The 59,298-nt window shown below is 34.1% G+C and overlaps 1 protein-coding gene across 1 annotated transcript; it reads left to right on the top strand.

Annotated features, from left to right (window-relative positions):
- The first annotated feature begins 49,511 nt into the window (after positions 1-49,511).
- On the top strand, positions 49,512-52,241 carry LOC134706045 (uncharacterized). The gene has a single exon (XM_063564757.1). It carries the CDS (start codon positions 49,656-49,658, stop codon positions 52,239-52,241), a length of 2,586 nt encoding a protein of 861 aa, XP_063420827.1. The 5' UTR covers positions 49,512-49,655.
- Positions 52,242-59,298: the final 7,057 nt, after the last annotated feature.

The following is a 59,298-nucleotide window of genomic DNA, read 5'->3' as shown; positions in this document are numbered from 1 at the left end:
ACACTGCATCTATGTGTCGTCATGGGGTTCCTATCATTTGTCACAGGTGTAATGGTGAAGGTCACAAAGCTAAATCTTGTCAGATGCATTAGGGCATCGGCCAAGAAGTGAGCGCCGTAACTGGCGATAACTCTTGTGAAGCAAAGGTCGGCACCTATTTTGTTATATGGTGCAGAAGTGTGGGGTTGTGAAAATAATGACATTATTGAGTCTTTGCATTTAGAATTTTGCAAGTATATATTAAAGGTTAAAAAATGTACGCCAAATTATATTGTATATGGCGAACTTGGTAGAACACCCATGTCTTTATGGAAATTATTGGTATGACCAATCTGTATTAAGAAATATAAACCTGTCTCAAAATGTAAAGCAAGTTCTTCATGAAAAATTTGTAGAAGGTTGGAAATTACAAGTATATGACTCACCGAAGTGTATAAATTACCGTATATATAAATCTGATTTTAAATTTGAGAATTATCTCACTGTACTTCCACCTGATTTAATGTATAGTCTTACTAAGTTTAGATGCGGTAGCCATAAATTGCCAATTGAAGCTGGTAGATTTTTTAGTATCAATAGAGCTGAAAGAATTTGTGATATTTGTAATAAGCAAGAACTGGGTGATGAATTTCATTATATATTTAATTGTAACTTTTTTACTCAAGAAAGACTAAAGTTTATACCTGATCATATATATAAAAACAAAAATACTGTAAGCTTGTCAAATTTAATGAGTAGTCAAGATAAATATGTACTTGTTGGGTTGGCAAAATTTTGCAAAATTGTTATGTCTGTATTTAAATGATAATATATGGATATTACTCTTTCGATTATCTCAGTAAAAATTGACAGAGAGCAGATAGATAAAATTATAAGAAATATTCAGTCGTACAAAGCTAGTGGTATCGATGAGATTCCCAATGGATTTTTTTTATGTTTGATGGCGATGCACTTGTGGTTCACTTGTTGATATCTTCACCATTATTACTGACCTTGAAGCTGTACCTGATGATTGGCAAAATGGCATCATCAAACCCCTACTCAAAGCTGGGCCTGATGATTGACAAAATGGCATCATCAAACCCCTACTCAAAGCTGTACCTGATGATTGACAAAATGGCATCATCAAACCCCTACTCAAAGCTGGGCCTGATGATTGACAAAATGGCATCATCAAACCCCTACTCAAAGCTGTACCTGATGATTGACAAAATGGCATCATCAAACCCCTACTCAAAGCTGTACCTGATGATTGACAAAATGGCATCATCAAACCCCTACTCAAAGCTGGGCCTGATGATTGACAAAATGGCATCATCAAACCCCTACTCAAAGCTGTACCTGATGATTGACAAAATGGCATCATCAAACCCCTACTCAAAGCTGTACCTGATGATTGACAAAATGGCATCATCAAACCCCTACTCAAAGCTGTACCTGATGATTGACAAAATGGCATCATCAAACCCCTACTCAAAGCTGTACCTGATGATTGGCAAAATGGTATCATCAAACCCCTACTCAAAGCTGTACCTGATGATTGGCAAAATGGTATCATCAAACCCCTACTCAAAGCTGGGCCTGATGATTGACAAAATGGCATCATCAAACCCCTACTCAAAGCTGTACCTGATGATTGACAAAATGGCATCATCAAACCCCTACTCAAAGCTGGGCCTGATGATTGACAAACTGGTATCATCAAACCCCTACTCAAAGCTGTACCTGATGATTGACAAAATGGCATCATCAAACCCCTACTCAAAGCTGTACCTGATGATTGACAAAATGGCATCATCAAACCCCTACTCAAAGCTGTACCTGATGATTGACAAAATGGCATCATCAAACCCCTACACAAAGCTGGGCCTGATGATTGACAAAATGGCATCATCAAACCCCTACTCAAAGCTGTACCTGATGATTGACAAAATGGCATCATCAAACCCCTACTCAAAGCTGGGCCTGATGATTGGCAAAATGGCATCATCAAACCCCTACTCAAAGCTGTACCTGATGATTGACAAAATGGCATCATCAAACCCCTACACAAAGCTGTACCTGATGATTGACAAAATGGCATCATCAAACCCCTACTCAAAGCTGGGCCTGATGATTGGCAAACTGGCATCATCAAACCCCTACTCAAAGCTGTACCTGATGATTGACAAAATGGCATCATCAAACCCCTACTCAAAGCTGTACCTGATGATTGACAAAATGGCATCATCAAACCCCTACTCAAAGCTGTACCTGATGATTGACAAACTGGTATCATCAAACCCCTACTCAAAGCTGTACCTGATGATTGGCAAAATGGCATCATCAAACCCCTACTCAAAGCTGTACCTGATGATTGACAAAATGGCATCATCAAACCCCTACTCAAAGCTGGGCCTGATGATTGACAAAATGGCATCATCAAACCCCTACTCAAAGCTGGGCCTGATGATTGACAAAATGGCATCATCAAACCCCTACTCAAAGCTGGGCCTGATGATTGACAAAATGGCATCATCAAACCCCTACTCAAAGCTGGGCCTGATGATTGACAAAATGGCATCATCAAACCCCTACTCAAAGCTGTACCTGATGATTGACAAAATGGCATCATCAAACCCCTACTCAAAGCTGGGCCTGATGATTGGCAAAATGGCATCATCAAACCCCTACTCAAAGCTGTACCTGATGATTGACAAAATGGCATCATCAAACCCCTACTCAAAGCTGTACCTGATGATTGACAAAATGGCATCATCAAACCCCTACTCAAAGCTGTACCTGATGATTGGCAAAATGGCATCATCAAACCCCTACTCAAAGCTGTACCTGATGATTGACAAAATGGCATCATCAAACCCCTACTCAAAGCTGTACCTGATGATTGGCAAAATGGCATCATCAAACCCCTACTCAAAGCTGTACCTGATGATTGGCAAAATGGCATCATCAAACCCCTACTCAAAGCTGTACCTGATGATTGGCAAAATGGCATCATCAAACCCCTACTCAAAGCTGTACCTGATGATTGACAAAATGGCATCATCAAACCCCTACTCAAAGCTGGGCCTGATGATTGACAAAATGGCATCATCAAACCCCTACACAAAGCTGGGCCTGATGATTGACAAAATGGCATCATCAAACCCCTACTCAAAGCTGTACCTGATGATTGGCAAAATGGCATCATCAAACCCCTACTCAAAGCTGGGCCTGATGATTGACAAAATGGCATCATCAAACCCCTACTCAAAGCTGGGCCTGATGATTGACAAAATGGCATCATCAAACCCCTACTCAAAGCTGTACCTGATGATTGGCAAAATGGCATCATCAAACCCCTACTCAAAGCTGTACCTGATGATTGGCAAAATGGCATCATCAAACCCCTACTCAAAGCTGTACCTGATGATTGACAAAATGGCATCATCAAACCCCTACTCAAAGCTGTACCTGATGATTGGCAAAATGGCATCATCAAACCCCTACTCAAAGCTGTACCTGATGATATACAAAATGGCATCATCAAACCCCTACTCAAAGCTGGGCCTGATGATTGACAAAATGGCATCATCAAACCCCTACACAAAGCTGGGCCTGATGATTGACAAAATGGCATCATCAAACCCCTACTCAAAGCTGTACCTGATGATTGACAAAATGGCATCATCAAACCCCTACTCAAAGCTGGGCCTGATGATTGACAAAATGGCATCATCAAACCCCTACTCAAAGCTGTACCTGATGATTGACAAAATGGCATCATCAAACCCCTACTCAAAGCTGTACCTGATGATTGACAAAATGGCATCATCAAACCCCTACTCAAAGCTGGGCCTGATGATTGACAAAATGGCATCATCAAACCCCTACTCAAAGCTGTACCTGATGATTGACAAAATGGCATCATCAAACCCCTACTCAAAGCTGGGCCTGATGATTGACAAAATGGCATCATCAAACCCCTACTCAAAGCTGTACCTGATGATTGACAAAATGGCATCATCAAACCCCTACTCAAAGCTGTACCTGATGATTGACAAAATGGCATCATCAAACCCCTACACAAAGCTGGGCCTGATGATTGACAAAATGGCATCATCAAACCCCTACTCAAAGCTGTACCTGATGATTGACAAAATGGCATCATCAAACCCCTACTCAAAGCTGTACCTGATGATTGACAAAATGGCATCATCAAACCCCTACTCAAAGCTGGGCCTGATGATTGACAAAATGGCATCATCAAACCCCTACTCAAAGCTGGGCCTGATGATTGACAAAATGGCATCATCAAACCCCTACACAAAGCTGGGCCTGATGATTGACAAAATGGCATCATCAAACCCCTACTCAAAGCTGTACCTGATGATTGACAAAATGGCATCATCAAACCCCTACTCAAAGCTGGGCCTGATGATTGACAAAATGGCATCATCAAACCCCTACACAAAGCTGGGCCTGATGATTGGCAAAATGGCATCATCAAACCCCTACTCAAAGCTGTACCTGATGATTGACAAAATGGCATCATCAAACCCCTACTCAAAGCTGGGCCTGATGATTGACAAAATGGCATCATCAAACCCCTACTCAAAGCTGTACCTGATGATTGACAAAATGGCATCATCAAACCCCTACTCAAAGCTGTACCTGATGATTGGCAAAATGGCATCATCAAACCCCTACTCAAAGCTGGGCCTGATGATTGACAAAATGGCATCATCAAACCCCTACTCAAAGCTGGGCCTGATGATTGACAAAATGGCATCATCAAACCCCTACTCAAAGCTGGGCCTGATGATTGACAAAATGGCATCATCAAACCCCTACTCAAAGCTGGGCCTGATGATTGACAAAATGGCATCATCAAACCCCTACTCAAAGCTGGGCCTGATGATTGACAAAATGGCATCATCAAACCCCTACTCAAAGCTGTACCTGATGATTGACAAAATGGCATCATCAAACCCCTACTCAAAGCTGTACCTGATGATTGGCAAAATGGCATCATCAAACCCCTACTCAAAGCTGGGCCTGATGATTGACAAAATGGCATCATCAAACCCCTACTCAAAGCTGGGCCTGATGATTGACAAAATGGCATCATCAAACCCCTACTCAAAGCTGGGCCTGATGATTGACAAAATGGTATCATCAAACCCCTACTCAAAGCTGTACCTGATGATTGACAAAATGGCATCATCAAACCCCTACACAAAGCTGTACCTGATGATTGACAAAATGGCATCATCAAACCCCTACTCAAAGCTGGGCCTGATGATTGGCAAACTGGCATCATCAAACCCCTACTCAAAGCTGGGCCTGATGATTGACAAAATGGCATCATCAAACCCCTACTCAAAGCTGTACCTGATGATTGACAAAATGGCATCATCAAACCCCTACTCAAAGCTGTACCTGATGATTGACAAAATGGCATCATCAAACCCCTACTCAAAGCTGTACCTGATGATTGACAAAATGGCATCATCAAACCCCTACTCAAAGCTGGGCCTGATGATTGACAAAATGGCATCATCAAACCCCTACTCAAAGCTGTACCTGATGATTGACAAAATGGCATCATCAAACCCCTACTCAAAGCTGGGCCTGATGATTGACAAAATGGCATCATCAAACCCCTACTCAAAGCTGTACCTGATGATTGACAAAATGGCATCATCAAACCCCTACTCAAAGCTGTACCTGATGATTGGCAAAATGGCATCATCAAACCCCTACTCAAAGCTGGGCCTGATGATTGACAAAATGGCATCATCAAACCCCTACTCAAAGCTGGGCCTGATGATTGACAAAATGGCATCATCAAACCCCTACTCAAAGCTGTACCTGATGATTGACAAAATGGCATCATCAAACCCCTACTCAAAGCTGGGCCTGATGATTGACAAAATGGCATCATCAAACCCCTACTCAAAGCTGTACCTGATGATTGACAAAATGGCATCATCAAACCCCTACTCAAAGCTGTACCTGATGATTGGCAAAATGGCATCATCAAACCCCTACTCAAAGCTGGGCCTGATGATTGACAAAATGGCATCATCAAACCCCTACTCAAAGCTGGGCCTGATGATTGACAAAATGGCATCATCAAACCCCTACTCAAAGCTGGGCCTGATGATTGACAAAATGGTATCATCAAACCCCTACTCAAAGCTGTACCTGATGATTGACAAAATGGCATCATCAAACCCCTACACAAAGCTGTACCTGATGATTGACAAAATGGCATCATCAAACCCCTACTCAAAGCTGGGCCTGATGATTGGCAAACTGGCATCATCAAACCCCTACTCAAAGCTGGGCCTGATGATTGACAAAATGGCATCATCAAACCCCTACTCAAAGCTGTACCTGATGATTGACAAAATGGCATCATCAAACCCCTACTCAAAGCTGTACCTGATGATTGACAAAATGGCATCATCAAACCCCTACTCAAAGCTGTACCTGATGATTGACAAAATGGCATCATCAAACCCCTACTCAAAGCTGGGCCTGATGATTGACAAAATGGCATCATCAAACCCCTACTCAAAGCTGTACCTGATGATTGACAAAATGGCATCATCAAACCCCTACTCAAAGCTGGGCCTGATGATTGACAAAATGGCATCATCAAACCCCTACTCAAAGCTGTACCTGATGATTGACAAAATGGCATCATCAAACCCCTACTCAAAGCTGTACCTGATGATTGGCAAAATGGCATCATCAAACCCCTACTCAAAGCTGGGCCTGATGATTGACAAAATGGCATCATCAAACCCCTACTCAAAGCTGGGCCTGATGATTGACAAAATGGCATCATCAAACCCCTACTCAAAGCTGTACCTGATGATTGACAAAATGGCATCATCAAACCCCTACTCAAAGCTGGGCCTGATGATTGACAAAATGGCATCATCAAACCCCTACTCAAAGCTGTACCTGATGATTGGCAAAATGGCATCATCAAACCCCTACTCAAAGCTGTACCTGATGATTGACAAAATGGCATCATCAAACCCCTACTCAAAGCTGGGCCTGATGATTGGCAAACTGGCATCATCAAACCCCTACTCAAAGCTGGGCCTGATGATTGGCAAACTGGCATCATCAAACCCCTACTCAAAGCTGTACCTGATGATTGGCAAAATGGCATCATCAAACCCCTACACAAAGCTGGGCCTGATGATTGGCAAAATGGCATCATCAAACCCCTACTCAAAGCTGTACCTGATGATTGACAAAATGGCATCATCAAACCCCTACTCAAAGCTGTACCTGATGATTGACAAAATGGCATCATCAAACCCCTACTCAAAGCTGGGCCTGATGATTGACAAAATGGCATCATCAAACCCCTACACAAAGCTGGGCCTGATGATTGACAAAATGGCATCATCAAACCCCTACTCAAAGCTGTACCTGATGATTGACAAACTGGTATCATCAAACCCCTACTCAAAGCTGTACCTGATGATTGACAAAATGGCATCATCAAACCCCTACTCAAAGCTGGGCCTGATGATTGGCAAACTGGCATCATCAAACCCCTACACAAAGCTGGGCCTGATGATTGACAAAATGGCATCATCAAACCCCTACTCAAAGCTGGGCCTGATGATTGACAAAATGGCATCATCAAACCCCTACTCAAAGCTGGGCCTGATGATTGGCAAAATGGCATCATCAAACCCCTACTCAAAGCTGGGCCTGATGATTGACAAAATGGCATCATCAAACCCCTACTCAAAGCTGGGCCTGATGATTGGCAAACTGGCATCATCAAACCCCTACTCAAAGCTGTACCTGATGATTGACAAAATGGCATCATCAAACCCCTACTCAAAGCTGGGCCTGATGATTGACAAAATGGCATCATCAAACCCCTACACAAAGCTGGGCCTGATGATTGACAAAATGGCATCATCAAACCCCTACTCAAAGCTGTACCTGATGATTGACAAAATGGCATCATCAAACCCCTACTCAAAGCTGGGCCTGATGATTGGCAAAATGGCATCATCAAACCCCTACTCAAAGCTGGGCCTGATGATTGGCAAAATGGCATCATCAAACCCCTACTCAAAGCTAGGTCTGTCTATGATATTGATAACTATAGGCGGATTACTTTAACGTCTAATGTGTGCAAGGTATATTCGATAATGTTGGGGGAATCTGTAATGACCTTCTTAGAAGAAAATAATATTGAGGCGAGGTTCAGGGGGCATTTAGAAAAAATAGAAGGACAGAGGATTATATTTTTACTCTACAAGGTATTTTTTCTATTCGAAAAGCTGATGAAGAATTTGGCTGGAAACAAGGTTGTGTCTAGTCTGCTCGAAACCAATAATTTTGGTGCCGAACTATCCTCACAACTAGTAAATTGCCTTTTATTTGCTGATGATGTAGTCCTTATCGGGAAGTCCGAGGCGGAACTACATCGTCTGCTTGATTTTGCTTATTTTGCTTCATAGTGGAATCTAAAATTTAGGCAAAACAAATCCAAGGTTATGATAATAGGCAAATGTTTAGATAAGGATAATAAGTGGCAATTAGGTAACCTGCTCCTTGAGAAAGTCAATGAATACAAATATCTCGGTGTTGATTTTACCCGTTCAATGAATTTTGCCTACCATATAAATTGTTATTTTTTTTGTGTGTGCAACACAAAATTTACGTGTGCAACTTAATTGATGTGATCTCTAAATATTGAGATTTTATATTAATATATAATGTTGTTATGTTTTACATGAATGAATAAAATATATTTAGCGGGACTGCTACAGTGCAGGCGATTTGGTGTCACGATATCTCAGTAGCATGGGTTCGAATCCCGGCGAGGGAAGAACAAAAAGTCTGCGAAATCAAATTAACAGATCTAACATTGTTGGGTTGATGATTAGACGATTGTATATACATCTCCATGCCTTATATATGTGAAGCTCAGGTGGTCGTGTGGTCAAGCGGGACGGCTGCAGTGTTGGCGATTTGGTGTCACGATACCCTAGTAGCATGGGTTCGAATCCCGGCGAGGGAAGAACAAAAAATTTGCTAAAGCAAATTTACAGGTCTAACATTGTTGGGTTGATGTTTAGACGAGTTGTATATATATATTTAAATATATTAGACAGGAGGACACTTAACTTTCTCCCTGGTCATCATCATATTGTTTGTTTTAGAATAATTCCTGATGTAATGATTAAAGTTAAGTTTTTCTACATTTATTAATCAATTGGAACTTAAAAACTACATTAACTAGAAAAGAGTTTGGTACGTATAAAGGTTAGATAAAAATAGGAAGGGATGATGAAATATTTTTTAAACCTTCATTATTCATAAACTTTCACAAATCCAGTTAAAGGTAATGTCTATTTATTTAAATAGACGTTTTCTGGTTGGGTGCAATTTAAAACAAAAATCTTTCATAACTGAAACATACCCTACTTTGTGATTTGATTTTCATAAATCGTTATTTATGCTCTATTAATTCAAACACTTATTTCAACGAACTTCAATGAAGAAATACATAATCTTTGTCGGCATACTAGGATAATAAAAAAAAATGATAAAGTCGTGCAGATTTGGAATGTACTTTTCATTCTAATAATATATTGTCCAAAAGTTTTATGAAATCAACCTTTCTTCCGTATATCATTATAAGTTTAAGCCTTTTACTTGTAAAACTAATTAATTAAAAAATTGGATGTATTTCAATTTAGAATCTTTATGTGTTATATATCGAATGCCTTTAATTTAAAATCTATATGTGTGAACACCTTTTTCTTTAAAACTAAGATGCGTTAAAGACGGAACAACTTTTATGTTAAGACTAAAATGTATAATAGATTGAACGTCTCTTACTTTTGGATTAAGATTTGTTATAGATTGAACGCCTCTCCTCGCAGGAGTCAGTCAACTGAGTTCAGTTTGAGTACCTCCCTAATTATGACTCTCTCTCCGGACAGAAGTATATTGAGTTTTGTGTCTCTCCCTAAACAGGACTTCAATACATAGTGTATAGGCCTCCCCCCCCTCCCCGACAAAAGACAACTGAGTTCAGTTATTGTCCCTCTCTAAACAGGAGTCAGTCAACTGAGTTCAGTTTGAGTACCTCCCTAATTATGACTCCATCTCCGGACAGAAGCATATTGAGTTTTGTGTCTCTCCCTAAACAGGACTTCAATACATAGTGTATAGGCCTCCCCCCCCTCCCCGACAAAAGACAACTGAGTTCAGTTATTGTCCCTCTCTAAACAGGAGTCAATTGTTTATTGTAAATACAACTCCTTATCTTGACAGATGTATATTATGTTTTGTGTCTCTTCCTAAACAAGACCTTATTATTTATTGTAAATGCCACTCCCTCGACATGGAGTCAAAAGTAAAATCACATAAATACTGAATTTCGAGTAAAATTAAAAAAGGAAAGTCTCTAATCAAATGGAGGGATCTACCTAACGAGGAAGAAGAATGGCAATATCCAAAGATCAAACGAAATGATAACAACTGTCATATTACCGTCTTCCTACAGGCATTTTCTTATGTAGAAAATGATGAACTGTTCAGTTTAAGCTATGCCTTTTCCTCTCTGGACAGAAGCATATTGTTTTGTGTGTATCCCTTTAGACAGGAGGACACGTAACTTCCTCCCTGATCATCAACATAATCTGTGTTTTATAATTATTCGTGGTGTAATCATCCAATTTGTGTTTTTCTACATTTATAAATCAATTGGAACTTTAAAAAAACCACAAACATTGATAACTAGAAAAAAGTTTGGTACGTTTAAAGGCAAGATAAAAAAAAAAGTAAGGGTGAGGGAATATTTTGGTTAACCTTCATTATTCATAAAATGTTGCGAATCAAGCACTAGTTAAGGTCTATTTATTTGAATAGTCGTTATCTTATGTGCTATTTAAAAAAAAGCTTTCATAACTGCAACATACCCTACTTTTTTTTAAATAATTTTTTTATGATTTGATTTTCACAGACCATTTAACACATGGTTAATTATAGGCTCTATTAATGCATACACACATTTCAACGAATTTGGGTGAAAAAATACATAATCTTTGTCTGCATACTAGGATCAAGTAAAATTGGATAAAATCCTGCCGATTTGGAATGTACTCTTCATTCTAATAATCTTTTCTTAAAAAGTTAAACAATAATTTGCGTATTATGGTTCCACGAAATCTGCCTTTCTTCCGTATATTATAATCAGTTTACGCCTTTTACTTTTAAAACTAGTTACTTAATTAATTGATTGGACGTATTTTAATTTAAGACCAAGATGTTTTATATATCGAATGCCTATAATTTAAGATCTATATGTGTGATGTGTCATAGATGAAACACATTCTACTCTACGACGGAACAACCTTTATGTTAAGTCTAAAATATATAATAGATTAAACGTCTCTTAAATTTGTAACTAGATATGTTATAGATTAAACGCATCTCCTTGACAGGAGTCAGTCAACTGATTCCAGTTCGTGCCCATCCCTAAACAGGAGTCAACTGTATATTGTATATACAACTCCTTCTCGGGACAAAAGTATATTGAGTTTTGTGTCTCTCCCTAAACAGGACTTCAATGCATAGTGTATAGGCCTCCCCCCCTTACAAAAGACAACTGAGTTCAGTTTGTGTCCTTCCTTAAACAGGAATCAACTGTATATAGTATATACATCTCCTTCTCCGAACAAAAGCATAATAAGTTGTGTGTCTTTCCTTATACAAGACTTCAATACATAGTGTATAGGCCTCTCCTCGACAGGAGTCAACTGAGTTCAGTTTGTATCCCTCCCTAAACAGGGGTCAAATGTATATTGTATATACAACTCGCTCTCTGGACAGAAGCATATTGAGTTTTGTGTCTCGCCCTAAATAGGACTTCATTACATAGTGTATAAGCCTCTCCCCCCACAAAAGACAACTGAGTTCAGTTTGTGTCCCTCCCTACACAGGAGTTAACTGTATATTCTATATACAACTCTTTCACTGGGCAGAACACATTGAGTTGTGTGTCTCTTCCTAAATGGGATTTCACTATATAGTGTATAGGTCTCCCCTCGATATGGCATAAAAGTAAAATCACAAAAACTTCGAGGAAAATTCAAAAAGGGAAGTCCTTAATCAAATGGCAAAATCAAAAGCTCAAGCACATCAAACGAAATGATAACAGCTGTCATACTCCTGATTTGGTACATGTATTTTATTATGTTTGAAATGGTGCAATGTTGAGTTCTAGTTATGCCTCTCCCTCCCTGGAGAGGATAATATTGTATGGTGTGTATCTCTTTAAACAGGAGTGCACTTAACTGCCTCTCTGGTCATCAACATATTGTGTGTTTTATAATAATTCGTGATGTAATGAGTTGTGCTCTGTTTTTCTTCATTTATAAATCAATTGGAACTTTAAGAACTTTTATTTATTTAATTAGGCGTTATATAATGTAAAATTTTAAAAATGCTTCATAACTGTAACATTCCCTACTTTTAAAAAGAGGTATGATTTGATTTTCACATACCGTTTAAAGATATGCTCTATTAATGCAGAAACTCATGTCAACGAACTTGTGTGAAAAAAAAACATAATCTGTGCCTGCATAATAGGATAAAGTAAAATTAGATAAAATCTTGCAGATTGGGAATGTACTTTTCATTCTTATATTCATGAAATCAACATGTCTTCCGTATATCCTAATCAGTTTAAGCCTTTTACATTTTAAACTAATTAATTAATAGATTGGACGTATTATAATTTAAGACACATATGTGTTATATATCGAATGCCTGTAATGTAAGATATATACGTATGATTTATCATAGATTGAACACCTTTTACGTTAAGACTAAGATGTGTTAGAGATTGAACACCTTTTACTTTAAGACAAAGATGTGTTATGAACAGATATATCATGTTAAGGAGGGGTATTTGCAAAAAATACCAGTCGAGAGAAAGTAAAATTTCCTGAGCGGTAAGGCGAGGGAAATTCATTCTTTCGCATGTTATGGATGTAATTACACCTTATGTAAGAATCCTGGATTTTAATAAGTTGATAGCAAGCGTATTTTTTACCAATTTACTGTTTTCAAATGAATATCGTTCATTTTTAACGCCGCCGGGGTATTTGCAAAAAGGATATGCCTTTTTACCCTCTCTGTCGTGGTATTTGCCACAAAATACTCTTTCCGACTGGACCTTGTAACGTCAGGATCATCAATGCGTTTTTGAACATTAAAATTCGGTGTAATTAAACAGATATATCATGTTCCTGGGGGTATTTGCGAAAATACCAGTCTTGAGAATGAATTAACATTCTCTCGATATTTTTCCATTCAAATAACAATTTTTAAAAGTAAAACATTAAAGTTAAATGTACGGTCTTCAACGCGGAGCCTTTTATATACTGCATTTCTTTTTATTTTTACGCTAAATAAAGGCGACAGTAGTATACCGCTGTTCAAAACTCATAAATCCATGGACAAAAAACAAAATCGGGGTAACAAATTAAAACCGAGGGAAACGCATTAAATATAAGAGGAGAACAACGACACAACACCGAAACGCAACACACACAGAAACGGACCAAGCATCAGACAAAATACCACGAGAATAACAAATATAACATCAAAACCAAACACATGAATTTGGGATAGACAAGTGCCGTGCCAGGTCTTATCTTAATATCTCAAAAAAAAGAGAAACAGGACTAATAGAGACATTTTTAAAGGGGAATGAAAATGGTGGGTTGAACCTGGTTTCGTGCTAAGCTATGTGATAGATGTTATGTGTAATGACTGGAACACTTGTAACCTTATGACTAACGTATTTTATAGATTAAATTTTTTTTACTTTAAACTCGGTACGCGGTTATTCAGCGTGCAACACATCTGTTATTGTTATTCTCCAAAGACAAACACAGTCATTCCTTATGTTCTGGGTTTTTTTTTACATTTATAAATTAATTGGATTATAAAACATACAAGCTTTTTAACCACAAAAGAGTTTTATTAAGAAAAACTATAAGACAAGATCTTAAGGATAAGGAAATCAGTTTTTAACCTACTGTATTCATACCCTGTCTAGAAATCAGTTTTTAACCTACTGTATCCATACCCTGTCTAGAAATCAGTTTTTAACCTACTGTATCCATACCCTGTCTAGAAATCAGTTTTTAACCTACTGTATCCATACCTTGGCTAGAAATCAGTTTTTAACCTACTGTATCCATACCTTGGCTAGAAATCAGTTTTTAACCTACTGTATTCATACCCTGTCTTGAAATCAGTTTTTAACCAACTGTATCCATACCCTGTCTAGAAATCAGTTTTTAACCTACTGTATCCATACCTTGGCTAGAAATCAGTTTTTAACCTACTGTATTCATACCCTGTCTTGAAATCAGTTTTTAACCTACTGTATCCATACCCTCTCTAGAAATCAGTTTTTAACCTACTGTATCCATACCCTGTCTAGAAATCAGTTTTTAACCTACTGTATTCATACCCTGTCTAGAAATCAGTTTTTAACCTACTGTATCCATACCCTCTCTAGAAATCAGTTTTTAACCTACTGTATCCATACCCTGTCTAGAAATCAGTTTTTAACCTACTGTATTCATACCCTGTCTTGAAATCAGTTTTTAACCTACTGTATCCATACCCTGTCTAGAAATCAGTTTTTAACCTTTTGTATTCATACCCTGTCTAGAAATCAGTTTTTAACCTTTTGTATTCATACCCTGTCTAGAAATCAGTTTTTAACCTACTGTATCCATACCCTGTCTAGAAATCAGTTTTTAACCTACTGTATCCATACCCTCTCTAGAAATCAGTTTTTAACCTACTGTATCCATACCCTGTCTAGAAATCAGTTTTTAACCTACTGTATCCATACCTTGGCTAGAAATCAGTTTTTAACCTACTGTATTCATACCCTGTCTTGAAATCAGTTTTTAACCTACTGTATTCATACCCTGTCTAGAAATCAGTTTTTAACCTACTGTATCCATACCCTGTCTAGAAATCAGTTTTTAACCTACTGTATTCATACCCTGTCTTGAAATCAGTTTTTAACCTACTGTATTCATACCCTGTCTAGAAATCAGTTTTTAACCTACTGTATCCATACCCTGTCTAGAAATCAGTTTTTAACCTACTGTATTCATACCCTGTCTAGAAATCAGTTTTTAACCTACTGTATCCATACCCTGTCTAGAAATCAGTTTTTAACCTACTGTATCCATACCCTGTCTAGAAATCAGTTTTTAACCTACTGTATTCATACCCTGTCTAGAAATCAGTTTTTAACCTACTGTATCCATACCCTGTCTAGAAATCAGTTTTTAACCTACTGTATTCATACCCTGTCTAGGAATCAGGTTTTAACGTACTGTATTCATACCCTGTCAAGAAATCAGTTATCAACCTATATAGCTACTGTATTCATACCCTGTATAGAAATCAGTTTTCAACCTACTGTATTCATACCCTGTCTAGAAATCAGTTTTCAACCTACTGTATTCATACCCTGTCTAGAAATCAGTTATCAACCTACTGTATTCATACCCTGTCTAGAAATCAGTTTTTAACCTACTGTATCCATACCCTGTCTAGAAATCAGTTTTTAACCTACTGTATCCATACCCTGTCTAGAAATCAGTTTTTAACCTTCTGTATTCATACCCTGTCTAGAAATCAGTTTTTAACCTACTGTATCCATACCCTGTCTAGAAATCAGTTTTTAACCTTCTGTATCCATACCCTGTCTAGAAATAAGTTTTTAACCTACTGTATTCATACCCTGTCTAGAAATCAGTTTTTAACCTACTGTATCCATACCCTGTCTAGAAATCAGTTTTTAACCTACTGTATCCATACCCTGTCTAGAAATCAGTTTTTAACCTACTGTATCCATACCCTGTCTAGAAATCAGTTTTTAACCTACTGTATCCATACCCTGTCTAGAAATCAGTTTTTAACCTACTGTATCCATACCCTGTCTAGAAATCAGTTTTTAACCTACTGTATCCATACCCTGTCTAGAAATCAGTTTTTAACCTACTGTATTCATACCCTCTCTAGAAATCAGTTTTTAACCTACTGTATTCATACCCTGTCTAGAAATCAGTTTTTAACCTACTGTATCCATACCCTGTCTAGAAATCAGTTTTTAACCTACTGTATTCATACCCTGTCTAGAAATCAGTTTTTAACCTACTGTGTCCATACCCTGTCTAGAAATCAGTTTTTAACCTACTGTATCCATACCCTGTCTAGAAATCAGTTTTTAACCTACTGTATCCATACCCTGTCTAGAAATCAGTTTTTAACCTACTGTATCCATACCCTGTCTAGAAATCAGTTTTTAACCTACTGTATCCATACCTTGTGTAGAAATCAGTTTTTAACCTACTGTATCCATACCCTGTCTAGAAATCAGTTTTTAACCTACTGTATCCATACCCTGTCTAGAAATAAGTTTTTAACCTTTTGTATTCATACCCTGTCTAGAAATCAGTTTTTAACCTACTGTACATGTATACATACCCTGTCTAGAAATCAGTTTTTAACCTTCTGTATTCATACCCTGTCTAGAAATAAGTTTTTAACCTACTGTATTCATACCCTGTCTAGAAATCAGTTTTTAACCTACTGTATCCATACCTTGTGTAGAAATCAGTTTTTAACCTACTGTATCCATACCCTGTCTAGAAATCAGTTTTTAACCTACTGTATCCATACCCTGTCTAGAAATAAGTTTTTAACCTTTTGTATTCATACCCTGTCTAGAAATCAGTTTTTAACCTACTGTACATGTATACATACCCTGTCTAGAAATCAGTTTTTAACCTTCTGTATTCATACCCTGTCTAGAAATAAGTTTTTAACCTACTGTATTCATACCCTGTCTAGAAATCAGTTTTTAACCTACTGTATCCATACCCTGTCTAGAAATCAGTTTTTAACCTTCTGTATTCATACCCTGTCTAGAAATAAGTTTTTAACCTACTGTATTCATACCCTGTCTAGAAATCAGTTTTTAACCTACTGTATCCATACCCTGTCTAGAAATCAGTTTTTAACCTACTGTATCCATACCCTGTATAGAAATTAGATCTAGGTTTGTCATAGTTAGAAGTGTGTTTTATATGATGGCTATCTAATGTACAATGTAGAAAAAAAGCCTTTGAACCTTTTACACTCTACCTATTTTTTTTACGATCTTTTTATGATTATATTTTCACAGAGTATTTAATTCTGTGCTCTATTTATGTATATAAATATGTGAACGAACATTTAAAAAAAATCATTATATTTGCCTTCATATGGACATAAAAATGAATAAAATTATGTAAATTTCGAATTTACAATTCTTTCTTTTAATATAATTAAATAAAAATCAACTTAAAACAATTGCGTGATACAATGCTGCTAAATCTGCCTTTCTTCCATAGATATTTAAATCATTTTAACCAACTCCTTTAATTTTAAGACCCATATAATGCCATTTTCGACTTTTACTTCAAAACATATATACCATTTAGATTAAACGCCTTTCACATTAGAACAACTTTGTTGTATAGAGTAAACACCTTTTATATTCTAAGACGTAGGTATGATCTAAGTTGAACCGTATTTACTTCAAGTTTAAGAAGTGTTATAAATTGATCACCTTTTACGTTAGGAATAAGATATGTTATCAATTGAACACCTTTCACGTTAAGAATAAGATATGTTATAGATTGAATGCCTTTTACTTTAAGGATGTACACCTCTGAGGAGCCAAAAATTTCTAGAATTAAACTTTTTTTCTTAACCTGATTTTTAGGTTTATAAGACTGTAACAAAACAATTGGTGAAGAAAAAATCATATGGTGGTGTGCTTCTTTTTTTGCTACGGCCCTTTGAAAATGCCCAATTTTGATGATTTTCTCACTTTTCATCGATTTTTACCTATTTTTGGGCTATTATCGTGAAAAAAATCACAGTTCCACAATTAAACTTTTTTTCATACTTTCCATAAAGATGAAGTGGACCAATCTGAATAAATTTAACTTACAAAAACTATAGGTAGGTGTTAATATAAGAAAGTTTTATCATATTATGATGCTTTTTTGTGTTAAATTTACCATACTGCCAATTTTGTATTTTTATGATTTTTCTCATTTTAAAGAACAAAATGCATATTAATTCAACTTTTTTGTTATAAATGATTGAAAAAATATATATCTAAGAAATTTGAATAGACCAAAATGAGATGGGATGTATATTATTCTTGTAAAATCATTTTTTGTATCCCTCACCCATTTTCTCAAAATTTTGACTAAAAATACTGACTTGAATGGTTGTAAAATTTGAAAACTGGATTATTCAAAAACCGTTCATGGTAAATACACAATTTTTTCACAGAGTTATGTTTGATTATAATATTTTTAAAATTCATTGATATTTTCCACTTCTATCATATGTTTTGGAAATATTTTAAGAACGAGATTTCAACGAGACTGAACGAGACTGAAAACTCAGAAGAATACATCCTTAAGACTAAGACGTTTTATAGATTGAACAACTTTAACTTTAAGATCTGAGATATGTTATAGATTGAACGCCTTTTACTTTAAGAATAAGATATGTTATAGATTGAACGCCTTTTACCTTAAGACTAAGACGTTTTATAGATTGAACAACTTTAACTTTAAGATCTGACATGTGTTATAGATTGAACGTATTTTGCTTAAAAACTAAGATGTGTTATAGATTGAACAACTTTTACTTAAGACCTTGATGTGGTATAGATTGAACACCTTTAACTGTAAGACTAAGATGTGTTATCAATTGAACGCCTTTTACTTTAAGACCTAAAAAGTTTTATAGATTGAACACATTATACTATAAGACTAAGATAATAAATAGATCGAACAACGTTTACCTCATGACAAAGGTGTATTACAAATGGAAATCCTGTTATTTCAAAGCTAAGTTGTGTTATAGATGGAACGCCTTTTACTTACAGAGAAATATATGATTTAGCTTAAACGCCTTTTACTTTAAGACCTTGATGTCTTATAGATTCGACACCTTCTACTTTTAACCCGAAGATGTGTTATAAATGAAACACCTTTTACTTTAAGATCTAGATGTGTTCTATATTGAACACCTTACACTTTCAGATCTAGATGTTTTATAGATTGAATGCCGTTAACTTTAAGACCTAGATATGTTTTATATTGAACGCTAGATTGAAAACCTTTTTCCTTAAAGACTAAGATGTGTTATGGATGGAATACCTTTTACCGCATGACTAATATTTTATAGATGGAACACATTTTACTCTAAGACTAAGATATGTTATAAATTGAACACCTTTTACTTTAAGACTTAGATGTGTAATATATTGAATGTGTTTTACTTTAAGACTAAAATGTGTTATAGATAGATATAGGAAGATGTGGTGTGATTGCCAATGAGACAACTTTCCATCCAAATAACAATTATAAAAGTAAACCATTACAGGTCTATGAACAGCCTTCAACACGGAGCCTTTTATAGACTGCATTTATGTTTACGCTAAGCTATGTGATAGATGTTATGTGTAATGACTGGAACACTTGTAACCTTATGACTAATGTATTTTATAGATTGAACATCTTTTACTTTAAAACTCGGTACGCGGTTATTCAGCGTGCACCGCATTTTGTATTGTTATTCTTCAAAGACAAACACAATATTACAGTCATTCCTTGTGTTCTGTTTTGTTTTATTACATTTATCAGTTAATTGGATTATAAAACATACAAGCTTTTTAACCACAAAAGAGTTTTATAAGAAAAACTATAAGATCGAATCTTAAGGATGAGGAAATCAGTTTTTAACCTACTGTATTCATACCCTGTCTAGAAATTATATCTAGTTTTGTCACTGTTAGAAGTGTTTTTACATGATGGTTATCTAATGTGCAATTTAGAAGAAAAAGCTCTTTTGAACCTTTTAAACTCTACCTACTTTTGACGATCTTTTTATGATTATATTTTCACAGAGTATTTAATTCTGTGCTCTATTTATGTATATAAATATGTGAACGAACGTGTGAAAAAAATCATTATCTTTGTCTTCATATGGATATAAAAAATGAATAAAATTATGTAAATTTCGAATTTACATTTCTTAAGTTTAATCTATATTAAAAAAATCAACATAAAAAACTGCGTGATACAATGTCGCTAAATCTGCCTTTCTTCCATAGATATTAAAATCATCATAAGACCTAGATAATGCTATTTTCGACTATTACTTCAAGACATATATACCATATAGATTAAACGCCTTTCACATTAGAACAACGATGTGGTAAAGAATGAACACCTTTTATTCTAAGACATAGGTATGATCTAAGTTGAACCCTATTTACTTCAAGTTTAAGATATGTTATAGATTGAATGCCATTTACTTTATAACTAAGACGTCTTATAGATTGAACAACTTTAACTTTAAGATCTGACTTATGTTATAGATTGAATGCCATTTACTTTAAGACTGAGACGTCTAATATATTGAACAACTTTAACTTTAAGATCTGACATATGTTACAGATTGAACGCCTTTTACTTTAAGACTAAGACGTCTTATAGAGGTTAGGGTTAGGGTTAGGGTTAGGGTTAGGGTTAGGGTTTGGGTTAGGGTTAGGGTTAGGGTTAGGGTTAGAGTTAGGGTTAGGGTTAGGGTTGTTTATAGATTGAACAACTTAAACTTTAAGATCTGACATATGTTATAGATTGAACGCCTTTTACTTTAAGAATAAGATATGTTATAGATTGAATGCCTTTTACTTTAAGACTAAGACGTTTTCTAGATTTAACAAATTTAACTTTAAGATCTGACATATGTTATAGATTGAACGCCTTTTACTTTAAGAATAAGATATGTTATAGATTGAACGCCTTTTACCTTAAGACTAAGACGTTTTATAGATTGAACAACTGCGACTTTAAGATCTGGCATGTGTTATAGATTGAACGCCTTTTCCTTTAAAACTAAGATTTGATATAGATTGAACAACTTTTACTTAAGACCTAGATGTGGTATAGATTGAACACCTATAACTGTAAGACTAAGATGTGTTATCAATTGAACGCCTTTTACTTTAAGACCTTAATGGTTTTATAGAAAGAACACGTTATACTTTAAGACTAAGATAATAAATAGATGGTACAACTTTTACCTTATGACTAAGGTGTATTACAAATGGAAATCCTATTACTTCAAAGCTAAGTTGTGTTATAGAAGGAACGCCTTTTACTAACAGACAAATATATGCTTTAGCTTAAACATCTTTTACTTAAAGACCTAGATGTCTTATAGATTCGACACCTTTTACTTTTAGAATAACATGTTTTATAGATTAATACCTTCTCCTTTTAACCTGAAGATATGTTATAAATGAAACACCTTTTACTTTAAGATCTAGATGTGTGATTTATTGAACACCTTACAATGTCAGACTTACATATATAATAGATTGCTGGCCTTTTTCTAGATGTTTTATAGATTGAATGCCGTTAACTTTAAGATCTAGATGTTTTATAGATTGAACGCCGTTAACTTTAAGAACTAGATATGATATAGTTTGAACCCCTTCGACTTTATGACGAGGAAGTGTTATAGATTGTAAAGTGTTTTCAGTTATATATTGTACGCTTTAAAGTTTTAAACTAAGATGTGGTAAAGATTGGAGGCATTTTGCTTTAAGACCCAGATGTGTTATAGTTGGAACGCCTTTTACTTAAGGTCTATCTGTGTTTTAGATTGAACACCTTTTACTTTAAGGATTAATATTCTATTATATATTCAACGCCTTCTATTGTAAAATATAGATATATTATAAATTGAACACCTTTTATCGTAAGACCTACTAGTATTTGTATAAATCGAACGCCTTTTATTTTAAGACCTAGATGTGTTTTAGATTGAAAGGTTTTTTTGATTTTGTGCTAAGATGTGTTATAAATTGAAAGCTTTTTACTTTAAGACTAAAAGAGGGAAGAAAGATACCAAAGGGACAGTCAAACTCAGAATCAAACTAATATGTGACCAGCCACGACATATCCAGGCTTATGGTAGTAGAACGTCATTGTGAGAAAAAACACCGTTAAATATATGTGACTAGCCACTTCCAGGCTTAGGAGGGTACATTGTTTAAAACTTGCTTTTTGTATATTTATCTATATAATATTCCAAAACAAAACTCTCTGTAATATTAATTATGACATATTTGTTCTAATAGCAATAAAACGAGTCATTTCGAATATCGGTATGAAAATTAGACTGTTCTATGACGACTTTTATTTATTTATTGAAAGCACTAATATATAAAATACAAAATTGTTGTATTTCTTGGCTCTTAGTAATGTTCAGTTAACCAGTTAATTTAAAATTTGTCAAAGTAAGCTTTAAGAATTTCATTTTTTTTTTAATTTGTCTTTTAATTTAAATTTATCATGCATGTCTCTAAATATATTATGCGACGCTTAACAGTTTATAAGTCTTGGTGTTCTCATATATGCATTTGATACGGTGCATTTATTATGGATATATTAAAGACTTCATTTACGAAAGAAAATCTATAGAGCAGAGCTTTTTGTTGGGGTTTTTTTTTGTGTAGCTCTATTGTAGAACATTTAATTTAAACTTGTTGAAATGAAGTTAGTTTAAAATTTGTCATAGTATGCTTTAAGAATTCCTTCTTTTGATTTAGAATTATTATGCATGTCTCTATACATAGTATGCGACGCGTAACAGTTTATAAGCAGGTGTTCTCTTACATGCATTTGATACGGTGCATGTGTTATAGATATATTTCAGACTCCCTTTATGAAAGAAAATCTAAAGAGCAGAGAATTTTGAATTTTTTTGTATAAATTTAAAATGTAGATTCAAATATTTTTCACTTCCAACGAAAAAGTAAAACTTCTTCAATGATGTATAGTTCGACGTCCGCAAAAAAGAAGCCAAGGAAAGTGTTTATCTCTTCTTCACAAATACGTATTTCATAGAATCTCGATATTTATCATGTTGATAATTTTTCTAACAATGACGTTCTACCTCAATAAGCCTGGAAATGTCATAGCGGGTCACATATGTGTTCTATATTTGGCCTTTTTTTTAATTCGAGCGGCACTGATTAGTCTTCTGTAGACGAAATGCGCGTCTGGCGCAAATTTAAAATTTCAATTTGGTATCTATGAAGAGTATATTTACAACCTCTGGGTCGATGCCACCACTGTTGAAGTTTTTATTCCCCGAGTGTAGCACCAGCTCAGTAGTCAGCAATTCTGTGTTTATATAACTTATCATTGATATGGTCATAATTATAAATTTTTTTTTTTTAAATAAGGCTTTTCTACATCCGGAATAGATTACATAGCTGTATCTAAGAAAACGTTTGGAATTTTCTGGTCCTCAATGCTCTTCATCTTCGAACTTCATTCAGCCTTTTTGTCTTTTTTAAATTTTTATTCCAGCGTCACTGATAAATCTACTATAGACGAGACGAGCGACTGGTGCAAATTCATTATTTCCATCCTGGTATCTATGATGAGTATATTTACAACCACTGGGTTGATGCTACTGCTGATGAAGTTTTTATTCCCCAAGGGTATCACCAGTCCAGTAGTCAGCACTTCTGTGTTGACATGAATTAGCGTTGATATTGACAACCGGCAACAGTAACATCAACGACATATGAATAGTGCACAAAGAAAAAATTCAGAAAAAAGCTTCAATTTGAATATCCCGCACAAACAGGCAAGAACCAAGGAATTCTATCATGGATATCCAGAGATCTAGAACGAGTCATCTGAAAGAGAGATATGCTGTATAAGAAAAAGAAAATAAATTTCACGACAAAAGAAACGCTAAGAAATACAAAACCATTAAGTGCCAGTTTCAAGGAATGAGGTGTCGAAGAATCCTAATAAATCCGTTGTGTTTTCTATACGTTTAATCGTCGTGCTAGCTAATGCATATACTTTATGAAACTTTATGGTTAGAGGTAGAATTTCTAAAATCTAAACCTTTCTTCATTTGTACTATTTATAGACCACCAAATTCCCCTCAGTCCTGGATAGATCTTTTTGAGGAAGAATTTAATGCAGCTCTTTCAGAAAACAAAGAGATAATTTTAATGGGGGACATTAATATTGACTTGATAAAAATTGAGAATAAAAAATGGATCAATTTCTTGAACAATTTTAATCTTTAACAACAAATTTGCACTGCAACACGTATTTGTGACAAATCTGAAACTCTAATTGATCATATTTACACTACTAATCCTGAAAATATTGTCCATTGTCATGTTCCGTCATATGCTTTAAGTGACCACTATCCTGTATGCTTAAATAGAAAAATCAATATAAAGATAAAAAAAGAAAGTCATATCGAAATAAAGTATAGGTGTTTCAAAATATTTAATGAAGATGCCTTTTGTAAGACTTACATCAAACCCCTTTTGATATTGTTGAAATGGAAGATGATATTGATATTACTGTCGACAAATGGTATGAACTTTTTAATCAAGTTATTAACAAACATGCACCAATGAAAACTAAAAGAGTAAAAACATTTAAACAAGCCGAATGGTTTAATGAAGAAATTAAAAATTCCATTCAATATAGGAATATGTATCATTCAAAAAAAGATTGGGTAAACTTTAAAAAGTGGCGTAATAAAACAACGTCGTTAATATTTAATGCAAAAAAGGAATATTACCAAAACGCCATAACTAGTTCCAAAAATAGTAAAGAACTTTGGAATCATATTAAAGAGTTAAATCCAAAAGAGGATAATATTTTCCCACCTAAAATGCAGTATGAAAATCAAACGGTTTATAACAACCAAGATATTGTAAATACTCTTAATGTTAATTTTTCTTCCGTAGCTGAAAAAATTATTGGAAATAATACTTCAGATATGGATTTTTCTATGCTACAAAATTTTACTTGTGAAAAATTAAAGAAAAATGAAAATTTTCATTTAAAACTCATTTCCGTTGGAGAGGTGTGTTCTCAACTAAAACATCTTAATATTAATAAATCCGCAGGTTTAGATGGAATTGGTCCCAAATTTTTAAAGCTAAGTGCAGAAATAATATCCCCATCATTAACTTTTTTAATAAACAAAAGTATAACTTCAAATCGTTTTCCGCAAAAATTAAAACTTGCAAGAGTAACTGCTATACATAAAGGAGGACCAAGAGATATTCCCTCAAATTATCGTCCAATTTCTATTTTGAATACCATATCTAAAATTTTCGAAAGACATGTATGTACACAGTTATATGAATTCCTAAACAATAATAAATTGTTACATATCGCCCAGTCAGGTTTCAGACAAGGTCATTCCTGCCAAACAGCGCTAACTAAACTAATTGACGAATGGTTAAAATATTTAGATAATGGAGAAATAGTTGGTACAGTGTTTTTAGATTTCAGTAAGGCTTTTGACCTTATTAACCATGCCATACTTTTAGAAAAGTTAAAATTTTATCATATCGGAAAATATATAATAGATTGGATAAAATCATATTTGTCTGACAGACAACAAGAAGTTCAATACGCTAACATTAAATCTGATAAATCGTTTGTAAAGTATGGAGTGCCTCAAGGTTCTATTTTAGGTCCGCTGTTATTTTTTATATATGTAACACTCCCAAACGTGTTCTCCCCCCCAAACGTGTCCGATTCCCCCAAACGTGTCTTTTCTCCCTAAACGTGTCCGAAATGTACAATATTCCCCAAACGTGTCCGAATTCATAACCCCCAAACGTGTCCGATAAATGTTATTCGCCAAAACGTGTCCAATATTGAACGCCAGAACGTCTCATGTCTTTTAGCGTTAATACATGTATCTCCTAAATAAAATCGCTGATAACGTTTACGGGAATTTTATGATGGGGACACAGGTGACAAAGTTTTCATTTAATAGCTTTAGTTAATTAAATGTAGGTTTTTAATGAATATCATAATTCAAAATTTAATCTATAATTGTTAATAAATTTTTGACTGAAATTGCTTATTGTTCAGTTGCAAGTATTTTAAACTCATTCAGAGCGAACCTGCACATAATTGTAGAGTTGAATTAATCGGTGACTTTGTAAATTATTTTGTACTTATAAACTCCGATGATGCTTTTTATATTTATCCGAATATTGCCTGGCGGGCGTTAAGCAGCATTTTTTTTTAAACTTTTGTTAATAGTTCTCCATCTGAATTTGTATGTATTTCAAAAACTCATCAAATCATAAACTGGTTATCCGTTTTTTTTTTTTTTATGAATTTTAGGTTTCCAGCATCACTAAAGACACACGATCAAGATACATAACGTCCAGTGCCAAATATTTCATGCATTGGTTTTATAGATTCTTTTTATAAATATGAATGTTATGTGATCAACGCCGGTTATTAGTGATTACCGTAATTGCAAATTTAATTTGTACTGTATAAATTCACTTTCTAGACTGTTGATAGCGTATTGTCCAGTTGCAAGTACTCTGTGCATATTTAGAGCGAAATAGTTTTACATTTGCTGTATAAATTAACTTTATACTGTTGATAGCGTATTTCCAGTTGCAAGTATTTCATGCATATCTAGAGAACATAATGGTTTTAATGATTTTACTGTTCTATACTGTTTAAATTATCTTTAAACTGATGATTGTGTATTGTCCAGTTGCAAGTATTTCATGCATATTTAGAGAGAACATAGGTTATAAGTTTTTATTTTTTTACATTTGTACTGTATAAATTTATTTTAGACTGTTGATCGTCCAGTTGCCGGTGTTTCACATTATTTAGAGAGAATAAACAAATTTTAATGTGCAGAGAAAGGGGCACTTTCATCCGTTAACTGTACAGTTTAACTAAACATGTTTGCTTACAATTTACATACAACATAGCCGAAATGACGCCCCCACTTTTACCCAGTTTTTTCGGCCGGTTTAAAAAAGTACCTTATCTATATTTTTTTATAAATGGTAAAATTAGTATACGTTAATGGAATAGCAATAACCAAATAAAGCTTGATATGGACACATTTTTGGGATTGGACACGTTTGGGGGTTTGTTGAGAATTGGACACGTTTGGGCGTTTATACAAATCACACGCTTTGGCGATGTTTTTAACTAGACATGTTTTGCAGTTCAGTGACGTCAATGTGGACACGTTTGGGGGATTCGGACACGTTTGGGGGGAAGGACACGTTTCTGAGTGTTACATATATAAATGATTTACCACTTCATATTAAACAATCCAATATGGATTTATATGCTGATGATTCAACATTGCATTTTCATGATAAAAACATTGAAAAAATGAACAGCATATTGCAAAATGATTTAAATGCTATACAATCTTGGTGTAACAATAACAGTATGAAAATCAATGCACAAAAAACTAAGTGTATGAAATTGGGTTCAAAACCAAAACTTAAACAACTATCAGAATTATGCATTACCGTCAACGAAACATGTATTGAGAATGTCTATTCTTTCAAATTACTTGGAATTGACATTGATGAAAATTAAAGCTGGGAAGATCATGTTGATCGTGTATGTAAAATAATCTCTTCTAAAGTATCACTTCTATATAAAATTAAAGTATATTTGCCAATACACACAAGGCAACTATTTTATAATGCATATATTCTACCATATATAGACTATAGTAGTTCAGTTTTGGGAAATTTATTACAAAAAGATTCAGATAGAATCATAAAACTTCAAAAAAGAGTAGCAAGAATTATACTGGAATGCGATATTTCTATTCCATCAAATTTCATGTTTTCTTCTTTAAAATGGCTATCTTTTACCAAAAGAATAAAATACCAACAATCAATTTTAATGTATAAAATTGTAAATGGGCTAACACCTGATTACTTAGCAATTCTAAATATTGATGATGTGCAACGCCACAACTTACGATCTGTCTCTAATTATGATCTTTTTGTTCCAAGACCAAATACAAATTTTTATAAAAAATCTTTTCATTACTCTGCAACCAAAGTATGGAATAGTTTACCACTCGAAATAAAAAAAAATGTCCTAATGTGGAATTATTCAAGAAACATAGTTATAATCATTTTCTTGAAAATTATATGCAAGTCAAATAATTTGTTTTTCTCTAACAAAACTATATCAAATATTGTCATTTATTACCCTTTGTATATTTTAGTGATTGAATTGTTGTATATACTAGTAATATATATTGTAATTTAATGTATCAATGTTAACTCTATGCATGTATTTTGTTTGAGGGCCTCAATGAAAATTAGACTATTTGTAATTGAGTAACCCTCTTTAAATAAAGAATTTATTATTATTATTATTATTATACAATATAACGTCACAGATCAAAGCGTTATTGTTACAACGTTACCATATCGTAATGTGTGTACTTCGCGTATTTTCCGACATGAGGTGGTCATTCTGAAAGTATGTGGAATCCATTATTAAACCACCAGAAAATGACATCATCGAAAATCGAGGCTGGAAGAAGACATTCTTGGCAAATATAAAGCACAAAGGAAGTGCGGAAATGAATTCTCTCCACTGGAAAAAAAAAGGTTCTGCATGCAACACGTAGATCCTTTAAACAAAACCATCAGTTCCTGTCTGCTTTTTTTATCAGGAGTTCTAAGATAGATGCTGAGCTTGTTCTTAACATTATCCATCTATGAAAGACGTAAACATAACCGATAATGCAAGACTAAACCTGTTTAAAATTAAAAAGCCATACAAGACAGCTGGTCCAGGTCGACCAAATTGCATAAATTTTTCCTCTAAAAAGCACAAATATTCAGTATCATCTTACAAAGCTCTGATTCCGTTCACGGATTTGGCTATACTTTTTGGACCTTTTGGATTATAGCTCTTCATCTTTTATATAAGCTTTGGATTTCAAATATTTTGGCCACGAGCATCACTGAAGAGACATGTACTGCCGAAATGCGCATCTGGTGCAAGAAAATTGGTACCGTTAATTTTATTACAAAAGTCATACGAATCTGGAAAATATCATAAGACTGGGAATGAACAACGTGTCTTTTTTTTTACATAAAAAGGCAATGTACAAAGCCGAAAAAAACTATCGTCTACTATCTCTAATCTGTGTAGCCTTTAAAATGATTGAACACATATTTATAATTACAAGCAACATCATGTCCCACTCAGACAAACATGATAGTCTACAGCATATTCAGTACAGGTTCCACAAAACAATTGTCATATAAGCTCAACTCATCGAGTTCAGAGATTACATAACAAAAAAAAATGATGAAGGAGAGTAAATAAATTGCCTAATTGTGCACTTTTTGTTACAAAGTAAGTTGCCCACTTTTGATCCATTAACGAAGACAACACACATCAGCAAAACAAAAAAAAATATCAAGATGGTACAACGCAAAGCCGAGGATCTACGTATGTCACTAGTAAAAAAAATGTAAAAATAAAAACCCTTATGGTATCGTCAATATATATGCAAAATCTAGGATAATTCCAATATGACGAGTATCAAGAGCAGCTCGTACTGCATTTAACCAGGTTCCCCTTTGTATCACTGACATTAGGAAAATGTCATTGTATCCAAAATCATATGTCTGTGTCATTTTGTCTCTTGTAGATAGTTTTCTCATTGACAATCATAACATATCTTCTCTTTGTATATAAAATCATGAACTTGAGACCTTTGTAAAATGAAGGACATGACTAAACATCAGCTCACATATTTTGAGATAAAAGTCTGACAAGATAAGAACAGATAGTCAACCAATGTGTCAGAAGGAAAACTTATGGTCATTTTGTTATATTTATATAATAACTAATCGAAGAACTCAAATAGAGAAAAATATTCGACGAGTGACCGAACACTATCACGAATTGGTAGATCTTTACGATTTTTCTTTTGTCTAAACTAACTAATGACATCTTTAGATTTTGGTTTAACATCTATGTCGTCTGTCTCTGTTAGGTGCCGAACGTGACCTATTCCCGAATATGACTGTTATACCGGGTGAGAGTTTGCATTAGTATACGACGTATCTCGGTATTTTGTGAATCCAACATTCATGTTTTTATTTTTGATGTTTCTGTTATGAATTGGGTTGGATAATGTGTTAAGTCTTACCTTTTGTAGTCCAAATAATAATAAAATTGTCTTTCAAAACAATCGTTATCAAAAACAAATTTTTGACTGGTATTGTAAAAATAATTGTATAAAGTTCTTCAATGTGTGTGTGATGTCCTGCTGTGTCTGTCGTTGATAATTGTTTTTTGTTGTTGTTCTGCAGATCGTATGTTGTGTCGACTATTACGTTATGTGTTTGTGTGTTTCTCTATTATCAGTGGTCTTGCGTGTGGTTGTGTTGTATTTCTGTCACAAAGTGTTGTCAGTTTAGTGATTATTTTATAGCATTTTTATATAAGTGGGAGGTTTGGCAGGCTATAAACCCAGGTTAAACCCACCATTTTAAAATTTCCAGTACAAAGTCAAGAATATAACAGTTGTTATCAAATAGTTCGTATGTATGTTGGCGTTTGTTTTTGTTACACTTCTGTGTTCCTGTTGTTTCACTTCCCTCTTATATTTGATGTGTTGGCTTTATTCATAAACGATTTGTGCTATTGCACAAAACGGATGTTACTACTCACCTACGTTCACTATTTTTCAGTAGTGTTCTGTGTAGTGTTTTTATTAATTGCTGACTACTTAATTCTTTTCGTAATGGCTGCGTCTGTTTTCTCCGACTATCAACTAAGCTTAGTATCGAAATAAACGCTAAACGTTTCCGCCGCGTTAAGGTAAAGAAAATATCAGTATGACGTCAAAAAAGGGTCGTGCAGAACCAATTGATTTAACTTTTTATAATGTGTAATACATATGTATTTGTGTTATTGTACTTTGGGACATTTATGCCATTTTGTGCTTCTTTGTTACATATTTGTTGGGTTTTTTTAGTGATTACGATTATAAAACCATGTTTACTGCTCTGTATTTGACGTTTTGGCCTTTTATGTGTGTTTGCTTTGCTTTCACACATCGTTGTCAATATAACGGGAGGTTTAGGAGCTATAAAACAAGGTTCAATCCATGTCTGTTACAAACCAGTAATATAACAGTTGTTATCCATTCGTTTGATGTGTATGAGCTTTTGATTTTGACTTTTAATTAAGGACTTTCCATTTTGAATTTTCCACGGAATTCAGTATTTGTGTGATTTAACTTTTTGCCTTTAAACATATCTTTGACGACATAAATAGTCAAGATATTGTACAAGGGGCAATAACTTTAATTTTTATTTGTATACACACACTTAAAGATTCGATCAATATAAAATTATATAATTTAAAATATGAATCGCTCAAGTCTAGAACATTGTTAATACGGTTAATACAGACATAAAAGAATCTTCATTCAACAATTTAGTTATACGACAAAAACATTAATCTACTGAAACAATTCATTCAATTTCTTTTCTTTTCTAAAACACGAAATATTACTAAGTTTATATAAATTCGAGGTATAAGTCTAAAAATGAGACGAAGGAAGCCGTGTCTGTTGTTTTTTTCAATATCTAGTGCATGGGGATACATTAATTGAACCCAGTCAAAAATGTTTGGATTGTAATGGAAAGAACATCATCAATATATTGGAATGTAAAATTAAATGACACAGCTTCTTTGGTCAAATGTCTGAATAAACTCCGATTTAAATGAAAATAAAGAGGGGGCGACAAGAAAATGGGCACAGTTCGATCCCATGGGAATGCGACCTCCAACTTCAACAGATATTTTTACAATAAGAAAGTCCAGCATACTGATCACTTGTTCCTCTGAGAATCATGTTTTACCAATGTGTTCACTATAAACAAAGTATGGTATCCCAAAGTAACACAATTATAGCGTATATTTATTTATTTGTATCTCATCCATCGTGCTCAGATTTCCCAAATAAAATGTTTACTAGTTAACTGCAAGGTATGAACAAGTATATTTTGATATAATCTTCTTGTATTCACATTGTTATACTGCTGTTATATGCACAGACATAAAACGTTTTAAGATCCATGGGGACGATCATTAATATCGTAAGTAAGCTAAAGATTGTAAGTACAAGTAATATTGAACCAAGAAACTTCATATTACATGCCGATTTTAACCATAGTTTATGCAAATGAATCTAACGAAAACCTTTCTCTCCTTCTACTCCTTCAATTACAGTGCAGTCTTCTAATTGTATATTATCACACAATTGCCCAGGCAGGGTGTGACAACAAAGGTGCAAATAAACATTTACCGGTGCAAGTTAAAAAGAGACTGATGGTGTGATAAGGGATACTGCAGCTCAGTACCCCCTGCTTGAAAGCATCTAGTGTGGTACTGTCCACTAAAGTTTGTGGAAGACTGTTCCATATCCGTATGCTGTCGAGAAATTTCGATATATTTCCTCTAGCTACAGATGTTGTATTGTGTATCTCTAGCGGCGGTATTGCTACGAGTCCATGCACTTTTCTGTACATCATTACTGCTTTGCAGTTGGCCCTCCTTACGGCTAGTGCCTGTCACTGTAGAGTTTTTAGCATTAATGTTACACTGCTGGTTTGTTGGTAGTTGTTTAATACAAACCGGGCTGATATACTTTGCACACTTTCTAGATTCAGTATGTTAAGGTTGATGAACGGCTCTCAGACTGAGCATTCATACTCAAGCAATGGTCTTACTAGCTGTGTGTAGCATACAGATTTTGTTTATTTGGGGACAGTGCTGAAGATTTCTTCGAATGAAGGCTCTGGTTGAGTTAACCTTTTTAGCTATGCTCTCTAGGTGTGTGTTCTAATCAATAGTTTTGTGGATTGTTACGCCTTGATATTTAACTGAGTCAACCAGTTCTAAATTATGCCCATGGATGTTGTAGCTTGTGAGATGTGGTTTGCGCTACTCTGATTTTCATTTGAGCAAGTTGTTCATGTTTTCATGTAGTATCTGTGAGTCTGCATCATTTTGAATCCTTCTGTACAGTATGCAGGCATCTGCAAATAAACAAACTATTGATGACTGTACGTAGTCTGGTAGGTCGTTGATGAACAGAAGGAACACAAGTGGTCCTAGAAAGTTGTCCTTTGGTACTCCTGGTTGGACTGATGCGGTGTGAGATATTTTACCATCCACAACGACTCTCCGATTTTTTGAGCTGAGGAAGTCCCTGATCCACCGGAGTATTGGCTCGCTGATATCATAGTACTCTGCTTTGTACAATAGTCTCACAAGAAGGGCTTTATTGAATGTCTTTGAAATATCGAGCAAGATAAGGTCAATTTGTTCACCGAGATCTGTTTTAGCCAGGGTCTGTATTGAAAGGATAAGTTGTGACGTAATACGGCACTTTCTGAATCCATGTTGAGCGTCGATTAGGATCCCGTGGATATCAAGATTTTTGCATTGTATGTGCTCTAGGATCTTACATGAGACAACAATCAATGAACCTATACGGTAGTTACTGGCACGTGATTTTTCATCTTTCTTGAAAATACGAACTACAAAGGTTTCTTTCCATTCTGGTGCCTTGATTGATTGATGCTGGACCAACTGCTTTGTGGATGTTCAAGTAGCTTAAGTTTTGAACACCATTTTCGGTCACATGTAAATTTTTAATTGTTGGATGTGGACTCTGTCCTCTATTAGGTGTGGTATTAATATCCTCACTGGTGTTAAATACAGATGAAAATTGATCATTCAGAATGTTTGCATTTTTTCACTTTCTGAGTAAGTGAGTCCATCTGTATCTTAGAGAGTTGAAACTCCAACAGATTCGCATTTCTTGATTTTAATAAATCCCCAGAATATTTAAGGTTTGCTGATAATTCAGGATCAATGATGTTGTTTCTTACATCATTTCTGTGTTGCGGCTTTTAATCGATGGTATATGTCAAGATCAGATTTTCTTTCGGTCTTTGTTGCTTTTTCGAAGCTCCTCTTTTACTGTCTTGTGAGGGTTTTTTTTTGTTTTTTTGTTGATCCAGGGTTGATTGAATCTTGAGAATGACATTTTTTATGGTACTGTGTGTTTAAGTATGGTAAGTAAGTTCGATTTAATAAATTCTCACATTTCTGTTATAGGGCTGTCCAGGTTAAATTTCTCCTTAAAGTCTGCATTAAATTTTCTAGACATTTCAACTTGTTCCTTTATATACTAGTAAATAGCATCTGCCTTTTTCCAAATAAATATTTTTCTCATTTTAGCTGTTATGTCAGTTTCGATGTATACGATGTCATGGTCCTCAATGCATGGTTATGGGTCGCATCAATTCACTTATGAAGGTCAATTTATTAGATATAGGTGTAACATGTGGTTATCATGTAACATCTTGTCGGAAAATTGACTATCTGTTCCAGGTGGTTGTCTTGTACTATAGGCAAAGGAAATTTCTGTTTATTTATATTGGATTTTGATGGTCCGTTATATATTGTGTTTTCCAACATGTATCGGGTAGATTTATATCTCCTCCAAGCCAAACAACTGAAAGGAAAATGCACAAATTACCGATAAAATAAGTTACATACCCTGTTTCGTGTGTATCTCCTGTAATATCAGTATTTGTTGTATTTATATATGAATGAGAAATCATCAATGTAATAATGGTAAATTTTTAGAGAAAAAAAAAAAATTATGGCAAAAACAACCCAAAATGTTTATATAAATCACCAATGAATTCATTATCAGCAGTAAAAAATAAGGAAGCAACCATTTAGTTTCAAAGAGTATTGTTTTTTGTTCTAGTCAGATTTTTTACACGTGAAGCACTTAAAAATCGGAATTTTTTTTTAAGAAAAGTACTAGTCCAAATAATTATGGCGTTTATGAAGGCTATTTTAAATTTTTGCTTTGACGCCTTCCTGCGACGCGTCAAAGCAAACAAATACAATATCCTCTCTTGCCTTTTGTATATGTCGAAGTTCAATGATCTTTCCCTAAACGTTTTCCATCTGAACTTATTTTTCTATTATAGACAATTCAGCCTGAAAATGCATGAAATATTTGCCACTTAACGTTGAGTAATCAACAATCAATCAGTATATAGGACATAGTCTTGGTATAAAGCTGGCATTTAGGGTAGCGCCTTCTTCATATTATATAAATATGGTCATATACCAATAATATTTCACATCAATATAGAAGTGCTCACTCCTTCGTTGGTGATACCCCCTAAGAGCAGTGCCATCAAGCCCAGTGGTTGTAAAATAAATCACAAGATACCAGGCATTTAATTTTCGTTGACATCAATATTGGCGGTATATTTGTTTGAATATACTATATCCGTTTCTGACTGTAATCTCTCGAGATTTCACGCGTGTTAGTTTTATTTTGATCTGCTATCATTCTGTCACGATTATTTATCAAATACAAAAATGCACTTTCCAATTTAATTAAATATATTGGTCATTCTCTTTGAATTTGTAAAATCTATTTGCACCATGAAGATTAAAGTAATCAGTTATAGCTATAGCAGCTAAACAGTTTTATTATTCCAAAACTGTAAATTATAAATTTCAATAGGACAATAAATTGAATTTGGTATATATGAATACTATAAAAGTAATGCATACTTATCTTTCGATTCCTTTCTACCCTATAAAACCCTTCATATAATGTGATTATTGCATGTTTAATATAAAAAAAGTTAGTCAAAATAGTTGTGACCCACCATGATACAATGTCTTGATATTATACCAAGATTAGATTTTATATTAAACGAGCTTAAAACTTCTACTATTGTCCTGTTAATTTCTAAAATGCATGGAACCCGTGTTATTTATTGTTAATTGATCACAAATGCAACAGCATGTGCAATCTTTTTAATCTCAATCCTGTTTCACAGAATTATTGTACAATGTTTGTTACTTTCAGTTATTCCTCGACACAAAGCTTTATAATGTTTGACGAAGCACGTAAAACGCTAACCAGTAATTACTTTGTAGTAGATTAAACTCTTTACACAGTTACAACATACGGTTTCGATATTGCCGTGATCTTCGCTTAATAAATTAATGTTCAAAAAGCTTTTAGATGTTATAATCAACGATATTATAGCCTTTCAATTTGCCTTACAAGACCTTTCTATACTAATACATGTCCTAACTTGACCAGTCATAGTGATGAATGAAGTTTTAATGAAAAGTTCTTTTTGAGGTGAATCCTGTCTTCACACAACAGAGAGCTCAACCTCGATGTCAATTCCAACATAAAATAATATTCTAAAATTCCTGACTTCAGTCCTAAGAGAATTCCCGTTAGTTATCAAATAGCTGATAAAATAAGCAACTAAATGTAAACGTTTAGTGAGAATTTATGGCTTAGGACGTCAGTTTCCTGTTAGCTAAACGATTTGTTTACATTTCCAGCATACGACAATTGCGTTATTGGTGATACTCAAAAAAGATGAATAATTTGTTAAGAGATTTCATAGATTAAAAACATTTGTTAATTAGTGAATGAATATACCAAGAACTTATTAACATATTGGAAGCAAAAACAGGCCGTTAGGTATTTGATTGACAGAATGGCAGGTAAGACTGTATACATTGTGTAATAACAGAATGGCAGGTAAGACTGTATACATTGTGTAATAACAGAATGGCAGGTAAGACTGTATACATTGTGTAATAACAGAATGGCAGGTAAGACTGTATACATTGTGTAATAACAGAATGGCAGGTAAGACTGTATATATTGTGTAATAACAGAATGGCAGGTAAGACTGTATACATTGTGTAATAACAGAATGGCAGGTAAGACTGTATACATTGTGTAATAACAGAATGGCAGGTAAGACTGTATACATTGTGTAATAACAGAATGGCAGGTAAGACTGTATACATTGTGTAATAACAGAATGGCAGGTAAGACTGTATATATTGTGTAATAACAGAATGGCAGGTAAGACTGTATACATTGTGTAATAACAGAATGGCAGGTAAGACTGTATACATTGTGTAATAACAGAATGGCAGGTAAGACTGTATATATTGTGTAATAACAGAATGGCAGGTAAGACTGTATACATTGTGTAATAACATTTGATTCACAGAATGGCAGGTAAGACTGTATACATTGTGTAATAACATTTGATTCACAGAATGGCAGGTAAGACTGTATACATTGTGTAATAACATTTGAAATCATATATCATATAATTAAAATATTAGATGTTTGCCTCTATTTTCATATTTCTAATTCTGTTATGTAGATAAAGCCTGGATATCAGAATTCTTATACGAGATGGTCTGGTTATAGATCATGAAAATATTATTCTTTATTGAAGTCCTCAAACTTTATTAACTTTGTATAGCACAGTTCTAGTCCATTCGTTTTTTATGTGTTTTGTCGTTTGATCTTGCCATGTGATTATGGTCTTTCCGATTGGATTTTCCTCTGAGTCTTCGGTATTTTTGTGATTTTATTTTTTTGTATAGCAGCCTTAAGTACAAAGTTGATGATATTATAATGTTGGTTCGACTTTTGTACTTTTGTACCATATGTGTCATGTGTGTTATGTGTGGTATAATTGGTCTTGACAACCCATTTTCTATCATGTATTTTCAAGAGAATACATGACGCTCGATTTCTTACATGACATTTCGTTATAGTCGAATCCTCAAACTTTTGTACACTGTATGTCCGATTTTAATTTACAGCTTTGGGTTTCATAAAGAATGTTTTTCACAAGAAAACTAAATGTTGAAAACAATACCCTTATTTCTATGGAATTAATTTGTGATAATCAATAATGGCGGACCTATTTTGATAGATTAGTATACATTGGATAAAAGAACGAACTCTTCTGTTAGAATAAGACATATTGAAGAAATGGATCGTTGATCAACTGACACACACGTCTACTATCTAAGAATAGATCGACACTTTTCTGGAAAAAGTCTCAATGTAGAATTAGAATCATAACAGAGTGGACAACCGCAATACATGTGTTGGTAATACTGAGGCGTTTACCATTAACTTGTCGTTGGCTATCAATAACAGTGATTTTACGCTCACTCAGTCTGTCACTGGCTTGCAGCGGACATTTGAATGGAATCAAATAGTATAGTATGTGCAAGTGCATGAGAAGAAAAAAGAAAGCTTAAGTATTCAACATTTGATTAAATACAAGGTTTGGTCCTCTGCTAGTTATTCGTATTATTTGATTTAGGCGCTGAGAACCTTTGATGACCCAACAGTTAAAATGTATATTTACACGATATGACAAGCATTGAACGTTTAAAACTAATCTGAGCCAGTCAATTGATAACCTGAGCGCGATAAGAAATGGTCTTGTCTACGCTGTTATGAAAATGATTCTATACCATCAGTCCAGTTACAAACTAGTCGATAATTAAATGAATCCAGAAGAAATGAATAAATGTAACCCGTGTATAATGATATTTTCTGAGCTAACAACGTGCAATTAATCTTCTAATAGGAACCATATTCATCAATATTAGTGCAATGACCCTTTTTTTTTACATGACTATAACACTATGTTAACTCACCCTTAATTTGATTATTTTTAAGCTATCATGTTGCACAATCAATGATTATTGTACGCTTAATTTTGTTCATCCTCCGTAGGGACTAATTTATTTCTATACAGCATGCAAATATGCAGTATTTTTTCCCACGAAGTTAATGTTAATTAGCTGTGGCCTTAGAAGAACAAATAACGTCGCCATGTCACATATGACATCGTCAATAACTTGTGGTATTATAGCGTGAACATTGACTTCGTCCATGTACCATACATCAGTCTGATTCAGTACTTATAGCATTGACATCCTATCATTATGAAATCTACACCACTCAATTTCTAACTCCTAATGCATTTCATTGTTTTGTTGCAATTTAGGACTTTATGTAACTTATTGGTGATTTATAAGTTTATTGTTAATAAATGACAGAAGTAAATTACAGAATTGAAAGCATCCTCGTAAATGTAAAATTGTTTATTGTTAGTATGTCTTGGTTTTGGCATTATTTATATTTGAAACAAATGGGTGTTGCTAAACGGCGGAAACGGAAAACGGAACGGAAACAGAAACGGAAAGAAATATTTAAATGGGCGGAATTTAAAATGAAAAGATGGAACGAACTGCGAAAATTAATAAAGACTGAACAACAATTATGATGAAAATGGGATTGGAGCTAGAAATAAAAATAAAATAGCAAACAGTTTAGGATATACATAACAGCTAATCTTAAACAATGGGGACGCTCCAACATAATACTTGAATAAGTTATGACAAACATCTCTCTATCTTCTTCAGTTTTACCCAAAACAGAGAGAATAAAAATAAATATACTTACCATAATGGAAAATTCGACTTGTTTTTAGACCTTGTCTTGCTGATAATTTTTGTGTTAATTTTTGTGTTAAAAGTTTCTAGCTATCGCTTATAGTTTTCAAGATGATTGGTAAAGACACCAAAGATTGGTAAAATCATTAAGAGCGAAAACTCAAATAACAAGTCGACTTACGGTTTCGCCGGACATTTTGATACCTTTCTATCTATTTATTATATATTTCAATATACCTAATAGATGGACATGGAAAGTGGTAAAATTCATCATATAATGGCGATATATCCTATAGGAATTCATTTGACCGTTGTGTCATGAATAGACATTAGGAAGCGCTCAACATTCCAAACATGAATTTACATTTACGACTTGTGAGTTTGAATGTCCCTTTGGTATCTTTCGCCTATCATTTAATGTTTTCAACTCTAGGAAAGCAGCATACTGAATGAGTGACACTATTTCCAATTGTAATAACTGTATTGTAATATTATGAAATAATATTCACGGCTACTTTAGAGGTATTGCATTTTAAGAGTAGAATAAAGCGGATGATATTTAAAGCAGTGTGGACCATTTGATTTCGAAGACTCTAGGACATGACTACGACTAACTTCGTAAGGGCACTGTGAAATCGTGTATCTATGTAGGCAACCTTTTCCCGCCACAGTAACACTTGTTTCACAACAATTCCTATTTATGATAGAATTTAAAATTATGGGAGATGTAATGCTTTCGGTCGACGTTAATACCTAACAGTGTACTTCAGTATTGTATTCAGGTGAGAAAAACTTTGTAAAGTGGGTGATTTTGTCAATTTTTGCATAAACATAAAGTAAATTAAATTTCCTATTCTAATTCCCTGGTTTCGTCATCGTTTGTTGTCCATACATTATTGTTCTTTTAGGTTACTTTACGTTTTCTTTCCATTATACCAGAAAAAATACTGTCGGCTTATTCGGGATGATCAGGTACTGTCGGAACGTAATCCTATCACGGTCTGCAATACCGCATTGTAAACGGCTGTTTGGACTCAATCATATTGTGTTCTGTAATTGTCAGGACTGTGACGTAGGTGTCATTGCCGAATTTCGAAGTAATAACGGGATTGTTCCGGAACGTTTTCGAAAAGACGTTCGCATTCGACAAGATCGGCAAAAAAACAGCAATGACTAATTTCTCCAGATCATTCCTGTACCACAGAATACCGTCCAGAAAACACAGAACATTGTTAGGATTTTGATACAGCAGAATCTGTCACGACATAGTCAGCATTGTAATCCGACTAGACAAAATCGGCTGAGTTTCCCCGAATGTTACGGGACGCACCTTACTATCGGGGTGCTTGGCTGACTTCACTGGACCATTCTCGATCCGTAGGAATATGTTACGAACTTGAACGACTGCAATCAGACAATGATATGACAATCCAGATAAGTTTTCACGTTTGAATTGTTTTACTTTTGTCATTTTGGGGCATTAAATAGCTGACTATACAGTATTGGCATTGCTCATTATTGAAGACCGTACAATGACCTATAGATGTTAATGTTGTGGAGAGTTATCTCATTTAAAACCACACCATTTCTTCTTTTTTATATTCAATATTGAATATTTCATAGTTTGCACGTTCATACTACGACCTTGCTATGATCGTGATTAGATCCTGCTACGATAGAAACATGATCAAGTTACTATCTTGTCATGCTCTTGCTACGTCTAGTAAGACATAACCATGACTTACAAATGACTCTGTACGTTTCGAACAAGTCCTTCCCGATCGCATAACAATCTCATTACGAGTCTTCTACGATCGAAGAACGACTCCACAGCAGTTATCGTCCCCATGTTACAAACCATTTTCCTTGAGAAAACATGCCGCCAAAGGTATCACAAATATCAAAGGTCATTGTGCTTAAACAACTGAATGAGGTCGTTGACTTATCGTGGCTACGATATGGTTGTATCGTAGTTACAAGCGATATATAAAACAAGGTTCAGTATTAACAAATCAAATGTACTGTTAATTCAGTAAATATCTTTGATGAATTTCTCTCATATTGATGTTCTTTAATTGTTTTTTTTCTGGAAATGTCATCAATAATTTCAATGCATTACATTGAAGTTAAGACGGAAATTTGAGGTAAGAATATACAATTTACGGACTATATTCGCAAATATGTTTGATAGTTCATTTACAATACCAAAATATTTGAAGGGAAAGATCAGATGTTATGTGTCCTAAGGTCACTGAACATGACCCCTTATGGAGTGTCTTTAGATCTTACACGTTGCGTCTTAGTTTACTTTTAACGGAACAGAGTATTATTATTTGAAATATTATAACAATGAAGTAGTACAAACTTACACAACAGTCAAACATTGGATTCAGAAACAAGTTCGAAAATTCTCTTATAAATCCATCTCTTGAATGAAAACATACAAACGATATGACCTGTCAACAGACCGTTCTATTCAATTAAACTAACTCACCTTTTTGGTGGGAATCATTACAGTGTTCAGTGGTTTTTTTTTTGTTTTTTTTTTTACATCATGGCTAAAGTTGTCCTGTTTTCTACGACTAATGAGATGTAGATATCCGCTTGTTATCTTATTGTAACAAATAAGTGGACATTTATTTCAAACTACAACAACTACACTATGGTACATATAAACACCCTCACAGACAATAATGAATTATCCTCTATATTTCCTCTGCTAACTGGAATCCATTATACTTCATCATGACTGTCATAGTACAGCTATAACACAGCTTAAAGTGTTTTTAAATGGAGGCGATTAATCTAGGATGTCTGCGGGACCCTAATATGATGGAGGAAGTTTCAAAGTATTGCTTAAATCATTTTGTATGGCGGATTCAATTATATGATTATGATACCGGAAGTAAAATATGATAGATTTAACTATTTTCTATTCTTTAAAGGTTATAAAAAAATAAACATAATAGATGGTCTTTTAAACTTTATAATTTTGAGTTTGAAATTTTGATGTGTGTCGTGTAAGTCCATTCTAGGTTGATGATACTTTTCTTGTCATCTTATAAAATGATGTTCTTTCGCATCTTTAAATTATCAGGTTAAAAGGTTAAATATTTTATTTTCAAAGGACAAAGATAGCAGGAGGAACAAATCAATAAAATATAAAAATTGAAATGTACAAACCCTATCAAATATTCTGGTAGCTTGACAAGAAGATCAAGCTCTACTTTAGTTCCAGAGATTATGATTTCGTATAAATATTTGCAATCTGCTTTCATTTTTTATTAACTATGAATAGTAATACACTTAAATAGGACTGTGGATTCAATTCAATTCAAAGCTTTATTTATAGTCGGCATGTTACATAACAAATAAACATAAGCTCTCTGAACTTTTATAACCGACAAATACATACATTTACATAATAATCATACACAAAACAAATATTAAAACATAAAAGCCATAGAACATACATTTCATGCACATTAAGGCTGCACTAGTTTAAATACTATATACTATACATATACATAAGCAATAAGCTAAAAATCAACATAAAAACTAAAGCACAGCAACCACAAATTATAAAAAAGCTTAGCAACAAGCAGCACTATTATGTTTAAAGCTGTAACATAAAACATAACATAAAACTAAGCACATGCATTGCAATGGCATGAGTTGCCATTCCGTGAGTTTATTAGACTCTTGAATTGAATAAAAAATGTTTCAGTTCTAAAGTGGTTCGGCAACTCATTCCATAGTTTGGCAACAGAATATCTTAAAAATTTCAAGCAATACCTTGTTGTTCTTACGTCAAGTGTTTCAGCTAAATTTTGGTATCTGAAAGAATATTTTGGTTTTTTTAATATTTATAAGATCATGGAGGTATACTGGATTTTCATGATTGACCATTCTAAAGACCTCTATTGCCATGGTGATGGCATTTTTTTATTTCAAAAGTAAGTCTTTATATGTGCTATTGTGTTCCGAGTAAATGAAGCGAAGTGCTCTTTCTTGTACTTTTTCAATTTTTGTAGTGTTGGCCTCACTGCAGAAATGCCAGGACAATGAGCAAAAATTAAAAAAAAAGAAATTAAATAATTACATAATAAAGGAGTGATATATTGTTAGTTTTCCAAGTTTGTTTAAGTATTTGTCAAGTCTTTTTTTACGGAAGCGTATTACCGCCACACATTCTTTTTTTTTATTTTTCTTCCTATGTTTGCGTTAAACGCAAAAGGTTTGCGTTATAACGCAAATTTTGGCGTTAACGCAAACCTTTGCGATATAACGCAAACCTTTAACTGTGTAAAGTAGGGTGGATTCAAACAAGCTACCCTTTGGCAATAAATGTATAGAATGAAGATGTTTTATTAATAAAATTATGTTCTCTCTATTCAAATTGCTACCCAAGCATCTTAAAAATACTTCATTATATTGAGATGAAAATTCAATGACTTTCTATCAAAGAATCTTATACATATTCTGAGATTTAAAAAAAAACCGAAAGATCATTTTGTCTATTTGAATTGGAGGTTTCACAATTGTATGACATTATTTTTTATCTTTCAATTTAAATATGACTATATACTAAATTATATCTATTTTCTTGTTAAATGATATACTTTTCTGATGCACAAATCAGTCTTAATTTATGTATAACTGCACTTCAAGTATTCCATTATTCCTATGCATATTTATTATAATGATTTGGCCTTGTATGTATGTTTCTTTTTTTATCTACTAGTAAATCACATCCGAAATAAATGACAGACGGACATATATACAAAACTTAATGAACAATTGAAATCAAGAATTTGCGTTATAACGCCAAGGTTTGCGTAATATCGCTAAGGTTTGCGTTATAAGCAAATTGTTTTGCGTTATAACGCAAAGGTTTGCGTTGTAACGCAAAGGTTTGTGTTATAACGCAAACAGAGGAAGAAAAATTAAAAAAAAAGTTTGGCGCTAATACGTTTCCGTACTTTATCATTCATAAAGATTTTGAAAAAGTATAGGACCACGAATAGACACTTGTGGTACTCCTTGAATATGTTTTGCCAACTGCTCAGACTAGAGCCAACTCGAACACAATGAATAAAAATTCTAGAAATATGTGGTATTATTTTTATACAGAGGACGATTGGTATCATGTAGATAAAACTTAATGAAAAGGTTTGTTGCATCAGAAGATATCTTAACTATTAATTTTTATATTGTTTTTTTTTTATTTCATACCATAACCATTTAAAGTAAATATCTGTTTTGCAAATAGATATTGCATATAATGGCTTGTTTCGAGAGAAAAAATATTTTCTGGCGATATCAATGGAAAGTTCATGTAAGCTGATTTCTCCAGAAGTAACTACCGTGTACGCTGCTTTATGCAGAAGGGTACTTTATGTACGCTGCTTTCCTCAGAAGTATGTTCTATGTACGCTGCTTTCTTCGGAACCATAATTCGTGTACGCTGCTTTTCTCAGAAGGATACTGTTTACGATGAGTTCTCTATTTTAATTATCATTATTTACATTGTTCGCGGAATTGTTGTGATATCATTTTTTGATTATTTACTGACAATTTCATAGAATTCATAAAATGTGCCTTGGCTAAATTATTAGTCCCTAAACGCTATCATGATTTGTCTCCTATTATATTTTTTATAATTTGCCTCTTGGGAAATCTCGTATCATCAAATACATTATTGGTATGGTTACGGTATTGTAAAACTCCTCATGTGAAGATAACAGTATTATAGTCTTTTTTCTGTCCAATCAATGAGTTTACTTTACAAAAGCATTTATTAAATACCAGTGGTACTTTAGTAAAACGATATTTTCTTCAATGACGTATGTAGGTTTGGAGACAAAAAAATCCGACATTAACCAACCGCAACTTCGGGTGAAAAGATCAGGATTGAGTTTTAGCTTACTGGGTCAAAGGTCAAGGTCGCAACAGTAGTAAGTAGACTAAAGTTTCGGCATGTTATTTGTTTTCGGATAATATTTTTTAGATAATTACTCTGGTCTTCATCAAACTTTTATAGAACATAATCGTTCGAAATAAACTAGATCGCCATTTATTTTTTGTTCGGTAGGTCAGTAACATTGTTTTTCCGTTCTTATCAATAATTGTTGTAAATGATTGTTTAACAATTATAATCAGAAATTAGTTCTGTTGTCTTTGATAAAAATCATTTAAAAAATGTGTATCGCCATGTCCTATTTGAACACAGAAAATGTATTTGCGAGAATAAATGATATATTAAGTAGATAGCGATCATCATCTTTTATACCTGATACATTAACTATTCGAAATACTAAGGATTTTCTCAGGTATAGATTACCTTAGCCGTATTTGGCATAACTTTTTGAAATTTTGGGTCCTCAATGCTCTTCATCTTTGTACTTGTTTTGGCTTTCAAACTTTTTTGGTCTGAGCGTCCCTGATGAGTCGTTTATGTAGAAAAAAACGCGCGTCTGGCGTATATAAATATAAGCCTGGTACCTTTGATAACTATTATGTGAATTAGAGTCTAGAGGAAATACCCAAAATTGCGAACTCATAAGCACTTGACTTCCTCTTAACACACAGTGCAACCGTGTGTGAAACTGTTTATTTGTTGATTTCTCGACTAAGATGCGGAGTGTTCCCGCCAGAAATCGAACAGGGACGCTATCTAGGATTTCCTAACTAAAGACGTTTATGTGAGATATGCAAGTCAGACTCATGTGAAAACGAGACTCATGTTGTACTCCATATCTAAACACATGCAGCACAAAGATTTACCATGTTAACAGACTATCAAACCAAATATAACTTTAATCTTCTAGGGTGTTAGCTAGTGTGTTGTATTTGTTGATAACACAAATTATTTATCCAGGATATTCTTCAGCAATAAAGATATTCAAATAAACTCATCATAGATACTAAGATCAACATTTTATATTTACGCCAGACGCGCGTTTCGTCTACAAAAGACTCATCAGTGACACTCGAATAAAAAAATGTTTAAAAGGCCAAATAAAATACGAAGTGGAAGAGTATTGAAGACCAAAAATTCCTAAAAGTTTTGCCAAATACAGCCATAGGCGGATCCAGGGAGGGGCTGGGGGCCCGGTCCCCCCTTTCGTGGGAAAAATTTGGTTGATTATATAGGGAATCACTGAAGCATGACTGGAGGGCCCCCCCTTAGGTCAACCAGAGGGCCCCCCCCCCCCCCTTATGAAAAGTTCTGGATCCGCCACTGACAGCTAAGGTTATCTATTCCTGAGGTAGAAAAGCCTAAGTATTTCAAAAAATCAAAATTTTGTATTATTATGAACATATCAATGATAATTAAAGTCAACACACAAGTGCTGACTACTGGGCTGGTGATACCCTCGGGGAAATAAATCTCCACCAGCAGTGGCATCGGCTCAGTGGTTGTATTTGAACTCATCATAGATACCTGGATCAAAATTTCATATTTACGTGTTTCGACTACAAATACTCATCAGTGGCGCAACAATAACAATATATGTACATCGTTGGAAATATATTAATTTATTCGTATGAGCTCTAGAAACAGGACGAAAAGCTAGTCTCGCCGAGCTTTTCTCCAGTTTCGTAGCGAGTACAAATAACTGAAAGTTTTCCTTCAAGGTACATATATTGTTTTTATCCTGCAATTTACACCGGGCACTTGAAACATAAGTTGTTAAAATCCAAAATATTGTCACTGATCTTAAAATTAAATCGACTTCAAATTAATTTAAACGCGGACTGCGAAGTTGACCCAAAAATTAACTGTGACGCAACAAGGAATATACACATTACCGGTTGCTAACTAAGGAAGAAGAAGACACATAAGACAGCTACGGCGTTCCATGAAGAAGGGTAGATGGAGACTTTATTTGTACAATGCAAATTGTATTTGTGTACCTTTAATTTGTAAAATAGTTGGCTGATTGCAGGATAAAATGATATATGATATAATTATGTCAATTGGTCAAAGTGTCGACCTATGTACATATAAATCGATATAGCCATCTATTCTCCCGATGGAACTTCTATGATTTTTTTAACTAAATATATAGTAAGGTTGCTAATTATATCAAATTTGACTAAATTGGTAAAGGAGTTATCAAGTGAGTTTTCTATTTTGTCTACGCCCCCAAAACGATTCCATATGACTGCCCATATATGGTGTTAGTATATCTGCATGTTATTCCAAAGTTTATATTGATAACATGCATAAAGACCAAAATAAAACACATTTCAACCCCACGGAAACACTTGAAAATATTGAAATAAAATGCCTCGGAACGTTCGATAAAAACAGGATAAATAATAGATGACAACGTGGTGTAACCATGCATTATCTTGCAGCATATCCTATTTGCGTATTTCCAAATACCATCAATTTGTGACGTCCCATAATGTGTCAAAAGCACGGAACTGTCTACACATGGGAAATGTGTCTACATTCGTGAGGAAGACAGGACATTTTTCAATATCAACTGTTACATATAAAATACCGTATCCTAACCAGTAGTAGATTTTGAAAATGATACAAAAAATTATCAAGTGTGTGTTGTTCGTCGTCGTTGGCTTATTCGTTCTTCTGTTGTAAGATGATTTCTTAATCTATATTTGAAGGACAATTTATAAACACTCTCAAAAAAAAGTGGATGAGAAATATTTTCATTAATCTAGTAGTTGAATCGCGTTCTTGTAAGAAATATATAACGACACAGATTCGGGTGATCGTACGTAGTTTACCAATGGTTTGTGTTTAGTCTCTGCTGTAACGAGTATTTATGCATCCTTGTTGATATCAACTTCCTGTTTTATCGCTCTTATTCTTGTTTCCTTTATTTTTGTTTTTAGCAAAAGTTGTTGCTTTGAAATAACCAAAATCATCAATGACTCATTTTTACCTCGTATTTCACAAAGAAATATCACATTACCTGGTAAAACGTTAACCGGAAATTCACTACCACGAACAATCAATAGCAAAATACAATACTCATTTACTTAATGCATTAATATGAATTAATTATGAGAAGTTTGATTATCATGTAACATATATATGATATTGTGTGTGATTGTTTTTTGATGCTTACGTAATCCAACCCCCACTTTTTATACATTGTATTCTCTGGTTTTTTAAACAATGAGTACCATTCGAGGACATTTAAACAATGAGTACCAGTCGAGAACATTTTAAACAATGAGTACCAGTCGAGGACTTTTTAAACAATAAGTACCAGTCGAGGACATTTACTGCTAAATAACTGATCTGAGCATACACCTCGAATGTCAGCGTTTTAGGAACACAACGTCCTTACTACTTGTGTATGAGTTACAAAGTATATTCTATTCCTACATTTTCGTCATTTTGACTGTTTTATACATATAATAGTTGTCCAGGGCCGTAACTAGGGTTCGAATTCAGGGGAGGCTGGGGTTTGGGGGCCTTAATCGGCGATTTTTTTTCTCTCGGTAAAATGGCTAAAAATTACCTGTTTTCCTTCGATTTCCTTACTTTAAGAAACATAAGTATTGCTTGAACCTGGAACCAATTTATATGCAAAAACAAGCTGTCTAAGCCTTAGATTGCTGTACGGGGTGAGCCAAGGTTGCGTCTTGAAGGCAGTACTTTGACCTATAATTATCAACATTGAATCCTTTGTGACCGCCGATTTTTTGCTCTCTCAGTAAAATGGTATAAAAACCTGTTTTCCTTCGATTTCCTTAATTTACGAAACACATCAATATTACTGGGTCCTGGAAGCAATATTTATGCAAAGAATTATTATCTGTATTGAAAGATAATTTTGTTAGAAATCAAACTGGTAAGGTTAAAAAAAATGTATAAAGCAAGATCATAGAACGCAAGATATTTTTTTTATCGAGGACCTTAAATTTCAATATTGTTGTAAGCTAAACAGACAGGTATATAACAACAACCAGGAACACGGACTTTCTATTAGTATAGAAAGTCCCTGCTACAATGAATGGGTGTGTTTAACTACAAAGCCATGGACCATAATGTTCTTGTACGTTTGGGAGACGTTAAGTTTAATTTCTCACGTTTCGTAGTATAGGGAGAAATTATTGTATATACGGTACTAGCGTAGTAATTTTATAAGTTTAAGTCACTAGGTATAAGACACGTGACTAATTTTATAGCGGGAAATTTTTTCCCTGATATTATCACTTTCTAGCCCGCCGCAGACAGGGCAACATTCAAGTATGGACACCGGAATATCTAGTTCAATTAAAGACGCCATTTCGCATGAAGTGAGGAATGCCGTTTCTAACCTTCAACAAGACATATTGAATAGCATTTCTTCTATCATGGATTCCAGATTATCGTCTTTCCAATCCAACATAAGACAATCTCAACAGGACATTTCACAGTCTCAAATGTACAAAATCGAGCAGACCGTTACCGACAATTACTCATTCAAGAGAAAAGGCAATGAGAACCAGTTTAAACATGAATGCAGGGTACTTTCCAAGCTGAAAGAAGCAGACGTGAACTTAGAAGGGCCAGATTTGAGCGTCGATTCCGTACAAACAGCTAAAGCAAAGATAGTAGAAGGTATGGAATTAGTTAAAGAAAGACAAAAACTGGCAGATTCCTCGGAACTGGGTTGGAAGGTTGTGAGTGAATATGTGACAAATCCTATCGCCGACGATTCGGAAGATGAGAAGAAAATAATCAGGGCACAAAACAGAGCAGAAAGAAAACAGAAAGCAGAGAAATCTAAGAAAATTGTCCCAAGAAAAGCACCATTCACAAGAGAGAAGACAGAGAATATCAACCCTTCTTGGAAACCTGGCAGGTGCTTCAACTGTGGATTGAGAGGCCATTGGACGGACAATTGTCCGGATAAGAAGAAGATAAGTACTTTTAAAACTTTATTTAATTTGCCAATCTTGACTAATAGTATTTGTTCAAATTTAAATGATACTGAACATAGTTCAATAGAAACTGATGGTCACATGACAGTTTATTGCAATAATAAGGTCAGTTTTAAATCGCCGTTAAATGTCACGGTTGGTCAGCCTTCAGGTATTTTCTCACCTGTTGGTCAGTTAAAATCTAAATTACCTGAATGGAAATCAATTACAAGCAATACACATATTTTGGATGTTATCGAAAACGGATACAAGATACCTTTCAAGACAGAACCAAAATCAGAATTGTTGAAGAATAACAGATCTTCACTTGATAATCCAAAATTTGTTAAAGATGAAATAAGAAAATTAATAGAGAAAAAATATATTTCAGAAGTAAAAGAAAGACCGTTTGTTGTAAACCCTCTTACAGTTGCTTACAATAAGAACAAACCTAGGCTGGTTTTAGATTGTCGGCATTTGAACCCACATCTATTTAAATTTAGATTTAAGTACGAAGATACAGAAAACGCACGAGACCTTTTTAAAAAGGGTGATTTTCTATTTAGCTATGATTTGAAATCGGCATATCACCATATTGAGATCACAGAAATACACAGGTCTTTTCTTGGTTTTGCATTTGTTTTCGACGGCATTATGCGTTATTTTGTGTTTAATGTATTGCCATTTGGTATTGCAACAGCCGGGTATATATTTACCAAAGTGCTAAGAGAAGTGGTCAAACACATGAGGGCAGAAGGTAAACGTGTCATCATGTTTTTAGATGACGGTCTCGGAGGGGACAATGATTTTGAAAATTGTATGAATAGTAGTTTTGAAGTTAAGAATACACTCGAAAGATTAGGATTTTTAATAGCTCATGAAAAATGTCATTGGTTACCTAGTCAGAGTATGGATTGGTTAGGTTACACATGGGATACCATAATAGGTAGAGTTTTTATTAAGGAAAAAAGGATTGAGAAAGCCGAAAATAGTATTCGCATATTATGCAGAGAAGCTACAAACGGTAGATTGTTATTCAGTGCTAGATTTTTAGCCAGTATTTTGGGTCAAATCATTTCCATGATGATTGTTATTGGTGACAAGGTGAGATTGCACACCAGATACTTGTATGATTGTATCATGGGACGAGCAAGTTGGGATGCTCCTGTAAAGATGAACCCAGATGCTCTTACAGAAATTTTATTCTGGGAAAGCTCGCTCAGAAAATTAAATGAGCAGGGTGTTGACCTTTGCAGAGTTGATCATGATTTTGTGTCAGATTTTGACATTTTTTGTGACGCCTCAGATGTAGGCTTCGGTGGTTATTTATCCACTCAGTTTAGCGTTGTTACTTGTGTCGACAACAGTGAAATGTCAGGTAATTGGACAAGTGATGAAAAGTTGGAAAGTTCAACATGGCGCGAATTAGAATGCGCAAGAAGAGTATTATGTACTTATGAAAGTAAATTTAGTTTAGATAACAAGTCGGTTAGCATTAATTCGGACAATAAAAACGTTCCACACATACTAAAGGTCGGCAGTAAGAAAAGCATACTGCAAAACATAGCAGTAGATATTCACAATATTTGTTCAGAAAAGAACATTACTTTAAACTCTAAATGGCTACCAAGGGCAGACAATCAATATGCAGACAAATTGAGCAGAAACACTGATAACGATGATTGGGGTATTCATGGCGAATTGTTTAATTATTTCAATGGTACATGGGGACCATATAACATTGACAGGTTCGCTACACATTATAATACACAATGCACACGTTTCAACTCAAAGCATTGGTGTCCAGGTTCAGAAGGCATAGACGCATTCTCTCAAAATTGGGATAAAGACACAAATTGGTTAGTTCCACCACCATCTCTTGTTCCTATGGTTTTACAAACAATTCAGCATGACAAGCTGCATGTACCTTAGTTATTCCTGAATGGAAATCGGCTCCTTTTTGGCCATTGATTTTCACATCAAAAGGTATAGCACATTATATACAAGACATAGAATATTTGTCGGGAAAAAGGGTGATAGTAAAAGGAGCAGGCAAAAACGGAGTTTTCGCAAAGTTGCCAATGAAATTTAGAATGCTAGCTTTGAGAATAGTTTTTTAATAATACAATTGTTATTTGCAGGCGTGAACCTTAGACGAAACGTTGAAGCTGCTTTAGTAGAGAGTGGAGTTTCAGAGAACTGTAACATTTACAACTTAGCTGGAAAGATGACTACATTCCTTGTTGATTCGAGAAGTGAGAATACCTGTAAAAAGTACTATTCAAGTTTTAATAGATGGAAGAAATTCGCAATCGAAAACAGTTTAAATGAATTGCCTGCCGAGCCTATTCATATAGCTCTTTACATTACAAAATTGATAGATGAACAATGTTCTCCAAGTGTTGTAAATTCAGCTGTATATTCAATCAAATGGGCCCATGATATTAACGGTTTTAATGATCCGACAGAAAATTCATTTGTAAAATATCTTTTAGAATCCGCCAAAAGACGTAATGGAAGGCCTGTAAACAAAAAGGATCCAGTTAACAATGACATGTTGATTGATTTATGCTCTATGTACACAGATAGTTCAGATTTACTTATAGTTAGGGATCTCACTATGATTTTGTTGTCTTATTCGGGTTTTCTTAGGTTCGATGAGATTAGTAAATTAAGATGCAAAGATGTTAGTATTTTCGAAGATCATTTAAAACTTTTTATTTCTCATAGCAAAACGGATCAATACAGACACGGGAATGAAATTCTTATTTCTAAAGGTATTTCTATCGCTTGTCCAGTTAACATGTATTTAAGATATTTGTCTTTAGCTGATCTGAACAATTCATATTTAAACCTATATTTAGATCCAAAGGCGTAGCCAAACTTATATATAAAAATAAATCTATTAGCTACACTGCAGCTAAAGAAAACATTGTAAAGAGACTTAAGCTGGTAGCCCCAAGTCTAAATCTTGGTCTTCATTCTTTACGATCGGGTGGTGCAACTGCAGCTGCTAAGTCTAATGTAAATGAAAGATGCATAAAGCGACATGGGAGGTGGAAGACAGATTTTTCCAAAGATGGTTATATCGAAGATACTTTAGAAAAGAGAATTTCAGTCTCACAAAAATTGGGTCTTTGATATATATATCTATTATTTTTACTACACTCCACCCTTTCTTTGGTATTTCTATGCTTGCTGGGCTATCGGCAATACTATATATATTGTATTCATTCATGCCTTATAATAGATATGAGCGTATAGGGTATACGTATAATTTCTCACGTTTCGTAGTATAGGGAGAAATTATTGTATATACGGTACTAGCGTAGTAATTTTATAAGTTTAAGTCACTAGGTATAAGACACGTGACTAATTTTATAGCGGGAAATTTTTTCCCTGATATTATCACTTTCTAGCCCGCCGCAGACAGGGCAACATTCAAGTTCCAGTAAAATTATGTATATAATTTGATACATGCATTTGTATATATTTTTCAAAACAATATATTCGTCTGAGTATGTCTCGTGAGATGACTTGTCGCATGAGGTCGGACCCAGGTTTCCAGTTTACCCCATTAATGGGTTTTGTTTGGTTGTTCCTGGCTGGCGAGGTCGTTGATGATCGAGTTATTTATGTATGTATTTAGTTACATGTTTACATTCATGTCGGCTATATTTTAGCTCTCGTTGGTACAAGGTTTACTTTTTCTAGCTAAGTTGTACCTAACAGGATATTTCAAGGTTTTTTGCTATTAGGAGTCATTGTGGTTATTGTTGTTTTCCAATGTTTATATATATATATATATTTATTGAGATACATGTATGTAAATAAATTAATAAATTCCGTTGTCCACTATGCTTGCTGGGCTATCGGCAATACTATATATATTGTATTCATTCATGCCTTATAATAGATATGAGCGTATAGGGTATACAAAACCGATCCAACAGCTGATTCAATCGGTAATGAATTTCCGATATCATAAAAGATTCACAATACAAAGGGAACTTCCTCTGCTTAATTGAGCCCCTAAATAAATGTGAAAAGTTAAGTTTTATTCAAAATTGTTGAAAGCAAAGATTCATTTGTGTTCTCGTACGAATACGAAAAACAGACGGATTAACAGACGGACGGCGAAAAAAAAAATTAAACTATACTGAAACGGTTGAATTTTGATAAAAAATCCGGAAAAAGACAGATATATCACGTATCATGATAACACTGTTAAAACTGTAAACTTTTGTTGTTTATAATATAAATTCAAGTTCTTCGCGACATTTTGTCAATATTTCATTTTATTAAAAAAAAAAAATGGTGTAGAAAATTCAGGGGAGGCAGTTCCCCTGCCTCATAGGTAGTTACGGCCCTGTTGTCTCATTGGCGATCATACGACGTCTGTTTATCAAGATGATAAAAAAGAAATTTTATAGGCAACACAAAAAAAGCCGTGGTATCCCCAAAAATAATATTCAAACATAATGAAATGTGGTATCTTTCGCCTCTCTTTTCCTCCCTAAATTTTTAAAGGTATTCTTTGATATTGATGTCGTATGTTAAATGGCTGGATCCGCCCCTGTCACATGATATCACCTAGTTTTTTCTTACATGTAAATACTACTGGACGAACAATGTTCTGTGGAAAACTTGTCCACTCGCTTACTGGGCATTCTTCGATATTTCAAACTTGTATATACTATTGGACGAACAACGTTCTGTCGGACCGATTGTCCCTTCGCCTATTGGGCATTATTCATCATTCGTACAAGCATAAAACATTGTTGTGAGAAAAAACATACTTGCTACCACTACTAGATTTTTTTTCTTAAAAAAAACGTATCCTCAGCCCTTAAAAGTGTTATTACATGGATAAATGACTCAGAATGAAGCATGTTTGCATTTTCCTTTTATTTTATTATCATTTGAAATAAAGAAAAAAGAAGTCTGAAGAAATTTCAACAATATATTGGTGACTGACAAACTAAGTCTCGCCTTAAATCACTTCGTTACTCTCCTTAAATACAAACACTAAACATGGCGGGTCTGAGGAAATAAACAAAATATAAAATGGTAATGTAATATAAAATGGTCCTTAATTATGTACTTCTGACGTAGTAATTTGAGCGTTTTAAAACTACATATCCCTTACCATTTACATAGTTATGTCATATTTACTAGGCTATTTATTTATTTTTTCTGTAATCAGTGAAAGTCATTTTCAGACAACGCTAGAGTACTTAATGGAATCTGCATATGATTGCACATATTTAATGGCAGATGACTTTTTATGCTGATGCATCTATGAAATTGTTTCGATATATACAATAATTGGTAAATCTGTATATGACTTATCTCAATACTAAAGTACATTGTTTTGATACACTAAAGCCAAGAAGAATTTGTATATCCCAAATAAATCATTGGTTTGTTATCCTCATATCTCACGATACTATTCTGTTCTTATAAACATGTAGCAGAGTTATTATCAATTTTTATAAAGGGCACTCTTAAAATGTTCGTTATTATTATTAATCGTCTATTTCAATATCTTCACAACTTCCTTTCGTGTATACCGTTCGTGTAATCAAATAATTGCACAAGGGAATTAAAGGGCTGTGGGGAAAACTTCAAAGAGTCAGTTAAATATGAGTTAAAGGGGCACTAGTTGTCAAATTCATGGTCAATTATTTGACTCAAATTATCATATTTATATCAATGTAAATCATTTATCCAAATTGATAAAAGTCTAGACTGAACAAATTACAGGACATGGGCTCGATAATATGTAGCTTCGATGTGTGTGTAGTTTAGTTTTGACCATGTAAGCGATGTAAACATACATTTAGATAAAGATTAAGAGAACTTGTGCAATTGGATTTTTCTAGGTCTGTTTAATTTCATAGTATAAATTGAAAATATATGTTTATAATCGATCGTTTTTACTTTATAAGAAAGCCAAGTTATTTGTAGATCGAGTCAGTCATTCAAAGATTTACCTTTGTTTCACTTTCAATGTTGACATTCTGTTCCTTTAAATAACTTTACATTCATGTGTTATCTATCTCTATCTAAGGGGTTGAGTTGAAGTGTACATGAATACGGCTTCAATGTGGTCGAATTATTCACTTGCAAGTGAATAATTCATCCTCAAAATTTCTTAGCTTATTTTGACAAAACTGAACCATGTAGGCTGCTAAAAGCAAAGCATTATTTTTCTATTTCACTTTCATTAATGATTGAACAAAGGTATGTTGGGTAAATTCCTATGAGTCAGTTGAATATGAGTTAACGGGCTGTGGGGTAAACCTTAACGAGTCAGATAAATATCAGTTAAAGGGTTGTGGGATAAACTTTAACGAGTCAGAAAAATATGAGTTAAAGGGTTGTGGGATAAACTTTAACAAGTCAGATAAGTGTGAGTTAAAGGGATGTAGGATAAACTTTGAAGAGTTAAAGGGCTACGGGTTAACTTCAACGAGTCAGATAAATATGGGTTAAAGAGCTGTGGGATAAACTTTAACGAGTCAGATAAATATAAGTTAAAGGGTTGTGGGATAAACTTTAACGAGTCAGATAAAAATGAGATACAGGGTTGCGGGATAAAATTTAACGAGTCAGATAAATATAAGTTAAAGGGTTGTGAGATAAACTTTAACGAGTCAGATATATATGAGATACAGGGTTGTGGGATAAACTTTAACGAGTCAGATATAAAATATGAGTTAACGGGCTGAGGAATAAACTTTAACGAGTCAGATAAATATGAGTTAAAGGGTTGTGGGATGAACTTTAACGAGTCAGATTAATATGAGTTAAAGGGTTGTGGGATAAACATTGAGTCAGATAAATATGAATTAAAGGGTTGTGGGATAAACTTTAACAAGTCAGATAAGTATGAGTTAAAGGGTTGTGGGATAAACTTTAACAAGTCAGATAAGTATGAGTTAAAGGGTTGTGGGATAAACTTTAACAAGTCAGATAAGTATGAGTTAAAGGGTTGTGGGATAAACTTTAACAAGTCAGATAAATATGAGTTAAAGGGTTGTGGGATAAACTTTAAAAAGTCAGATAAGTATGAGTTAAAGGGTTGTGGGATAAACATTTAGTCAGATAAAGATGAGTTAAAGAGCTGTGGGATAAACTTTAACGAGTCAGATAAATATGAGTTAAAGGGTTGTGGGTTACACTTGAATAAATCAGTTGAATATAAATTTATGGGATTTGGGGTAAATTTTTAAGAGACAGTTAAAAAAGAGTTAAAGAGTTTCGTGTAACACTTTAATGAGTCAGTTGAATATGCGTTAAATAGCTGTTTATTAAATTTCAATGAGACAGTCAAATATAAGTTGAAGGGACGACAGGGTAACTTCAATTTGTCAGTTAAAAGGTAATCAAGTTGAGGTAAGTTAAAGGGCTGTAGGTTAAATTTAATGAGTCAATTATAATGAATTAAATATGATCTAATGGGATGTGGATTAACAACAATATGTCAGTTGAATATGAGTAAAAGGGCTGATGGGTATTCTTCAATGTGTAAATTGGATATAATTTAAAGGGCTGTGGGTAATTTAATATGTCAGTTGAAAATTAGTAAAGATGTGTAGGTTAATCTTTAACGAGTCAGTTAAAACTGAATTAAATGGTTTCGGGTAAAACTTCAATGAGTGAATTGAATATGAGTTAAAGGAGCATGATTTAAATTTTTATAAGTCAGTTGAATATGATTTAAATAGCTGTCGTGTAAAGCTCAAACTATCAGTTGAATATAAGTTAAAAGGATGGTGGTAAACTTCAATTTGAAAGTTGAATATTAGTTAAACAACTAAGAGATAACTCTCATTGAGTCATTTCATATTGGTTAAAGTCTGTATTGGGCAACGTCATTGAGTCAGTTGAATATCAGTTCAATGGATTTGTGGAAACCCCAATGAGTCAGTTAAATTTAAGGTAAATGACTGTGCTATAACAACCTCAATTATTCGGGAAAATATGAGTAACAGGACTGTGGGATAAACCTTCATTGTTCAGGAGAGTATGAGTTAAAGGGCTAAAAATACCACATAGGGGTAAAATGCAGTTTTTGGCTTATATCTCAAAAACAAAAGCATTTACAGCAAATCTGACATGCCCGAAATGGAAAGGTTTAGTTTCTTCATCATAGAAGTTCTGTTTCTATTGAGAGTAAGAGAGAGGAACAAAGATATAGACGACGTTTTTCTGTTCGTTGTATTGTGAGAGAAACATAACGATAGATCATGTTATAGTACAAAAATTTCAACATCATTTACTAATTTATGTATTTTAATGTATAAACTGAACAGTTTACAAATTCGGATGTGGAATTCCAAAAAATGTTATACGTTAATCAATAATAAAAACGACAACTTATAGCTTTTTGGTTACTGCTGGTTCATTGGTAACACGGAATAAAAACGATTTGATTTTTACATCATTATGAACAAGAGCTTTTAAAATCAAATTTGATATTTGCACTGTATACAAAAAATCATTAATTATACAAAATTTATTAATAAAAGCAATATTTCCCATTGAAAAGAACAAAATCCTCCTGAATATTATTCTTTTTAAAACCAATATAACTTGTCACATGTTTAACAAATTTCAATACCGTTAATGACTGTTTTGCTGACATCTCATTAGATACATGTTTGTTTAATTGATTATTGACTTATCGATAAAACAAGCTGGTTAATATGTGCTTACAACTATTGCGACAATAATTAGTTCTTTTAAGATCAGTTTACATTTTCGGCACTATGAGACCAACAGTTTTCTATAATGGCATGAACCCCCTGAGGGGTTCATGCTTATATATTGGTGAGTTTTGGATGTGTCTATGGGCCACTCGATATCTCTCGGCCGGAAGTCAGAATAAAATTCTCGGACCGTCTCGAAAGTTTTCGGTCATTTATACAGGCCTTAACAGGTTGTTATCTACGTCTTTGATATGGTCCTTTGATGACCCATG

This window comes from Mytilus trossulus, chromosome 1 (genome assembly GCF_036588685.1).
Source record: "Mytilus trossulus isolate FHL-02 chromosome 1, PNRI_Mtr1.1.1.hap1, whole genome shotgun sequence".
Taxonomy (NCBI): domain Eukaryota; kingdom Metazoa; phylum Mollusca; class Bivalvia; order Mytilida; family Mytilidae; genus Mytilus; species Mytilus trossulus.
Note: the sequence above shows the minus strand (reverse complement) of the source record. Positions and strands in the feature narration are given on the sequence as shown.

What these genes read in the sequence shown, in the direction of transcription:
- LOC134706045 (XM_063564757.1), top strand. Translation starts at nt 49,656, where the DNA reads ATGGACACCGGAATATCTAGTTCAATTAAAGACGCCATTTCGCATGAA.